The sequence below is a fragment of the Bufo gargarizans genome, chromosome 1, assembly GCF_014858855.1.
Source record: "Bufo gargarizans isolate SCDJY-AF-19 chromosome 1, ASM1485885v1, whole genome shotgun sequence".
NCBI classification, from domain to species: domain Eukaryota; kingdom Metazoa; phylum Chordata; class Amphibia; order Anura; family Bufonidae; genus Bufo; species Bufo gargarizans.
This window is the reverse complement of record NC_058080.1, coordinates 370892293-370964381: the sequence shown is the minus strand read 5'-3', so window position 1 is coordinate 370964381 and position 72089 is coordinate 370892293.

Genomic DNA, 72089 nt, shown 5'->3' with positions numbered 1-72089 from the left:
AACTGTAACCAATTTGAGTACTCTGACTCTTAGGCCTCTTTCACACAGGCATCCCAGATTTGCTCCGGATCGCGTGTGCACTGCAGGAAACCCGCGCGAGTGTGCACACAATTTCAGTCAGTTTTGACTGCGATTGCATTGTGTTGTTCAGTTTTTTATTTGTGCAATACGTTTTGCACGCGCGTGATAAAAAACGGAATGTGGTACCCAGACCCGAACCCAGACTTCTTCACTGAAGTTCGGGTTTGGGTTAGGTGTTCTGTAGATTTTATTATTTTCCCTTATAACATGGTTATAACGGAAAATAATAGCATTCTTAATACAGAATGCTTACTAAAATGTTGATTGAGGGGTTAAAAAAAATATTTAATTCAACTCACCTTATCTACTTGATCGTGCAGCCGGTATCGTCTTCTTTCTTCTTCATTCAGGTCCTGCAAAAGGACCTTTGATGACGTAATTGCGCTCCCCACGTGGTGACGTCAGCGCAGGTCCTGCTGAATGAAAATGGAAGATCCTTCTATTTTCATTCAGCAGGACCTGCACTGACTCACCAAGCTCACCACGTGGTGAGCGCGATTACGTCATCAAAGGTCCTTTTGCAGGTCCTGAAAGAAGAAGAAAGAAGACGATGCCGGCTGCGTGATCAAATGGATAAGGTGAGTCAATTTTTTTTTAACCCCTCAATCAACATTTTTCGCCCTATAAGATGCACTGGCCCATAAGACGCACCTAGGTTTTAGAGGAGGATGATAAGAAAAAAATATTTTCCATTACACCTCGGGTCAGACCAGCAATCAGACCCCCAATGTTAATCAGACCTCAGCTCACAGCCCCAATAAGACCCCCAATGTTAATCAGACCTCAGATCAGACCCCCAATGTTAATCAGACCTCAGATCAGACCCCCAATGCCTCAGATAAGCCCCCCATGTCAGCCATCAGCCCCCATCCATCATGCCCCCATGTCAGCCATCATGCCCCCATGTCAGCCATAAGCCCCCCCATGTCAGCCATCAGCCCCCATCTATCAGCCCCCATTGTCAGCCATCATGCCCCCCCATGTCAGCCATTTTGCCCCCCCCATGTCAGCCATCAGTCCTTTATGCCCCCCCATGTCAGCCATCAGAAGGGCTTATGTTAGCCCCAAACGTTGCTTCTTGTGTACTACTGTGCCCGGCTGAAATGAAATTAAATTCACTGAGCATCATAACTGTTGTTGGAGTGCTGTCCAAATCTATACGACGTATACAGTTCTTGTGGTGGAGCTAAGTACAAAACCTAACGTGCACCCCATTTTGCCAGGTCAAGAAAGAGTGCTGTGGTCAAACAAATTTGAAATCATGCCCCCCATGTCAGCCATTATGCCCCCCTATGTCAGCCATCATGCCCCCCCATGTCAGCCATCAGCGCAAATAAAATAAAAAACAACTTACCTCTCCTGCTTCTGGATGCCGCCGCTCCTCACCACCAGTGCTCTGTCTCTCTCTTCTTTCTGGTTCGCGGCTGTCAGCTGTGAAGGCTGAGCACAGTGAGGTTGCATGGTGCACAGCCCTGCACTGCAGACAGCCAAGTGGATGACCAGGAAGCGGTGAGTACAGATCCTTCACCACTTCCCGGTCCTTCGGTACTAATGAAGCACTTCCAAAATGGAGGCGTTTCATTAGTATTCGCCCCATAAAATGCAGGGGCATTTTCCCCCCACTTTTGTAGAGTGTATTAGTGGCAAAAGAAAAATATATTTTCTGTTCAGCGGTGCACTTAGATGTTCTAAAATCTTTTATGCCATGTATAAGTGGCAAAAGAAAAATATATTTGCTGTTCAGCGATGCAGTTATATGTTCTAAAACCTTTTGTGGCATGTATTAGTGGCAAAACATATATATTTGCCATTTAGCGATGCAGTTATATGTTCAAAGTATTTTGTGGCATGTATTAGTGGCAAAAATATATATATTTGCCGTTCAGCGGTGCAGTTATATGTTCTAAAGCCCTTTTTGTCGTGTATTAGTGGCAAAAGTAAAATATTTTTGCCATTCATTGGTGCAGTTATATGTTCTAAAGCCTTTTGTGGCATGTATTAGTGGCAAAAGAAAAATATATATTTGCAGTTCAGCGGTACAGTTAGATGTTCTAAAGCCCTTTTTGTCATGTATTCGTGGCAAAAGTAAAATATATTTGCCATTCAGCGGTGCAGTTATATGATATAAAGCCCTTTTTGTTGTGTATTAGTGGCAAAAGTAAAATATATTTGCCGTTCAGCAATGCAGATATATGTTCGGAAGCTTTTTGTGGCGTGTATTAGTGGCAAAAGAAAAATATATTTGCCGTTCAGCAATGCAGTTATATGTTCTAAAGCCTTTTGTGGCGTGTATTAGTTTCAAAACATATTTCCCTTACGTCCTAACCAGCAGCACATGTGGGGTTTATCCGCCCCAGTGAAACTGGTAGTACAGACGGAATATTTAATGAAGTAAAGTAATCAAATAAATCAATGCCCCTACTACCTCACTATAAGAGGCCAAACCCCCCATACATCAGTGTGTTTTTTTTCTGTCCTTTGGAACTGCAGGACAGACGGGGGCAGCCATTTTTCAGCTGTACTCTTAGATTACATGCTAACCTTGTGTTTTTCTTTCAGGGTTGCAGCATATCTGATTGAAGCTGGTACTGCAGTGCGGCGTGGTGGAGGTAGGCAAGCTCCTGTTCTAGGCACGGATCTCCTGTATTCAGCTTGCTGTTTGGTTTCCTCACATCACTTGCGGTGCTTGTGTGCCAGTGCCCTCTGGTGGTCTGTCGGTGAACAACAATGATTAAAGGGACACTGACAGGCCTTCTGAGCATAATTAGCTCTTTATATGCCCCCCTAGGTCTTATAATAAGTTCCCAATTCATATAAGTATTATCCCTGTGCGCATTATAAAACGTTAAAAATAATCTTTATAATCACCTGTCCTTTCTGCCCAAGTGGCGTTCTTGGTGCCGCATTTGTGCCCAGCCGCGTCCCAACTGCCGGATCCTTAGACACGCCCATCTCATTAGTATTCACTTCGCTGGGCGGTATTTTCCAGTCCCCGACATTCGGAGATCCTGCGCATGCGCCCGGCACCCTCGCTTGCCGGGATCACATTGCGCCAAGTGAATACTAATGAGATGGGCATGTCTAAGGATCCGGCAGTTGGGACGCGGCTGGGCACAAATGCGGCACCAAGAACGCCACTTGGGCAGAAAGGACAGGTGATTATAAAGATTATTTTTAACGTTTTATAATGCGCACAGGGATAATACTTATATGAATTGGGAACTTATTATAAGACCTAGGGGGGCATATAAAGAGCTAATTATGCTCAGAAGGCCTGTCAGTGTCCCTTTAAAGTTTGTTCAAACCTGGCGTCTGACGTCACTCTGGGTGCCAAATTTGAATATATAAATCCTCCAGTCCTTCCAGGCTGTTCTGTTTGCAGCCTTGGGTTGGTTACCGAGACAAACTACTTTAGTTACCAGTTTTCCTGAAGTTGTGTCTTTGCCTGTGTTATGTTCCTCTTCTTCCTCTGCAGAAGAAAGTTCCCTCCATACTCTGGATGTGGCCAGATGTTTGAGAATCTACATTGAGAGATCCCGGGAGTTCAGAAGGTCAGAAAATCTTCTTATCCTGTTCTTTGGCAGGAATAAAGGGAAGAAGGCCTCTAAGCCTACTCTAAGTAGATGGATCAGAGGGGCCATCAGAAAATCTTTCGCTTCCCAGAATAGACCTCCTCCTGCCTTTGTCACTGCTCATTCCAACCGAGCAGTCTCTACTAGTTTGGCGGAAAGGTCTCTTATTCCTCTGGAACAGATCTGTTCCGCTGCCTCCTGGAGCTCACATTCTACCTTTGTGAGCCATTATAGACTCAACCTCAGGGGTTCAGAAGACACTGCCTTTGGGCAGTCTGTTTTGAATTCCATTCAGCATTGAAGTCCCTACCCTTTAGGCTAACTTCTTGCTAAGTCCCCACATGTGCTGCTGGTTAGGACGTAAGGGAAGCGTTAATTTGTTTTCCCTTAGTCCTAACAGCAGCACACAAATCCCTCCCTCTGATTTTGGAGAGTTTCTTGTTATGACACACTGATGTATGGGGGGTTTGGCCTCTTATAGTAAGGTAGTGGGGGCGTTGATTTATTTGATTACTTTACTTCATTAAATATTCTGTCTGTCCTACCAGTTTCACTGGGGCGGATAAACCCCACATGTGCTGCTGTTGGGACTAAGGGAAAACAAATTATCTTTAAGAAATTAACGCATATTTGCCGTTCAGGGGTGCAGTTATATGTTCTAAAGCCTTATTTGTTGTGTATTAGTGGCAAAAGTAAAATATATTTGCCGTTCAGCGGTACAGTTATATGTTCTAAAGCCTTTTGTGGCATGTTTTACTGGCAAAAGAAAAATATATTTGCCGTTCAGCGGCAACGTTTTGGTGTCTGTCTGATGAAACTGAGCCAAACGTTCTGACACACAATGTAAGTCAATGGGGATGGATCCGTTTTCTATGACACAATCTGGCACAATAGAAAACGGATCCGTCCTCCATTGACTTTCAATAGTGTTCAATAGGAATCCGCCTTGGCTATGATAAAGATAATACAAACTGATCCGTTCTGAAAGGATGCAGATGGTTGTATTATCTAAACGGATCCGTCTATGCAGATCCATGACGGATCCGCACCAAACGTGAGTGTGAAAGTAGCCTAATACACGCCACAAAAGGCTTTAGAACATATAACTGCACTGCTGAATGGCAAAAATATTTTACTTTTGCCACTAATACACGAAAAAAAAGGCTTTAGAACATATAACTGCATCGCTGAACGGCAAATATATTTTTCTTTTGCCACTAATACACGCCACAAAAGGCTTTAGAACATATAACTGCACCACTGAACGGCACATGTATTTTTTTCTTTTTCCACTAATACACGCCATAAAAGGCTTTAGAACATATAACTGCATCGCTAAACGGAAAATATATTTTTCTTTTGACAACCGAGCAGTCTCTACTAGTTTGGCGGAAAGGTCTCTTATTCCTCTGGAACAGATCTGTTCCGCTGCCTCCTGGAGCTCACATTCTACCTTTGTGAGCCATTATAGACTCAACCTCAGGGGTTCAGAAGACACTGCCTTTGGGCGGTCTGTTTTGAATTCCATTCAGCATTGAAGTCCCTACCCTTTAGGCTAACTTCTTGCTAAGTCCCCACATGTGCTGCTGGTTAGGACGTAAGGGAAGCGTTAATTTGTTTTCCCTTAGTCCTAACAGCAGCACACAAATCCCTCCCTCTGATTTTGGAGAGTTTCTTGTTATGACACACTGATATATGGGAGGTTTGGCCTCTTATAGTAAGGTAGTGGGGGCGTTGATTTATTTGATTACTTTACTTCATTAAATATTCTGTCTGTCCTACCAGTTTCACTGGGGCGGATAAACCCCACATGTGCTGCTGTTGGGACTAAGGGAAAACAAATTATCTTTAAGAAATTAACGCATATTTGCCGTTCAGGGGTGCAGTTATATGTTCTAAAGCCTTATTTGTCGTGTATTAGTGGCAAAAGTAAAATATATTTGCCGTTCAGCGGTACAGTTATATGTTCTAAAGCCTTTTGTGGCATGTTTTACTGGCAAAAGAAAAATATATTTGCCGTTCAGCGGTGCAGTTAAAAGTTCTAAAGCCTTTTGTGGCGTGTATTAATGGCAAAAGAAAAAATATATTTGCCGTTCAGCAATGCAGTTATATGTTCTAAAGCCTTTTGTGGCGTGTATTAGTGGCAAAAGAAAAATTATTTGCTGTTCAGCGGTGCAGTTATATGTTCTAAAGCCTTTTGTGGAGTGTATTAGTGGCAAAAGAAAAATATATTTGCTGTTCAGTGGTACACTTATATGTTCTAAAACCTTTTGTGCCATGTATAAGTGGCAAAAGAAAAATATATTTGGCATTCAGTGGTGCAGTTATCTGTTACAAAGCCTTTTGTGGAGTGTATTAGTGGCAAAAGAAAAATATATTTTCCGTTTAGCGATGCAGTTATATGTTCTAAAGCCTTTTATGGCGTGTATTAGTGGAAAAAGAAAAAAATACATGTGCCGTTCAGTGGTGCAGTTATATGTTCTAAAGCCTTTTGTGGCGTGTATTAGTGGCAAAAGAAAAATATATTTGCCGTTCAGCGATGCAGTTATATGTTCTAAAGCCTTTTTTTTCGTGTATTAGTGGCAAAAGTAAAATATTTTTGCCATTCAGCAGTGCAGTTATATGTTCTAAAGCCTTTTGTGGCGTGTATTAGGCTACTTTCACACTCACGTTTGGTGCGGATCCGTCATGGATCTGCATAGACGGATCCGTTTAGATAATACAACCGTCTGCATCCTTTCAGAACGGATCAGTTTGTATTATCTTTATCATAGCCAAGGCGGATTCCTATTGAACACTATTGAGAGTCAATGGAGGACGGATCCGTTTTCTATTGTGCCAGATTGTGTCATAGAAAACGGATCCATCCCCATTGACTTACATTGTGTGTCAGAACGTTTGGCTCAGTTTCATCAGACAGACACCAAAACGTTGCAAGCAACATTTTGGTGTCCGCCTCCAAAGCGGAATGGAGACGGAACGGAGGCAAACTGATGCATTCTGAGAGGATACTTTTCCATTCAGAATGCATTAGGGCAAAACTGATCCGTTTTGGACCGCTTGTGAGAGCCCTGAACGGATCTCGCAAATGGAAAGCCAAAACGCAAGTGTGAAAGTATCCTTAGTGGAAAAGGAAAAAATATATTTGCCATTCAGTGGTGCAGTTATATGTTCTAAAGCCTTTTGTGGTGTGTATTAGTGGCAAAAGTAAAATATATTTGCTGTTCAGCGATGCAGTTATATGTTCTAAATCCTTTTGTGGTGTGTATTTGCGTGTATTAGTGGAAAAAGAAATAATATGTTTGCCGTTCAGCGGTGCAGCAATATGTTCTAAAGCCCTTTTTATTGTGTATTAGTGGGTCTGTGGGAAGAGCTTTGACACTGGGACCTACTCCTGTCACTGGTCTGCAGATTGTTGTACACAATCATTAGCAGTGATGGCCAGTTCGCCGTGTTTGCCCGCAAACACATGCGGGCTGCCATCTTCAATCACAAGTCCTTACCTGTGCCTGCGCCACGAGCCGGTCTGAAACAAATGCGGTCACACGGAGCAGGCAGTTTTGAGAACAGCCCGATGAAGGCCCCCGGTGGCTGTTCTCGGAACTGCCTGCTCCCTGTGACCGCATTTGTTTCAGACCAGCTCACAGAGCAGGCACAGCTAAGGACTTACCTGTGCCTCACCGGACTTGTGATTTAAGATGGCAGCCCGCATGCGTTCGTGGGTGAACACGGCGAACTGGCCATCACTGATCATTAGCTCTACTGGTTGGTTGATGTACTGCAGGAAGTCTTGGTCAGGCAATTACCTTTTGAAGTCCACCCCTGGACAACAGTAATATGAGCAGCAAAGTTGTTTTCAGTATGGAAATTTAGTGGTTAAAGTTGGTTCTTGTTGGGTAGCAAGCAGGTCCCCATAATCTATGTCTTACCAAACCAGGTCATTAACTTGGGCAGCACGTGGGCACTGCTGAGGTTGTCAGTCCTGGCTCTACTAAACAACTACAGCCTGCACTGAGGGAAGATGGAATTGAAGGCAAACTTGAACAGTTCTAATTTCTACTAGATGTCCCAGTCCACAGATTTCAACTCAATGCAGGATAACCCATTCCATGGCAGAATGATGGGTTGGATTTGGTTTTTAAAACTTAATTTACTTCTCTCCACCCCTGCATCAGATGGATTAAGCAAAAATTACAAAAGTCCCTATAACTTTTGTCAGTCCAACACTGCATTTGAATAACAACTTTCCAATTGCACCATAGAGGACCTCTCCCAAACCAAAAAAACTTAGCTAAATCCTATACCTAGTCTAATTGTGTTTATATTAAGTTATAAACACTTCATTTTACATGTGTCATTAACCCCTTAATTATTTATTAAAGTGGTAATACTTCAAAACAAGCATACATTTAACAGTTTATCCTCGTCTTCGTTCCTCAGCACATTAGGTAAACAATAGCAATCAATAACTTTTGAAGGATTTAGCACAAGATAACATTGTACTATATATAATAGTTCTTATAGTTTTGTTTCATTTGTATATTCATATCACATTGGGGTGTGAAAACAAATCATACATGTGATAATAATATATAATAATAATAATACCTGTTTAACCCCTTCAGGACCCTGCCATTTTTCACCTTAAGGTTTATATGATTGGGCGTAGAATAGCTGGAAAAAAGCGCACCATAGGGTAGTATGTCCTAGGTTGTTAAGCTATTTCACAGAACACAAAATGGAGGCTCACATGAAATGGTGGTGCTAAATATAGGCACAACACTAAAGTAGGCTTATAGAAAAAAGGTTGTCTAGTCCCCGGGTATGCGTCTGTCACGTCCAATTGTTCAGAGAGAAGGCCCCAATTCCTCAAAGGAAATGCAGTAGTGGCGTGATGGGGTCGCAGTCAAGGCGCAAAAACACCGGTCAGGACAGGTCAAGAAATGAAGAGTGTTCTTTATTAGAAATTGCTCATCAGTTGAAGCAGGTAAAAACAACGTGTTTTGGGGATACTTAGGTCCCCTTCATCAGTTGAAAGGCTAGATAAAAGTATACAATGCACTTATTTATACCTTAAAAAACCGCCAGAAAAACCCACCTGGGGGCAGCTCCTGGTGGGAGGAGACATCCTCCAGGTGTGCCCTCATTAGCATATATACAGACAAGGTCAAAATTGTATTAAATGATGTAGGTACATTGACATGTTGTAAACCAGGAATGATTTTTTATGAAATCGCCATAGAAAGGATAAAAATGTGTTTATTGTAGGTCACGTGATCGCAAAGCCAGCAGTCATGTGACCTCTCAGCTAAGTATGCGTGGGCACGTTGCCAGGGAATCGGCTTCCTGAATGGGGATTAGGTCACGTGATCACTAGTATCTCGATCACGTGACCAAAGGCAAAGATCACCTGACTGGTTTTTAGGGTGCCGTATACAGTTAGGTGTACATGTGCGCTGCTATCAGGAGCACGATCAGTGGCCCATTGTCATGGTGATGAGACGCCATTGACTCTGGGGATTGTAGACCGCGCTGGGGCCGCTATACAAGGCTTAATATAAGGGAACATGACCATATAAAAGCGAGGCTTATATAAGAGGACATGACTATATAGATTAAATTAATATAGGTTAAATTGAAGGTTAAAAATAATATTTATTATTCCGTCGCCGGAACTGCCTGCCGGATCCGGCAAAACATATGCCAACTGATGACATTTGTAAGACTGATCAGGATCCTAAAGCATTTAAAAAAAAAAAAATGTTTGAGTTTCTCCATATTCTGAGAGCCCTATTTTTTTTTTTTTTTTTTTTTTTAGGCGATTGTCTTAGGTAGGGTCTAATTTTTTGTAGGATGAGATGACGGTTTGATTAGTACTATTTTGGGGTGCGTATGACTTTTTGATCGCTTGGTATTACACTTTTTGTGATGTAAGGTGACAAAAATGGCTATTTTTATTTTATTTTTTTACAGTCTTAGGTCATCTGAGGATTTAGGTTGTGTGATATTTTATTATACCAGGTTGCTACGGACATGGCGATACCTAATATGTAAACTTTTTAATTTTTCTCACTTTTAACACAATAAAAGCATTTTTTAAACAAAAAGAAATCATGTTTTAGGCTACTTTCACACTAGTGGCAAGGAACTCCGGAAGGCTGTTCCGGCGGGTGAACAGCCTGTCGGATCCGTGCTGCCACTAGTGCACGTGTGCCCCCAGACTACCGCTCCGGCCCCATTGACTATAATGAGGGCGGGACGGAGTTCCAGCGGCATCAAGGCAAACATGCCAAGAGGCGGCCGAAATAAAACTACAACATGTAGTAGTTTTATTCCGGCGGCCTCTCTGCATGTTTGCCGTGCTGCTGCCGGAACTCCGACCTGTCCCCATTATAGTCAATGGGGCCGGAGTGGTAGTCCGAGGGTACGCGTGCACTAGCGGCAGCATGGATCCGACAGGCTGTTCACTCACCGGAACAGCCTGCCGCAGTTCCTTGCCGCTAGTGTGAAAGTAACCTTAGTGTCTCCATATTCTAAGAGCCATAGATTTTTATTTTTTTTGCCTGATTGTTTTATGTAGGGGCTCATTTTGTGCGGGATTAGGTGACGTATGATTGGTAATATTTTGGGGTGACAAAAAAATGGTTGTTTTAGCACAGTTTTTATTGAATTTTTTCTACGGGGTTCAGGTGAGGGGGTGGATCATGTGATTTTTTTTATAGAGCCGTTCGTTATGGACATGGCAATACCCAATATGTCTGTTTTTCAATTTTTTTCAATTTTTTTACAATTTTATGTGTTTTATTTTGGGAAAGGGGCTATATTTTACTTGAAACTTTTTTTTTATTATGAAAAACACCGTTTTTTTACTTTTTATTTTTGTCCCACTCTGAGACTTCAACTTCTGGGGTCTGATCCCCTCCCCTAATGCAGTGTTTCCCAACCAGTGTGCCTCCAGATGTTGCAAAACTACAACTCCCAGCATGCCCGCACAGCCAAAGGCTGTCCAGGAATGCTGGGAGTTGTAGTTTTGCAACAGCTGGAGGCACACTGGTTGGGAAACACTGCCCTAATGCATTGTCTGTCAGCTTTTATGCTGGATCTCACAGGCTTCCGTCTATCGGGCTTACCTTCTCTGCCATAGGGCCCCTGCCACTGTAGCGTGGGCACCGATGTAGATGCAGAGGGCATGTGTACCCTCCGCAAACCCCTCTGCATGCCACGGTCAGCTTTGACCGAGGCATAGAAGGGGTTAATACGCCGGCATCAGTGTCTTCACCTATGCCGCTGTATGCAGCAGGGGCCCGGCTGTGAGTGACTGCCAGGTCCGTGCCGCTGATCGGACAGGCGGAGCTCCTGCACTCGCCTGATCAGCCCGCCGTACATATATGGCGCTGGTCTTTGTCATGTCCACCAGCGCCGTAGATGTACAGCGCGTGTCCTTAAGGGGTTAATCATCTGCCTTTGATTGTCAACCATAAAACATAGTAACATAGTATATAAGGCCGAAAAAAGACATTTGTCTATCCAGTTCGGCCTGTTATCCTGCAAGTTGATCCAGAGGAAGGAAAAAAAAACCTGTGAGGTAGAAGCCAATTTTCCCCACGTAAGGGGGGAAAAATTCCTTCCCGACTCCAATCAGGCAATCAGAATAACTCCCTGGATCAACGACCCCTCTCTAGCAGCTATAGCCTGTAATATTATTACACTCCAGAAATACTTCCAGGCCCCTCTTAAATTCTTTTATTGTATTCACCGTCACCATCTCCTCAGGCAGAGAGTTCAATAGTCTCACTGCTCTTAGGCCTCATGCACACGGCTATTGTGTGTTTTGGGGTCCGCAAATCGCGGATCCGCAAAACACGGATGGCGTCCGAGCGCGTTCCGGCATGGACAGCCTTTAATATAACTGTCTATTCTTGTCCGCAAAGCGACAAAATAGGAGTGCTGTCCACATCTTTTGCGACCCCATTGAAGTCAATGGGTCCGCACACGAGCCGCCAAAACTGCGGCTCGGATGCGGACCAAATCAACGGCCATGTGCATGAGGCCTTCCGTAAAGAATCCTTTTCTATGTTTGTGTACAAACCTTCTTTCCTCCAGACGCAGAGGATGTCCCCTCGTCACAGTCCTGGGGATAAATAGATGATGGGAGAGATCTCTGTACTGTCCCCTGATATATTTATACTGTGAGGCAGTGACAGGCCTCATGGTTGTTAGGGGAGATATATGGCAGGATTTGCTGTGTCTTCCCCACAATCACCAGGTCTGAAGCAAGACCAGGTGCAGTAATCACCCGGGGATAAAGGAATCCTCAGAGTGAGAGGGGGTGGGGACTTGCACACAGAAGGCTGGAGTGGTTCTGTGTGGTCTGAGCCGGGAGGGCTGAGAGACCACTATCCCCCAAGAGACACTGGTGTGGGAGCAGCCTGGAGGCTGCTGGAGGTTGGGCTAGGAAAGCAGCATCTCATCACGGGTGTGAACTGTGTTATGCAAGGTGAGACAGGGACACGCTATTAATGTATTAGTTAGAGCCTGGATGTTTATTATTTTGTTGTTTTGTTTGTGCTAGTGTGCCACAATAAATGCACTGTTTTGACCTGAAACCTGGTGTCCTGAATCCGTATCTATGAGGATGATCCCCTGAAAGAAAGCTACCCCTCACAATACATAGTAATTAGATCTCCCCTCAGTCGTCTTTTTTCTAAAGTGAATAACCCTAATGTTGATAATCTTTCAGGATACTGTAGTTGCCCCATTCCAGTTATTACTTTAGTTGCCCTCCTCTGAACCCTCTCCAGCTCTGCTATGTCTGCCTTGTTCACAGGAGCCCAGAACTGTACACAGTACTCCATGTGTGGTCTGACTAGTGATTTGTAAAGTGGTAGGACTATGTTCTCATCGCGGGCATCTATGCCCCTTTTGATGCAACCCATTATCTTATTACCCTTGGCAGCAGCTGCCTGACACTGGTTTTTACTGCTTATTTTGCTGTTTATTAAAATTTCTAGGTCCTTTTCCATGTCAGTGTTACCGAGTGTTTTACCATTTAGTGTGTACAGGTGAATTGCATTATTCCTTCCCATGTGCATAACCTTACATTTGTCAGTGTTAAACCTCATCTGCCACTTCTCTGCCCAAGCCTCTAATCTATCCAGATCCATCTGAAGCAGTATACTGTCCTCTTCTGTGTTAATTACTTTACACAGTTTAGTGTCATCTGCAAAAATTGATATTTTACTGTGCAAGCCTTCTACAAGATCATTAAGAAATATATTGAAGAGAATAGGGCCCAATACTGACCCCTGAGGTATTTCACTAGTGACAGTGACCAAATCTGAGTATGTACCGTTAATAACCACCCTCTGTTTTCTATCATTGAGCCAGTTACTTACCCGCATACAGACATTTTCTCCCAGTCCGAGCATTCTCATTTTATATACTAACCTTTTATGTGGTACAGTGTCAAATGCTTTGCAGAAGTCCAGAGATATGACATACATTGATTCACCACTGTCAAGTCTAGAACTTACCTCCTCATAGAAACTGATTAAATTAGTTTGACATGACCGATCCCTCATGAAGCCATGCTGATATGATGTTATTTGCTTATTTTTATTGAGATCCTTCAAGATAGCATCTCTTAGCAAACCTTCAAACAGTTTACCCACAACAGATGTGAAACTTACCGGCCTATAGTTTCCGGGCTCTGTTTTTGCACCCTTTTTGAATATTGGCACCACATTTACTATGCGCCAATCCTGTGGAACACTCCCTGTCAGTACAGAGTCTGTAAATATCAGAAATAAGGGTCTGGCTATGACTTTACTTAATTCTCTTAGGATACGGGATGTATGCCATCTGGTTCCGGCGATTTGTCTATTTTAATCTTTTTAAGTCGCTGTTGTACTTCATCCTGCGTCAGACAGGGCACTTTTAATGAGGAATTTACTTTTACATTCGGCATGTCATCTGACAGTTTATTTTCCTCAGTGAATACAGTGGAGAAAAAAATATTTATAAGCTTTGCTTTCTTCTCGTCACTCTCTGCAACTCCCCCTCATTACTCTGTAGAGAGCCAACACCTTAAAATTAATACTTTTTACCATTTATATAATTGAAGAACATTTTAGGGTTAGTTTTGCTCTCTTTGGCAATCAATCTCTCGGTCTCTAGTTTGGCGGCTTTTATTTGTTTTTTACATATTCAATTTTTTTCCTTATAGTTTTTCAGTGGTTCCTGGTTCCCTTCCTGTTTTAGTGATTTAAATGCTTTCTTTTTGTCATTTATTGCTTTCTTTACAGTTCTATTTATCCACATTGGTTTCTTCTTGTTCCTTAACCCTTTATTCCTATAAGGTATGTACCTCTCACAATTCGATTTAAGGATGCTTATAAAAATATCCCATTTTGTGGCTGTATTTTTATTTTTGAGGACTTTGTCCAAGTTAGTTACACCTATGGCCTCTCTTAGTTGGCTAAATTTTGCTTATTTGAAGTTTGGTATTTTTTTTTCTCCCTGTAGAAACGTTCGTTTGAAGGATAGAAACGCTTGTTTGAACTGTACACCATTTATATCATTGTTTATTCATGAATCTTCTAATATATACAATGTTTTAATATACCTAATGTATGTTGGTTTACCCTACACTTTAAACCCTTTGGTATTTTTGTTTGCTGTTGTACCTAGCTTTTCTTGAAATAAATAGTATTTTTTCATGAAGGTATACACCAGAACTGAAACCAGATCTGTTTTAACAAAGATATAGTTCTAACATCTTCATATTCTTAGTGCTAACCACACATATATTGGCAAGCACTAGGTACAATGCTTATTCATCATATATTTTTTCCAATACTATCTCTAATGTTATGTTATGGCCATAGGTCTTTCCTACTTGGACACACACAGAATTAGGGTAAGGAAGACTTATTCTTACTACTAATTATTGCAAACCACTCTCTAATGCCATAAATCATAAATCTTGGACACGCACAGCATTCGTGTGGCAAAGACTTAAACAGTTCATTTATGCCATTTTGATTTTTCTAGACATATGGGTGCTTTTGTCTTTTAAGTGCCAAAGATTACAATTTTTTTTTATTGTTTTTATTGAGTTTTCAATTTTAGAAAAACAAACACAAACATAAGAAAGGACAAAAAAAAACTGTTTGTCATCATCTATGTCTGTTTTTGACAATTCTAAAGCGTAGTAGTCATCTACGGCTTTCCGCAAAGATTACTATTTTGACTTTGCACTGTTATAAACTAATCATAACCTATTCAGTATCACAGGAGCTCTGATATCCACAATCTGCTAGCTCTAACTACTGAAATTCTTACAGATGGTCACTGGAATCCTGCTCAGTTCTACAACTCCAAAAGAACATTGCTAGTTCCTACAGCCATCTTCCACAGCTTTACTCACAGCTTGTAGCAGATTTGCACAATCAATGCAACCATTAATGATCCGCAAATGTCAGGGATCCTATTCGGAATGTATAGGATGCATAGTACATGCACCATTTTGACCAAATATAGCAGTCTAATTTTTAAGTTCAGAATGTTACATATTTAGTGCTTTATTTGGCATTAATGACAGCCAAGCTAAACCCAGGAGGGTCCAGAGAGGGGTTCACCCAGCTTTTACTCCCCCTGCCTCTGCCTTCGCAACTGTCCCCCACACCTCCATCAGCCTCCTATCAAACCCCCAGCCTATATCAGCCTCAGATCAGACTCCCATCAGACCTCTCAGCCTCAAATCAGACCCACCCTAGCCTCAGATCAGACCCCCATCAGACTCTCCCTAGCCTCAGATCAGACCCCATCAGACCCTCCCTAGCCTCAGATCAGACCCCCATCAGACCCTCCCTAGCCTCAGATCAGACCCCCATCAGACCCTCCCTAGTCTCAGATCATACCCCCATTAGACCCTCCCTAGTCTCAGATCAGACCCCATCAGACCCTCCCTAGCCTCAGATCAGACCCCATCAGACCCTCCCTAGCCTCAGATCAGACTCCCATCAGACCCCCCAGCCCCAGATCAGACCCCTATCAGACCCCTAAGCCTCAGATCAGACCATCAAGCCTCAGATCAGACCCCTCCCAGCATCAGATCAGACCCCCATCAGACCCCCCAACCTCAGATCAGACCCCCCAGCCTCAGATCAGACCCCTCCCAGCATTAGATCAGACCCCATCAGACCCCCCAGTCTCAGATCAGACCCCTCTCAGCATCAGATCAGACCACCATTAGACCCCTCAGCCTCAGATCAGACCCCCATCAGACTCCCCAGCCTCAGATCAGACCCCCAGCCTCAGGTCAGACCTTCCCCACCCTCAATTAGCCTCAGACGAGCCCCTATCAGACCCCCCCAGCATCTAATCAGACCTCAGAACAGATGATTATAAAAATAAACTTGTCTCTCCAGCTTTAGGCGGCGCTGCCACTTGGCAGATTCACTTACCCTCCCTGGTCTTCTTCCCGCTGCGCTGTATTGTGACCTGACAGCACACAGCTTCAGTTTATAGTGCGCATGTACGTTCACTATGTCCTGACAATGTACGTGTGAAGACACAGAGCGGGGCCAGAAGAAGACCAGGAAAGGTGAGTATTGCCAGTGCATTCCTGTTCTCACCTCCCTTGCCTCCACATGCGGTCATTAGCATTTTCACTATACGTTATGGCAGGAGGCCGGGGCCACATGAATTGATCTCGGGGGCCGTATGCTGCCCGCGGGCCGGTGGTTCCACAACCCTGCAATATGGGGTGGACTGTTGCCATGTAATAGCACATGCCCAACACCCCATGGTCATACAAAAAACAAATAGTGTTTCAATCACAATATCCTACCTGGGTGATGTTCCTCAATGGAGTGCCAATTAACTGTCTATGTGCAGTAAAGTTTATACCCTTTCAGCCTCTATTCCCAAAGATGTCCAGTGTACAGCGTGCATGTCTCTGAGATAAGCACTCAGGAATGTGGCCTTCTCAGCACAATGAGGGTTGTGTATGTCTAACTATCCCTAACGCAGTAAATTACAAAGAATATATAAGGTAATATTAAAGGGGACATAATTAAAGTGGACTGAACCAATGAGTTCTTAATTAAGTATGTAAAATACCCTTACAACACACTTGCATATAGTCAATCCTAAAAATTGGATTGAAAGTGGATTTTGGACATCAAAATACCCCAGTCCACATCAAGGGTCTTCATTCTCTTGCGAGTCCCTATACTAACTTAACAATAACAAGGAAACAAATTAACTAGAAAAACTGCAAAAATAATGTGCCTAGAGTCCAGATCCAATCAATGACTTACATGAATCATGTCCATTTGCCATGGAACTGCTCCCTCAGGGCTGCTGAAGTAGACTGCATAGAGTTTCCTAACAGCCAGTCCTGATGTTCCAGGTCATCCATTCTGGTCCATAGGGACCCTTGAGGAAGTCTGGTATTGGTCTAGCTCAGTGATAGCTAACCTTGGCACTCCAGCTGTGGTAAAACTACAACTCCCAAGATGCCCCGCTTGCTTGGCTGCTCTCAGAACTCTATAGAAATAAATGGAGCATGCTGGGAGTCGTAGTTTCATCACAGCTGGAGTGCCAAGGTTAGCCATCACTGGTCTAGGTCATAATCCAAGGAAGTTTTGTGAATCTTGGTGAAGTTTTGTAGGATAATCCAGGCTTGAATTACTAGGGTGGCATTGTCTGGATCCATCTGTAGGGATGACATGAACACCTTCCACTTGTTGTAAAATCTTCTTAAAAGTGCAGTCCACATACCAACTGGCTCTGGTCAAGTAGTTGGAAATGCGCCTCCTATTGACCAAGTCGTGACTTGGGAAGAGCAGGGCATGGAGTTGACAAAGCAATGACATTTATATGTCTAATGACCATAAAAAAGGACCCACATGGTGTAAAATAAGAAAATAACTGATATCTTACCAATCTCCCACCACTCCAATTCTGACGCTTTACAATGCCTTGTCAGTCTCTATTTCCTGGTCCCTGGAACTTGGTTAAACAGGAAAGTAACGCTCAGCCAATCACAAATTTATTTAACCCTCTATGTAACAGGCTCAGAAATTACCTACTTTATGGCCAGTAAGTGTTGTATATGACTCCCCACTTAAAGGGGTTATCCAATCCTAAAAAAAAGCCCTCCAATATGCCGGGCTCCCCACTCTGAATATACTTACCTGGGTCCCCACTCCCTGCACCACTCCTGGTCCCCGCACCGCCACTGCTGCTTCTCCCCATGCACAGATGAAAACATCTGGTGTCAGGGGGGAGCAGCCAATGGCAGGTGGGGACGCGGACAAGCCTCCCTAGCGTCACCCACGATGCTAGGGAGGCTCGTCCCTGTCCCTGCCTGCCAATGGCTGCTCCCCCCAACACCAGATGTTTTCATCTGTGCACAAGTAGAAGCAGCAGCAGCGGTGTGGGGACCAGGAGCAGTGCCGGGAGTGGGGACTCAGGTAAGTATATTCAGTGTGGGGGGCCTAGCATATGGGGGAAGTTAGGATTGGATAACCCCTTTAACCCCTTAGTGACCACCCATACGTGTTTTTACGGCGGTCACTAAGGGGCCTTAGGCTGGGCCGCTGCGTTTTTACGGCGGCCCGGTCTAAGAGCTGCACGGATCCCCCGTGCAGCGGGGAGCACGGACCCGGCTCTCACATGAGAGCCGGGACCCTGCTCTAACAGCCCGGACCGGCAGAAGTGCCGATCCGGGCTGTTTAACCCTTTACATGCCGGGCGCAATGGCGCCCGCTGCATGTAAAGTGGTGACAGAGGGAGCGGACTCCCTCTGTCTCCCATCAGCACCCCGAAAATAAGATCGCGGGGTGCTGATGTGTTGGGAAGCTTACCTCACTTCCGATCAGGGCCCCGAGCCTGTCTTCAGTTCTCTCCAGCAGGCTGTGCCTCTCTGGCGCAGCCTGCTGGTCAATGTTTGAAATGCATTGCTATTGAAATGTAATGCTTTATAGAGATAATGCATTACATTTTAAAAGCAATCAAAATACTGTATATTATAGTCCCCTTGAGGGACTTTTAAGTAGTAAAAAAAAATAGAAAAAAAATAGACATTTATTAAATAAAAAAAATCCATAAAATAAAAAAATATGCTTTTTTTTCCATTTAAAATACGCTTTTCAATGAAAAAAATTGCAAAAAGTAAATATCCCCCATATGTTTGGTATTGCCGCGTCCGTAACCACCCGGACTACATAAATATTACATAAATTATCCCCTATGGTGAACGCCGTAAAAAATAAAAATAAAAAAAAGACAGAATTTCTAATTTATTCTTAGTTTCTACTGAAAAAACGTAATAACAAGCGATCAAAAAGCGCCATTTACTCCAAAATGATACCAATGAAAAATACAAGTTGTCCCTCAAAATCAAGCCCTCACACAACTCCATAGAAAAAGAAAAAAAAACAACTGGATGGTCACAAGAAGCATATGAAGCACATTTTAACACTGGCAGTCAACAAGATACTGAAATAATCCCACTGATAGATAGCTAGAACCGAAGGATGAGCATCACGGATGAAAAAGTTAGAGCCCAACAATGGAATACAGGTGGAGAGGAGATTGATGACGTTGAACATAAATAAAGATAAACTGAACTGACCCTGCTCTGAAATACAGCTCAGCCAAGAAAAAAAAAAAAACTAATCGCAAATGCAGTACCTCAGTACAGGGGGTATCTGCAAAATGGTTTGTGATGTGATGTGATGTAATGTAATGTTATGTTATTTATTCTAATGTACACCAAGCATGGCCTGGTTTAGTTGGCAGGGACAGGGGTTAATCACCCTATTCCTCCCCTCTCAGGAGGGGCAGGAGTGGGATAGTCCTACTTCCTGTCTAGAGAGACTAGACAAGTGTCTCATGGGGCAGGAAGAAAGTTCCTTCCCCTTAGGCCTAAGGATCCAGAGGCTAACCGATCACTGTAAAAGTTACTACTTATGCTACAGCAAGAAAGAGAGAAAGAAGAACTTAGAATCGGCATGGCCAAGCACAGGAGTCAGCAAGGTAACCTAAGACTACAGTTAAACATACTTTGCTGCTTGTGAGGGATTACAGTTAAGACACCCGTCACACTTAACTACGTCCTGGTCAGATGTACCTCTAAAGACCTATATCCCACATTGGACACTACAGCCATAATTGCCAGATTACAGTTACCAGCCAGAGATTCTAGAGACAAGACAAAGACTTTAGTAAGATAGCATACCAAGAGTGCCATTATTTGCTACTTTGCTAGTCTCCATACCTCACTATCTGGGGAAACAATTTGCACTGTATACAAATTATTGTTGGATATACTACAACTCCTAGTTTGCATTTTATTCTTCTATCTCTGGCCTGGTTTCCTCACTCCTACCATACCATACACTGGCTAATGCACTAGTATACCTCTTGCCAAGCACCCATACAACCAACAACATTGAGGGCACCCCAAACTACCATCATACATGAGCTCCAACTACAGGGAGTGCCCACAGCAAAGAAAGAGTGCATCGTCCTCTTACTGCACTGGCCCTAGGGAACAACACCCTGAGTGAAACCACTGTGACACATCTTCTAATCAGAGCCACTACCACTCCCATCCTTTGCTATGGCTCCTCAACAGGCAATATAATATAATTAAATAATAATAAACAACAAACTTCCGTGCTGACAAGAATGAAAGAACGGAGGACCACAGATCCGAAAATACACTAAACAATAGACCTAGAATAAAATGCTATAAACCCGAAGACAAATGCATAAAGCATACACTATTAATAGCAATCAGAGAAGCAAAAGGCCTTAGCAATCAATGTATGTTCCCAGAGCTAGCTAGTTCAAGCTAGGTTATATTCTGACCCAGATTCAAATGCAAGGCAGTAACATAGCAATTCTTTCAACCAATGTTAGTAAACATGCAAGGATATTGCAGCAAGGAAATCACTGTTGCAGCAAGGAAATCGTCCTCTGCTGGTTATGCTGAAGATTGCTGTTTGCTGCTTTAGAGGCCACAGCTCAACGCAACGTTCACTCTTCACCCAGTCATGAATAAAGGTCACATATCCTCTCTACTCAACACACATACATGCTCACCCTCCCCAGATGTGGCACACTCTCAGCCACAGGTCTGCACAGTCCGACTACCTTTACTCAGAATCTGGTACGCCACTCTGTACACAGGTGTGTCACGGCCATGGTCATGGTCGTGACGCTTGAACCGCAGGCTGTTGCCTGCGGTTTGTATTTAGGTGTTCAACCACAGGTGAGGGCCGCTAGTGTGCTGCCTCACTTGTGGTTGCCGCGGGCAACAAGTTATTTTGTATTGTTGCAGTAGAGCAGCCTGAGCTGTTGCTAGGCAGCTTGCTGCAATCTGCATGCGGTTGCACTTGGCAACTTGTGTGATAGGTGTGCACTTTCCATGTTTGGTGTGCACGGGGTTTATTTGTGTGTATTCCCCTTTAAGTTGCTGTCTTCCCTTCCCTGGTGTTGAAAGGGTTAATTCCCTTCTGTGTGTGTGAACACTGGGTGTGTCTCTATGTGGGTGTGACTAGTATAGTGCAGGTCAGAGGGGTGCTTCAGCCATGCTTTGCTGGAGACACTCTCCTGGTATTTCCATCTGCCAGTGGGGGCCACCCTTGGGGTCATAAACAAACTGTGACTCTTAGGTTTATGTTGATGTCCACTTGATGTTTTCCTTTGTAATGTTATGCACCTATGGATCTGGGTTCCTGTGTGTTTGTGTGTGTGCTGTGTCCATTGGTGTTTGGATGTGGACACTTGCTGTCTTGCACGGGATCCAGTCTGTGTGTCTGTGTCAGGTAGGTGTGGAAGTGCTTTTCAGCCTCCTGCCATATCCATAGGCTGTTTATGTTATTTTCCCTTTGCAGCTTGGCTAGTGAGACTCCTGTTCCTCCGTGCCTAGGAGGAACAGGTCGTCTTACCCTGCTCCTTGTTCCAGGGCAATCCTGAGGGCTAGCAGGGACCCCAAGGCATCCGGTGTATGAGTCCTCCCACCTTCAGGGTTGACTCATATGGTTAGGAGTCAGGGTCAGTTTAGGGACGTGATAGGAGGTGACCTGCTCCCTAATACTGTCATCCTGGCCAAGCAGCGCTTTACATCTTCTGGCATCGCACGGCTGAGGATTTTCCCCATCCTCAGCCGTGACAAGGTGTTTCTCTAGGCAGCAAGCTAGCCTGTCTGATCTACATGGCTTATCAAAGGTTCTCTGAATGCTCACAGGTGTCAGGGCTAGAAAGCAGGAATAGTCATTGCCCCTGTTCAACACTCTTGTCTGCTGCAAGTGTTGCTGCTCCAACCTCTGCCTAGATGTGGTGGTGCATCAAATGAGAAGCGTTGCTCACTTCAGTGCAGGTCTTCCTTTCTACACTAATGGTGGCGGTTTTCTCTGTGTACTTCATGTGATTATGATCGCTGCTGTGTTTTTCTGACCACTACATCCTCTCATCACTTCAATTTATTAAAGTCTACACCATAGACTTTTTCCAGGGTGCGGGTGCCCACAGAGAGGGCTCTGAGTGCCGCCTCAGGCACCCGTGCTATAGGTTCTCCACCACTGCTATAGATCCAATACATGGAATAACTATCAGGGTGTTTAACCCACAGTGGGACATACATTTCTTAGTGTTATGCTGGTGTCTCCCAGCAGTACAAGGCACATAGATGTGGTGTACTGTATCATACATTACATGTCACAGTGTATCAATATATACTTCAGGTAGCATATCACGTACATCTCACATTACTTAACAGTTCAACATATGTCTTATTGCCACACTATTACAGTCAACAGCAATCCATAACAATGGAATAGCTGCAAAAGGGTACACTTTCTCATATAAGAGGGGGTTACATTTCCATCCCTCTTTGCTTATGTTCTATTGAGAAAATTGTTGTGAGTCTGCATGCTGATTATCCCCATTCCATTGGGTTGATCAGTGTGTGCCATGTGCTGCAGTCCCAGCGCTATTTTTTGTGTGGAAACCATTGCAATATAGGACAGGGCACTTCTTTTTTCAGCACACCTATTTAATTGATATCCACTCCAATTTTAGCTCTTTCCTGACAAAGCCATTTTCCATTTTTGTGTTTTTGTTTCTGACTCCCTACCATCCTGGAGCCATAATTTTTTCAGTTCACATAGCTGTATGAAGGCTTTTCTATTTAGGGGACAAGTTGTACTTTCTAATGGCAGCATTTAATATTTCAAAAGATTTAGTGGGAAGCTGAAAAAAATATCCAAACGGGGTGGAACTTTAAATTAAAATCACTATTTTGCCACAGTTTTATGGGTTTTGTGGGGGTTTTTTTTTCCATTCCCTATGCATTAAAATGATTTGTGCCCTTCATTCTCTGGGTCAATACGCTTACAGCAATATGACATTTATATAGTGTTTCTTGTGTATTAATACTGAAAAAATCAAAATGTTGGAAAAATATATATTTTTCTTTACATTTCCATATTCTATAGTTACATCCACAGAGCTGTATGAGGGCTCATTTTTTATAATAATAAAAAAAAATGTATACATATTTTAAGTCCCCTTAGAAAACTTGAACATGTGATCATCTGATCGCTTCTCTCATAGACTGCAATGAATTACCATTGCAACTTATAGGCAACTCAGTGTGTCCCTAAGGAGCCTTGCCTGTGGTAGGGCTCCATTGGAACATTGCTGTGGCAGGCATGGGAGCCTCTAGCAGGCTTGAGGCTACCAAAGTGAATGAACGTTTCCCCCAATCACAGCACAGCGGACCTGTTCAGATGTCATGGTCACTACTGACCATGGTATTTGAGGGGGTTATGTGATTTGTTTTATCGCTAATCACAGACATTAGCTTCGGGTGTCTGCTGTGTAAAACAGCAGGCAGCAGGAGGCGCTAGGCGGCACAAGTCAGATCTTTAAAGATGGCACTTGATCTGGAGTGGAGTGGGCACCATCTTTAAAAACCTGACTTGCACCGTACATACACAGTGCAAGTTAGGAAGGGGTTAAATAATAATAAATCACCCCCATTGGCAAAACTCAGTGCTCATTTTATATGGCAATTTAAAGAGAACTTGTCACCACAAAATGCAATTACTGCAGGTACAGTACCCCAGAGCAGGGGGTACTTGCAAATTTAGGGAACTTATGTCATTGTATGCTTTCTATTCCCAGTATAAGAAGGTATGTAAGAAGGAGTAACAGAGTAAACCAACTCTGGCACAGCCCCAAGAAGAAGCTGAGGTGTGGGTTGTTAGCTTCACCCCTAGATCAGTCTAGTCTAGAGAGTCTAGTGTTATCAGGGAAAGAGAGAGGAAGCAAAGTCCATGTTCTCCACTCCTCAGTATAAGGGCTCATTCAGACTGCCATATGAATGAGTCTGCATCCGTTCTGCGATATTGCGGAACGGATGCAGAGCCATTCATTTCAATGGGGCCGCAAAAGATGCGGACAGCACACAGTGGTTCCGTTCCGCCGCTCCACGGAAAAGATAGAACATGTATTTGCAGACAAGAATAGGCATTTGCTATTATGGTTGAAGCCGTGTGCAGTCCGCAAATTGCGGAACGCACATGGCCGGTATCCGTGTTTTGTGGATCCGCATAGCCCTACGGCCATCTGAATGGGCCCTAAGAGAGAGAAAAGAGAGAGAGAATTCCAAAATCTGTAATGGCTGAGAAAATGGAGTCAGTAAGGTTCACTACTATCAAATGCTATAGACATTTCTGCTGTGAGTGGAATACCGCTAAGACACTATCCACATTTAGACATGACCTGGTCGGTCATTTACCTAAATCTGTAGGCTGCAGTAGCGTATTACAGATATCTTATCAAAGGTATTATTGTCAGCCTCATATTCTGCAGAGAAAGAGTGAAGGAGCTCAATAAATCTAAACCTGGCCTATACCCATACAAAGCCATCTGCGGAAAGGTTTACACTGTAAATTGTTGGAGCCATGTTCTATGACTGTTAGAAGTACTACAATGCTCATTTTGCACTAAAGAGAGACGTTTATTTTGTTAAATCTGGCCATTTTACTTAATCCTATACTTTGAGCCAGTCATTGCACACCCTACACACCCTGCCTTGCATCCATACAAACATTGACATCAAGGGAACCCTCAAACTACCATCAGGCAGGAGCGCTAACATTGAGGAATTTCCCGCGGGAAGAAAGGGTGCACCCTCCCTTCACTGCACCTGCCATAGGTAGCAACTGTAGCTGGCCAGCTAGGACCCTAGGTTGCTATTATAGCTTATATGTGTATACAGCTAAACCTGCTAATAACCTTATTACAGTTCCAATGTTTATGTGTTAAAGACAGAAGCAGAGTTATTTACTGTGACATCATGATTTGGATGTCATGTAGCTGTTGTGTTTTGTGTTCACAGAAGCAGAAAAAGATAATATGCCTTTAATGTTCATTTTGTAATGTAGGGTAAGCTCAGTGACACAGCAGAAACAGAAAGCATAGTGTTAATCTGTTGTTGCTGGGCAGAAGTCTAGACCAATCAAAGCCAGCTTCTCACACAGCAAGAGTTTTCACCAATCACAGCCAGCCTCACACACAGCCTGTCTGGTAATTCCCCTAGCAGGAGCTGCTAGAATCATTATTCACCAGAGACAGGAGCTGAAGAGACATTCAGTCCACTGTGAGCTGTGTTTTTATGGGAACAAGAGGCCAAAATAGGTATTTAGAACAGTTATATAATGTTCATATTGTTATTAGAACTGTATACTGAACCAGTTATATATGTGTTTACTTACAGTTCCACCAAATTGCAAATACAAACCAGATTCCATACAAATTGCATACAAACTGCGAACTGCTCATACCAGATCATACGCAATTGCATACTGCAAACTGCAAACCAAGTTGAGCAAGCAGAACTATTAGTTAGACCTAAGCTATACCTCTCAGAGAGATCATAATGTGCTTAAATAACTTAAAGTGGGAGTACAGATACTCAAGAGAGAAAAATATCCACCATTTTATGTTGAATGACAAGATTGAACAGTTGAACCACCATCTTATGCATACCACCATTTTATGATACTTTTTTCAACACGTGTTATGTACATGGGCTATCTGCTGCGGAGGCGGCAGTGTTATATGAAGAAAAGTTGAAGTTAATAAAGAAGTTATTTCAAGCATTTGGTGTGCTCTTTAAACCTACTGTTTCCATAGAACGGCACTAGAGGAATTACAGAGTAATAGACAGTTTGATTAGACTAAAAGTCAGAGATACCAAAATTCTTCTAATGCCACAGCGCAAAAGACACTTCATAGTGCTGCGCCTGCCACAGTGGAACTATTACCCTCAGAGGGCGAAGTGATATCGCTCCTCAACTTGCACAGTAAAAAGCACATTAGAGCAGCAGAGTGCCAGCATATACCACCGCGCAGCAACTGTTCCTTGCGTGAGCAAGCAAAGACACCTCAGCAGAGCTACCATAAAAGCCATAGAACGTGCACATTAGTCAAACTGCAGCCGATTCTTAAAGTGGCAGAACGGCAAAGGCAAAATAGTCAGAGAAAGAGCACCAACCCTCCTGCGATCCCTAGAGAGAGAAAGAGATGCATGGTGGGAGGCCAAAGTCCAGAGCTAGAGTGCCTGCACCGCTATCCACGGAGACACCACGTACTGCAGTCAGCTAGTTTCCCGCCACTAGGCCCAAAGCCTGCAGCAGCGTATCCAAGCCAGCGCATCGCAAGTCAGCACAAAGCATCGCAATTCATCACAGAGCATCGCAAGTGTCACGGAAGGTGTACAGGAAACAAGACAACACAAAATGCATATATGACTCACTGGATCCAGAACTAAGGAACAAAAAGGGAGACCCCTGCATCAGACCTTGCACTCTCCCTGACTGCTCAGCCTATGCGAAAATCCCAATGGTGGATGATCACATATCCTCGTACCTCGACTGTATAACACCTGAACACTCTATAATAGTGAGGGGACACGACCACCGGCTCCCTACACTAGACACGGAGGGAGTCAGGGTCACCTGGGATCCAGCAAACAGTAAATCACAAATGAATGCACAACACTTATCTTGTAGAAGGCTGGGAAATAGGAACAGCATGCACACACACTCCAGGAAGTTGTATAAGCCGCACACTAATGCATTATGGGGAGGAATTTAAAGGGATGCAATCAGTCCAACTACATGACAGCTGAGAGAGGCTAACGAGATGAGGAACTGAAAACCAAAACAAAGAAAAACTCAAGGAGGATGTTCTGAAAGGCTTCTGTCAGAGCTTCTCAGCTGTCTGGTTGTGACAGTACCCCTCCCTCTACGAGTGGACTCCGGACACTCAGAGCCCACCTTCTCAGGATGGGACCTATGGAAAGCCCTGATGAGACGAGAGGCCTTAATGTCCGTCACTGGGACCCACATCCTCTCCTCAGGACCATAACCCTCCCAATGAACGAGGTACTGGAGAGAACCGCGGACAAGACGAGAATCCACAATCCTAGAGACCTGAAATTCAAGATTCCCATCAACCATAATCGGAGGAGGAGGCAAAGGCGAGGGTACAATGTGTTGAACATAAGGTTTCAATAAGGACTTATGAAAAACATTATGGATCTTCCAAGTCTGAGGAAGATCAAGACGGTAGGCAACAGGATTGATGACAGAGAGGATTTTGAAAGGCCCAATAAACCTAGGACCCAACTTCCAGGAGGGAACCTTCAATTTGATATTCTTGGTAGACAACCACACCAGATCACCAACATTCAGGTCCGGACCAGGCACACGTCTCTTATCTTCCACACGCTTATATCTCTCACTCATGCTCTTTAGATTATCCTGAATCTTTTGCCAAATAGATGACAAAGACGAGGAGAATCTGTCCTCATCAGGTAAACCAGAAGACCCCTCTCCCGAGAAAGTCCCAAACTGCAGATGAAACCCATATGCACCAAAAAATGGTGACTTATCAGAGGACTCCTGACAACGGTTATTTAAAGCAAACTCAGCAAGGGACAAAAAAGAACACCAATCCTCCTGATTCTCCGCCACAAAACAGCGCAGATATGTCTCCAGATTTTGATTGATGCGCTCTGTCTGGCCATTCGACTGCGGGTGGAAAGCAGAAGAGAATGACAACCGAACCCCCAAGCGAGAACAGAAAGCCTTCCAGAATCTGGAAACAAACTGCGTGCCCCTATCAGAGACTATGTCTGAAGGAATACCATGCAATTTGACAATGTGATCAATAAATGCCTGCGCCAGCGTCTTAGCATTGGGCAAACCAGGAAAAAGGATGAAATGCACCATTTTGCTAAAACGGTCCACCACCACCAGAATCACAGTCTTCCCCGAGGAACGAGGCAGGTCCGTTATGAAGTCCATGGACAGATGTGTCCAAGGACGGGAAGGAATGGGTAAGGGAAGGAGAGGACCTGATGGCCGTGAATGAGGGACTTTAGCACGAGCGCAAGTCTCGCATGCTGCCACAAAACCCTCAACCGACTTACGAAGCGCAGGCCACCAGAATCTCCGAGCGATGAGATCCACTGTGGCTCTTGCCCCCGGGTGCCCAGCAAGGACCGTATCGTGGTGTTCCTTAAAAATCTTGTGTCTTAAAGCGAGAGGCACAAACAACCTCCCAGGAGGCCAAAGATCAGGAGCCTCTGACTGGGCTGCCTGCACCTCTGCCTCCAATTCAGGAAAAAGAGCAGAGACCACCACACCTTCAGCCAAAATGGGACCCGGGTCTTCAAAATTCCCACCTCCCGGAAAACAACGTGACAGGGCATCTGCCTTCACATTCTTAACCCCAGGGCGGAACGTGACAACAAAATTAAACCTTGAAAAGAAAAAAGACCATCTGGCCTGTCTCGGGTTCAGACGCTTGGCTGACTCCAAGTAGGCCAGATTTTTATGGTCAGTAAACACGGTAATAGGGTGTCTGGCTCCCTCTAGCCAATGGCGCCATTCCTCAAAAGCCAACTTGATGGCCAACAATTCCCTATCTCCCACGTCGTAATTTCTCTCTGCGGAGGAGAGTTTCTTCGAGAAAAAGGCACATGGTCGCCATTTGGCAGGAGAGCAACCCTGAGACAAGACCGCACCCACACCCACCTCAGAAGCATCAACCTCAACTATGAAGGGTAGAGAAATATCAGGTTGTACCAAGATGGGAGCGGAAGCAAAACTCTCCTTGATATTAGAAAAGGCCTTACGTGCCTCTACCGACCAGGAAGAAAAATCTACCCCCTTTCTGGTCATATCAGTGAGTGGTTTAACAATAGAGGAATAATTCAAAATAAACTTCCTGTAATAATTGGCAAAGCCCAAAAAACGCATCAGCGCCATCTGATTCTCAGGAAGCTCCCACTCAAGCACAGCGCGGACCTTCTCGGGGTCCATGCGAAAACCAGAAGCGGAGAGAAGAAACCCCAGAAATTGTATTTCTGGAACCGCAAACACACATTTCTCCAGTTTCGCGTATAATTTATTCTCCCGCAGGATGAGCAAGAGCTGACGTAAGTGTTCCTTATGAGTTTTGAAATCAGGAGAAAAAATCAAAATGTCATCCAAATACACTAATACAAATTTTCCTATTAAATGATAAAAAATGCTGTTCACGAAATGCTGAAAAACGGCTGGGGCATTCATCAAACCAAAAGGCATAACCAAATTCTCAAAATGGCCCTCAGGGGTATTGAAGGCCGTCTTCCATTCGTCTCCTTCTCTGACCCTAACCAGGTTGTATGCCCCTCTTAGATCTAATTTGGAAAAGACTTTAGCCCCAACAATCTGGTTAAACAGGTCCGGGATCAGAGGAAGCGGATAAGGGTCACGAATAGTGATACTGTTCAGCTCCCTGAAATCCAGACAAGGTCTTAAAGAACCATCTTTTTTCTTAACAAAGAAAAAACCAGCAGCAACAGTTGAGTTCGAGGGTCGTATGTGTCCTTTTCTCAGACTCTCCGAGATATAAGCACGCATAGCGACCCTTTCAGGTTGGGAAAGATTGTATAAACGAGATTTAGGCAGCTTGGTGCCTGGGATGAGATTAATAGGGCAATCGTACTCCCTGTGCGGGGGCAAATCCTGAACTCCACTCTCAGAGAAGACATCCAAAAATTCAGAGAGAAAAGGTGGTACAGTCTTAGTAGAAACCTCAGAAACAGATGTCGTGAGGCAATTCTCTCTGCAAAAGTCACTCCAACCATTTATTTGCCTCGCTTGCCAATCAATGGTGGGGTTATGTTTAGTGAGCCAGGGTAGCCCCAACACAAGAGGAGTAGGTAATCCGCTAAGGACGAAACATGAGACATCCTCAACATGAGCATGTCACAACCAGACAGCTGAGAAGCTCTGACAGAAGCCTTTCAGAACCTCCTCCTTGAGTTTTCTTTGTTTGGTGTTCAGTTCCTCATCTCGTTAGCCTCTCTCAGCTGTCATGTAGTTGGACTGATTGCTTCCCTTTAAATTCCTCCCCATGATGCATTACTGGCCGGCTTATACTTCTTCCTGGAGTGTGTGTGCATGCTGATCCTGTTTCCCAGTCTGCTACTAAAGTTAAGTGCTGTACATTTATCTGTGTTTTTCTGTTTGCTGGATCCCAGATGACCCTGACTCCCTCCGTGTCTGGTGTAGGGAGCCGGTGGCCATGTCCCCTCACTATTGTAGGGTGTTCAGGTGTTATATAGTCGAGGTACGTGGATATGCAACCATCCACCTTTGGGATTTTAGCATAGGCTGAGCAGCCAGGGAAAGTGCCAGGTTTTGTGCAGGGGTCTCCCTTTTGGTTCCTTAGCTTTGGATCCAGTGAGTCATATATGCATGTTGCATTGTCTTGTTTCCTGTACACCGTCCGTGACAGAGCATCACTCACAATTAAACGAATATTGTGAACTATGCCCTTTAATGATTTCTGAGAAAGTGGAGCGGAATCAATAGCAAAAACAGGAATATCCTTTCCCAAAGTGCACACCTGGAAACCATGAGTTATCGCAAAATGATTATCAATGAGATTGACAGCTGCTCCACTATCTACAAAAATCTCACACAAAAATGTTCTTGCTCTCTAGCGCCACCCTGGCAGGCAGGACAAAACGGTAACTACAAGCAAATGGAAAACCTTCAATTTCCGCCTCAACCCTGCCCTCCAGTAACAGATGGAACATTTTTAAAAGATTTTTTCCTTTTTGTTTCTTTATTACTCCCAGAAAACTACCTGAATCTCCTAGAGGGACAAACATTTGCCAAATGATTTATACCTCCACAACAAAAACAAACCTTCCCATGCGGGCTGAATCTTCTATTGTCAGAGGCAATCAACCCCAGCTGCATGGGCTCCTGCTCAGAAGGGGCTGACAGCGACTGAGACCCCTGCGCACAGAATGAGACCGCTGCACTGTCCTGGGACTGAGTATGACAGGAAGGAGAGATCTCTCCTCTCTCTCTAAGACGCCTGTCAATACGAACGGCCTGAGACATAGCAGAGTCCAAGGAGATAGGCCTCTCACGAAAGGCAAATGCATCTTTCAATCCCTCTGAAAGACCATGGCAAAATTGACTTCGGAGTGCAGCATCATTCCAACCAGTATCAGCTGCCCATCTCTGAAATTCTGAGCAGTATATCTCTGCCGATTGTTTACCCTGGCATAACAGACGTAGTCTAGCCAAAGCAACACGATCCGGATCATCATATATCTGACCCAGGGCTAAAAAGAATTCATCCACTGAACGGAGGGGCCGTGCCCCCACCGGCAGCGAAAAGGCCCACGACTGAGCGTTACCCCTGAGCAGCGATATAATGATCCCCACCCTCCGTTCCTCATCACCAGAGGAATGGGGATGAAGGCGAAAATAAAGTTTGCAAGCCTCTCTGAAACGCACAAAATTCTCACTGCCCCCGGAGAACGTATCCGGGAGCGAGATCTTAGGCTCAGAACAAACTCCATGAACGCAAGCTGAACCGGTCACTAGAAACTGAGAAAGAGTCTTATGGAGATCAGCTACCTCCAATGAAAGACCCTGGAAGCGTTCAGTCAAGATTGAAACCGGATCCATGCTTGAGACGGTTTTGGCGGGTTATAATGTCACGGAAGGTGTACAGGAAACAAGACAACACAAAATGCATATATGACTCACTGGATCCAGAACTAAGGAACAAAAAGGGAGACCCCTGCATCAGACCTGGCACTCTCCCTGACTGCTCAGCCTATGCAAAAATCCCAATGGTGGATGATCGCATATCCTCGTACCTCGACTGTATAACACCTGAACACCCTATAATAGTGAGGGGACATGACCACCGGCTCCCTACACTAGACACGGAGGGAGTCAGGGTCAACTGGGATCCAGCAAACAGTAAATCACAAATGAATGCACAACACTTATCTTGTAGAAGGCTGGGAAATAGGAACAGCATGCACACACACTCCAGGAAGTTGTATAAGCTGCACACTAATGCATTATGGGGAGGAATTTAAAGGGATGCAATCAGTCCAACTACATGACAGCTGAGAGAGGCTAACGAGATGAGGACCTGAAAACCAAAACAAAGAAAAACTCAAGGAGGAGGTTCTGAAAGGCTTCTGTCAGAGCTTCTCAGCTGTTTGGTTGTGACAGCAAGTCAGCAACGCAAGCATCACAACATATCAAGAAAAGACACGTCTCCCTTAAGATTAACATTTGTTCCTGCTCTTCAGAATAAGGTCAGAGCTTTCCTTTTATTACTTATCATTGCATATAGGCTTTGACATAAAGAGACATTTTTTTTGTGTTCAGAAATAAGAGACTTTAAATAAAAAGGACAGTTTGTAGTACACGAAATCTAAAGCATTTAAAGTGAAAGTCATTTATTGCCTGCATTTATCGCTGTTGTATTTGAAGTGACAGTCATTTATTTCTGCATTTTCAGTATTGCATTTAAAGTAAAATGTCTGAGCAAGGGAACCTGTCTGAGGTAGAAGAGTCTGATATAGCATTAGTCTTGCCTCAAACAAATATAGCCCAAGCAGATGAACTAAGACGTTCATTACGTGCCAGAAAACTAACCCCAAAGATGCTGGAAAATTTTGAGCAAGTAGCAGCACTGAAAGGAAAAAAGTTCACCAGAATGTATGATAAATGGAAATTATACACTAAAGACATTCGTGAAAAGCTAAAGCAAGAAAGTATAAAAGGGAACTTGAGTGATATGGTAGAGACGGTAGAAGAATCTGAATCAGAGCTTATGGCAACATATGTCAACCTGCGGTCATTTACAACACCTTCCCAGGATATTGTAAGGAACATGGACACATGTACTGCGGTCACTAAAGATTTGGTAAAGCTCATGAGAGAACTATCAACTTCAGAAACTCGTGTCAATAGTTTGGAGACAGCACACCAAGGACAGCATATAGCTTTAAATTCTATATTTTATTTTACCAGTGGTACAATCTCATAGTAACATTTATTGCTTATTGCAACGTTTCGGGCTCAATTCCGTGCCCTTTATGCTTGATAAATGGGCAATACAAAAATGATAAATGTAAATACAAAAAATATATCAATACAGATATTCATTAATCATAATGTGTAATATTTTATCCACAGTACTTCTCATTTTATTACAATGTACAATATTTCATAGAAAGCAAGAAACATAATATGTCCGTGCAGGTAACACGGGCCAAAGGGTACATGCAATGGAAATACATGATTAAATGGATAGGAGGCGGAAAAATTAAAAGTGACATGATTGGAAGACATGATAGTGTATAGTAAATGCCATGATCACGGTAAACAGCTTCAGATACAATCCAAGGGTGGGCAAACACGTAGTCAGGGGGCATAGTGTTAGCTGGCTTGTATGCTGACAGAGGTAAAGAACTCAAATTAAGGTATCAGGTTAGCTGGATGACCCTCATGGAAAGATAACCATTCACAGGCTGGAGTAATCCTGTGGTAAACATATTATCTGCTATGCTGTTCTGGGGTATATTGTGAGCGGTACCCATACACATGTAAACATCAATCACACACATAAACCAGATGCAATAAGTATGTTAGTGAGGGTATATACACTACTAAGTCCAAAGAGGTTTCTTATACAAATCTGCAGGTTGTGCGATCGAGCGCACTGGGCTATAAGAGTGTCACAAGTACAGTTGCAATGCCATACCTGAGAGGCCGGTCATATCACTTCCATGGCGTGCAGTAAATCCGAGGCATGCCGTGGGATTTTATCAAGGGGTAGGCCGGTCACATGTGGGGCCTTCTATGCATTTAATCATGTATTTACATCGTATGTACCCTTTGGCCCGTGTTACCTGCACAGACATATTATGTTTCTTGCTTTCTATGAAATATTGTACATTGTAAATAAATGAGAAGTACCGTGGATGTATTGATATATTTTTTGTGTTTACATTTATAGCTTGATAAGGGTCCTTAGGTGGTACATGCAGGATAAAAAATAAATTGTTGCAGGCATCAATTTTGATAGTTGCCTATCTAATATTCTTGGGCAAAAATTATGATAATTATATCAAAGACCTCCTGGTATGGTAAGATGGTAAGGTGCCTTACCATACCAGGAGGTCTTTGATATAACATCTGATTATTCATCCTCGGTCCCCTGATGAAACAGTTTTTACGGAGACTGGGGAAACGAGCCGGGACAAGCCGCTAAGGGACAAGTACCTTCTTAGCAGCTTGTAGGCAGGGGTATATTGAGGGACACACTAGGGATTTCCACCCCCCTCCCTCTGTCCTGACTTCACCTCTTGTTTATCCTCTGGCCAGGTCAACAGTCTTCAAACTGTAAGTTGCCATAATTTTCTTTATCGGATTGTACTATCCTGGATAGAGTCCTAAGTAAGGCTTTGTCAAAATATCTGACATAGTTTATTATTTACATATATATGAGGTAATATTTTAACAATTGACAGCAAAAGTTATGTTTTATATGAAAAGTCATTTTTCTCTGTGATATTCTGTATTGATACTTTTCAAACCCTATAATTACTACAGTGATATTCTTCCTGCAAGCATGCAGCAATGCCATCCCACATGTTCAAGGACTGGAAGTACTGAACGACTATCTAGAAAACCACAGGATGCTAACTAAGCTACCTGAAGAAGTAGCTTTTAGATGGAATCGCTATGTGGCTAAACAGTTAGTTCTAGGTAAGAACTTCCAAAGTTTTAAAGAGTTCTCTGAGTTCGCCAATGAGGAAGCATGGATAGCATGTAATCCAGTAACAGGATCTTACGTCTTAAAATCCTTAGAAGAAAGGCCTGTGAGCAATATAAGATGCGCAAGAGCAACTAGCTTTGCAACCCACACAGCAGCTAAAGGTCCAGATACCTACGAGAGCAAGTCCAAAGTCACTACTGGGATCAGTAGAGAGACAGAACCGACAAATCTTCAGACTACCTCCAAGTGTATATTCTGTGGAGAGAACCGCTCCATACACAAGTGCCAACAATTGAAGAAGTCCCCAGATGAAAAGAAAAAATGTGTACTGGATAAGGATAACCAACTATGTTTTGGATGTCTAAGAAAATCCCATATTACTAAGGAGTGTAAGAAAAAGGCCACATGCAGCGTCCAAAGAAAGATAAATCCTCAATACCTAAAGATACTAAGGAAGGAAAGAAAGTATCGGTATTCTCTTGCAGAGTAAGGGAAGGAGAAAACAATGGCACATCAATGGTTGTACCAGTGTGCATATTAAATCCTAAAAAGAGGTACAAGAAGGTATATGCCTATGCGCTACTGGATGCCTACAGTGATGTCACCTTAATTGATCAAGAAATCTGCAAGAAATTACAAGTGGCTACAGAACCAATGACGCTCAAACTCACCACAATGATGGGGAGAGACACATTAGTGAACCGTCAAAGGGCTGAGAGTTAAAGGACTGCACATTAGATCTACCTCCAGCTTATACAAAAGACGATATACCTCTAGATCGAGATCGCATACCTACCTGTGAAACAGCCAATGATTGGGAGCCCCTATCTGTCATATCTTATGAAATGTCTCCTCTGAAGGAGTTTGGTGTTGGACTATTGATAGGCTACAATTGTCACGAAGCCTTGGTACCATGAAAGGTAATCACAGGAGGAAAGGGTGAACCCTATGCTGTTCAAACTGATCTAGAATGGGGTGTTGTTGGAGGAAAACAGCATATCGCAAACTCAAGACAGGTGACAGGATTGTGTCATCAAATGTCTTTCCAAGAGTTACCAACTGTAAGTCCAGCAAAAGTAACCAAGTTACTTGAATCCGACTTTGCAGACATAAGTTCTAAACAAAAGAGTGTATCCCAAGAAGACATAAAGTTCTTACACACTCTAGAAGAAAGTATTCAACAGAATCAACAAGGTCATCTTGAAATGCCCTTACCGTTTAGAGAGCGACCTCGTCTGCCAAATAACAGAAATTCTGCCCTAGCAAGATTTAAATGTTTGAAGAAAAATATGGGAAGAGATCCCAAGTTCAAGCAGGATTATTTGAAATTCATGGGAAGGCATCCTTGAAGAAGGACATGCAGAGAAAGTTAATGACAAACCCAAAGAAGGAGAAGTGTGGTACATCCCACATCAGGGTGTTTACCACTCAAAGAAACCAGATAAGATTAGAGTAGTATTTGATTGCTCAGCGATCATCTAATAAAAGGACCAGATCTTACAAACTCTGCCTGGAGTACTTTGTAGATTCAGAAAGTATCCCGTAGCGGTCATGTGTGACGTTGAAAAGATGTTCCACCAGTTTCATGTGAAAAATGAAGATAGAGACTTGGTGGGAGGATGGTGGAAGGATGGAGATACAGATACAGAGCAAGCAGAATAGTGTCTCGGCCTATGGTGTGTATAGTGACATTTTCCTTCACTTGGTTGCCTGTGGCTTCGTTTGGTGTTGTATGCATGTGGTGGTAGTGTCTCGGCCTTCTGGCTGATCCCCAGGACATGGTTGCCCGCGGCGAGAGGTGAAGTGTGTGTTTGTGTGTGTACTTCCCCTTTAAATGGCCGTCTTCCCTTGCCTTGTGTTGGAAGGGTTAAATCCCTTCTGTGTGTGTGAACACTGGGTGTGTCTGTGTGGGTGTGGCTACTTGGGCCTATAAAGCCTCAGTTAAGATCACTAGTCTGAGGGGTACTTTAGCCATGGCTAGCTGGAGTCAGCCTCCTGTGTTATACTATCTGCCAGTGGGGGCCACCCTTGTGGTCATAGGTTTATGTACGGTGTTGTGTAGATGTTGCCTTGGTCTCTTTTATTATTGCAGCGTATGGTTTCCTGGGTTCCCGTGTGATGTGTGGTGTGTGCTGTGTCCCTTGTGTTGTTGTGGACAGCAGCACTTATACATGGGTTCCAGGCTCTGTGTCTGTGGCAGGTAGGTGTGGTACTAGTTGCACTTACCTGCCATTGCCATATGTCTGCTTCTGTTTCCCCTTTCTTTATAGCTTGGCCAGTGAGACTCCTGTTCGTCCGTATCTAGGAGGAACAGGTAGTCTTACCCAGCTCCTAGTCCAGGGCCACCCTGAGGGCTTGCAGGAATATCAGGTTCAGGAGTATGAGCCCTCCTACCATCAGGGTCGGCTCATACGGCTAGGAGACAGGGTCAGAATTAGGGATTGATAGGAAGTGACCTGCTCCCAGATTCCTGTCCTAGCCTTGCATTGACCATCCATCTTCTGGCATCGCACGACTGAGGGTTTTCCCCATCCTCAGCCGTGACAGTATGACCACAATGGCTCCTCACGTGGCATCACTTTCGAAAGAGGGTGCAGCATGTACTGCCATCTGCTGATGGGGTGCAAGCGCGTTCTCCGGAGGGAGAGTGTTATGGGGGTTTCACCTTTTACGGCCCGGTGAGTGGCTTTCCCCGCCATTCCTTTCTCACCGTTGTCTGTGTTGGTGTCCCCTTGTTTGTCATTCCCCCCCCCCTCTCCCATTGTTTTTGTGCCTCACCAACTTTCCCCTTTTGTTGTTGGGGCGGGCTTTGAGGGGTGGGAGTCTCCCGCCTTCGGAAGAGGGCGCAGCATGTGGTGCCTGCCGCTTTCTGGCACACATGCTTATCCTCCGGAGGGAGGGTGAAAGGGGAACCCTGATACTGTGCAGTTCTCTGTGGTTGTTGCTGCAGTGTCTGTGAAATGACACTAGTGGTTGGGTTTCTCCTCGTCCACGTCTCAGTAGTTCGCTCACTTATGTCGGTGTGGCTGGCTGCAGTCCTCGTTGGACTGGCTTTAGTGTGTGCTGGGAGAGGATGCATGCTAGCAGCGACTTTGTGGGAACCGTTTGCTGGGAGTGGACGCAGTGTTCAGTGCGGTCTCTCCGGGCTGTTTCTTTGCTGGTCTCTGGTCCCTGTGTGTTGTTCCAGAGGCTGGCAGTCAGCACCCTGGTCCCTGTGTGTTGTTCCAGGGGCTGGCAGCAGTCCTGGGGAGACTCGCTGACACTGATTCTGCTATTTATTTATTTTTTTTCTTCTCCCTTCCTTGTTTGGGGTCCCACACTTGTTTTCCCTTTTGTGTTGGTGAGGGGGCTTTGAGGGGTGAGAGTGTCACGGCCTATGGTGTGTATAGTGACATTTTCCTTCACTTGTTTGCCTGTGGCTTTGTTTGGTGTTGTATGCATGTGGTGGAAGTGTCTCGGCCTTCTGGCTGATCCCCAGGACATGGTTGCCACGCATGCCGTTGCCCGCAGCAACAGGTGAAGTGTGTGTTGTGTGTGTACTTCCCCTTTAAATGGCCGTCTTCCCTTGCCATGTGTTGGAAGGGTTAAATCCCTTCTGTGTGTGTGAACACTGGGTGTGTCTGTGTGGGTGTGGCTACTTGGGCCTATAAAGCCTCAGTTAAGATCACTAGTCTGAGGGGTACTTCAGCCATGGCTAGCTGGAGTCAGCCTCCTGTGTTATACCATCTGCCAGTGGGGGCCACCCATGTGGTCATAGGTTTATGTACGGTGTTGTGTAGATGTTGCCTTGGTCTCTTTTATTATTGCAGCGTATGGTTTTCTGGGTTCCCGTGTGATGTGTGGTGTGTGTTGTGTCCCTTGTGTTGTTGTGGACAGCAGCACTTATACATGGGTTCCAGGCTCTGTTTCTGTGGCAGGTAGGTGTGGTACTAGTTGCACTTACCTGCCATTGCCATATGTCTGTTTCTGTTTCCTCTTTCTTTATAGCTTGGCCAGTGAGACTCCTGTTCGTCCGTATCTAGGAGGAACAGGTAGTCTTACCCAGCTCCTAGTCCAGGGCCACTCTGAGGGCTAGCAGGAATATCAAGTTCCGGAGTATGAGCCCTCCTACCATCAGGGTCGGCTCATACGGCTAGGAGACAGGGTCAGAATTAGGGATTGATACGAGGTGACCTGCTCCCTGATTCTTTTCCTAGCCTTGCATTGACCATCCATCTTCTGGCATCGCACGGCTGAGGGTTTTCCCCATCCTCAGCCGTGACAAATACACAATGAAAGTACACTTGTTTGGAGCATCATCATCTCCAGGTTGCGCCAATTATGGTATGAAGTACCTAGCTAATCAGAATGAAAAGGATTGCCCATCAGCAGCAAATTTTCTGAAGAAAAACTTTTATGTAGATGGTGGTCTCATAAGTCTAGAGTCTACAGAATCTGCAATCAAACTAGTGAAAGAAAGCCAAGAGTTATGCGCAAGAGGAAACCTGCACCGTCACAAATTCATCTCAAACAACAGAGAGGTACTAGAATCCATCAGTGACTCTGAACGTGCAGCAACAATGAAGAATGTAGATCTCAATAATGATCATCTTCCAGTTCAGAACGTACTTGGATTGGGATGGAATGTAGAGAACGACAAGTTCTTCTTTGATGTATCTATTGAAGAGAAAGTTGCTACTAGACAAACCATTCTTTCCACAGTGGCTTCTATATTTGATCCATTGGGATTCTTGGCCCCAGTAATCCTCAGAGCAAAAGAAATACTGCAAGAATTATGCAGACTGAAGTTGGGATGGAATGAGCCCATACCTGAAAATTTGAGGCCAAGGTGGGAGAGTTGGATAAGAGACTTGAAAAACTTGAGAGGAGTTTGGATACCCAGATGTTTTGTACCTCATGATTTCAGAAAGTACAAGAAAATAAAACTTCATTTTTGCCAGTAGTTATGGTTATGGTCAGTGCTCCTACATCAGAGCAATAGGAGAAGAAAAGATACACTGTGCCCTGGTTATAGGGAAGGCAAGAGTTGCACCTACCAGTATTCAGACAATACCAAGACTTGAACTGACAGCAGCCATAGTTTCAGCATCAGTAAGCAAGTTTCTGAGAGAAGAATTGGAATTGAATATAGATGAAGAATATTTTTAGACAGACTCACAGGTTGTCCTAGGATACATAAACAACGAAGCCCAAAGATTCCATATCTTTGTTACCAACAGAGTTGAGAAAATTCGGGAAATAACAAATCCGGAACATTGGCATCACATTGACACAAAGCATAACCCAGCAGATCATGCTTCAAGAGGCTTGAAAAATTCAAACTGGTTCACCGATCCAGAGTTCCTTTGGGAAAAGGAAATCACGCCCAGTAAAGGTTACACAGAATTGTCTATGGGTGATCCAGGAGTAAAAGTTGTACAAACATTGAGCACTGCTGCCAAATGTCAAGATAACATACTTGGAAGACTAGCCAGATGTTAAAAATGGAATACAGTCATAAACATAGTAGCTCAAATTCAACGTTTGGCAAAGGAAATCAGAAAGAAGGAATTGTTGAATGTAGAAGAAAGAATGAAAGCTGAAGAAACAGTCATAAGACTCATTCAACAGAGATTCTACAGTGAAGAGTTGAAGAGACTTAGACAAGAACCTAAAAGGCTTCCAAACAACCACCCATTGTACAAGCTTAACTTGTTCTGTAGGATGGTATACTGAAGGTGGGAGGGAGACTGGAAAATGCATCATTAACCAGCAGAGTGAAGCATCCAGCAATTCTTCCCAAAAACTCTCCCTTCACAAAATTAATTATTGATCACTACCACATATCCTTGCATCAAGGAAGACGCTTTACTTAAAGCTGTTTGAGAGAAGGTGGTTACTGGATTGTGAAAGGAAGCAAAGTTATAGCAAAGTATATAAGTAAATGTGTAGTCTGCAGAAAGGCACGTAGACCTACCGAAGAGCAAAGAATGGCAGATTTACCCCAGATCGTGTAAACCCATCACCACCATTTCTTAATAGCGGAATGGATTGTTTTGGCCCAGTCATCACCAAACAGAACCGCAAGGAGTACAAGAGATATGAACTAATATTTACATGTCTAAGGTCCAGGGCAATTCACCTGGAAATGTTAGAAGATATGTCTACTGACGCATTCATCAACGCCTTGAGATGTTTCATAGCCATTAGAGGTACTGTCAGAGAGCTTAGATCTGACCAAAGATCTAATTTTGTCGGAGCAAAGAATGAATTGAAGAAAGCGCTAAAAGAGATTGATAAAGAAAAAGTAACTGAGTATTTGTTAGAGAAACAGATAATGATGCTTCACTTAGGACTCTATTCTATGAAGTAATGCCTATTGTTAACAGTCGTCCACTTACAGTTGAGAACATCAACAATCCAACAAGTTTGGACCCTTTAACTCCCAACCATCTACTTCACCTTAAGTCTGATTACTTAAAGGGGTTGTCCAGGTTCAGAGCTGAACCCGGACATACCCTTATTTTCACCCCGTCAGCCCTCCTGAGCCTGGCATCGGAGCATCTCATGCTCCGATGCGCTCCCGTGCCCTGCGCTAGATCGTGCAGGGCACAGGCTCTTGTGTTTACAATAACACACTGCCGGGCGGTAACTTCCGCCCAGCAGTGTGTTCGGTGACGTCACCGGCTCTGAGGGGCGGGCTTTAGCTCTGCCCTAGCCGTTTTACTGGCTAGGGCAGAGCCAAATCCCGCCCATCAGTGCCAGTGACGTCACCGGGGTTCCTGTCAGCCCCATAGAGAGCCCCGGTACGTCACCGGAACTCAGAAAAATGCCTTTGCCCTGCGCGATTTAGCGCAGGGCAAAGGAGAGCATCGGAGCATGAACTGCTCCGATGCTCATGTCAGGGGGGCTGCCGGGGTGAAAATGGAGGGATGTCCAGGTTCAGCTCTGAACCTGGACAACCCCTTTAAGAGGATTTATATGCCAGAAGGAGATGGCGAAGAGTTCAATATCTATCAGAACAGTTTTGGAATAGATGGAGGAAAGAGTAGTTAGCCAATCTTATGCTAAGAAGTAAATGGCAAACACCCAGAAGAAATGTCCAACTTGGTGACATAGTGTTAGTGAAAGAAGAAGATTTACCTAGAAGTCAATGGAAATTGGCCAAAGTTCTAGTACTTCAAAAGGATGAAGACAAACTAGTAAGAAGAGTGTTGTTACAAATAGGAGACTCAAAACTTGACAAAAAAGGAAAACGTCTCACTACTCCACTCAAGTTGGAACATCCTATACAGAAGTTAGTTGTTCTACTTGAGAGTGATAAAAGACACTTGGAAGTTGATGGAAAATTCCTCAAGTTCATGTTCAAGTCCTACCACTAAAAACATAGAATTATAGGTAATTTACGCGGAATTGTAACTGGCCAGCTAGCACCTGTCCTAGGTTGCTCGTATAGCTTATATGTGTTTACAGCTAAACCTGCTAATAACCTTATTACAGTTCCTATGTTTATGTGTTAAAGACAGAAGCAGAGTTATTTACTGTGACATCATGTTTTGGATGTCATGTAGCTGATGTGTTGTTTTATGTTCACAGAAGCAGAAAAAGATAATATGCCTTTAAGATTCATTTTGTAATGTAGGGTAAGCTCAGTGACACAGCAGAAACAAAAAAAAGCATAGTGTTAATCTGTTTTGCTGGGCAGAAGTCTAGACCAATAAAAGCCAACTTCTCATACAGCAACAGTTTTCACCAATCACAGCCAGCCTCACACACAGCCTGTCTGGGAATTCCCCTAGCAGGAGCTGCTAGAATCATTATTCACCAGAGACAGGAGCTGAAGAGACATTCACTCCACTCAGCTGTGTTTTTATGGGAACAAGAGGCCAAAATAGGTATTTAGAACAGTTATGTAATGGGCTCGGGCAGAAAGTGGAGGGGGGAGGGCTGCTTTAGATGCTATCTCCTGAATGGTAGCAGCTAGAAACATGTATGAAACTGGTCTTGTTTGAAAGCTGACATTCCAGGCTTGTATATAAGACCAAAAGCTAAAGTCCAAGCAACAAAGGAGAAATCACTGTTAAAAATCGAGTCAGAACTAATCGCAGGTAAAACCTGCTTTTACTTTCACTTTCAGCAGTATTGACTAAAAAGATTGCTGTGATTCTGGTATTGTCTGAAAGCTTGGAATGTCAGATTTCAAACAATACGAACTAGAGATATGGGCAGTTAAAGCAGACTCCCCTCCCCTTCAGTCTGGAGGAGACTGTGGGAGCAGCTGCAGAGCTGACAGCTGTAGGAGGAAAGAAAAACAGTAAAAAAATATATAGAAATGTGACATTATCATGACTGTAGTGACCCAGATAATTAAATTATATTATTTTTACCACACAGTGAACGCCGTAAAAATAATACAAAATAATGTAAAAATGGCTTTTTTTATCTTTCCACTAAAAATAAAATAATAAAAGTTATTTAATACACAATATATACCCCCAAATGGTTCCTAAAAAAACTGTCACGGATGGTGTAACAGAAAACAAGAATTTACAAATAAGGATCCGACTGGCTTGATCCGAAACTAAGGAACAAAAGGGTGACCCCTATTTAAGCCCTGAAACTCTCCCTGTCTTCTCAGCCCATGCAAAGATCTCTATGATAGAAAATTGCATGCCCTCGTGCCTCGACTGTATGACACCTGAACACCCTATAATAGTGAGGGGACACGACCACCGGCTCCCTACACTTAATACGGAGGGAGTCATGGTCACCTAGGATCAAGCAAACAGGAAAACACAAATCAATGAACAGACTTATCTGTAGAAGGATCAGTTGTAGCATCCAGCATGTACACACTCCAGGAAGTTGTATAAACCACAAAGTGATGCAGTATGGGAAGGGATTTAAAGGGATGCAATCAGTGCAACTACATGACAGCTGAGAGAGGCTAACGAGATGACAAAACGAAAGCAAAACAAAAGAACCTCAAGCAGGAGGTTCTGAAGAACGTCTGTCAGAGCTTCTCAGATGTCTGGTGGTGACTAAAACCTACAACTAATCCCGCAAAATAAAAAAAATATTTAGAAAACATTTTTTTAAAGTTATGACTGCTAGAACACAAAGGGGGAAAATATTATTGGTTCTTAAGGCTAAAATTAATGATGTCACTAAGGGGTTAAAAATGCAATAGTGCCCCCTGAGTTGTGCACCTAAAATCTACAATAAAATAAGTGACATTTTTAAGAGAGTTTTTCCAATTTTACGTGACTGTTAGGAGGTCAAGAGAAATTGTTAATTGCTATGCCCTGAGAGACGATGTGTGAGGGAGAGTCCCCTTACACTGGCGTGCAGCTGAAGACATGGTGAATTTCTGATTATTCAAAACCCTGAGAGACTGCGTTTGGGGGAGAGGGTGACTCCCCTCACATAGGCGTGCGGCCAAAAACAAGGCTAGCCCAGAGTTATTTGTCAAATAATACTTTCCTCTGTTCTGAGTGTTGTTTGTTATTTACTGCCAGTTTTACAGTAAAATCCTATGTTAAGGAAAAAACACTTCCAGTTTCCTGCACCATGGTCAGGTTTGGAGCCTGACCATGAAAGAGAAGGGGATGGTGGTGGTAGAGGATGTTATGAACCCTAATGTACTTGTAATCTTGGGAAGGAATGTGCTGTGGGAGCTCGACGGGTTGATGGCACCCAAGTAGTGGAAGGGGGTTCCAAACCATAAAGCCCCACAGATAGCCCTGCAGAAGACATGTTGACATCACCAAGCACTTCATGTTACAGACAGATGGGAGCTAGTGAGGATTTGGTGCAGTGCTCACCCAGGTGCAGGATGGATGAGAACGGGTGATTGCATAAGTGAGTAGGACACTATGCGAGAGCAAGAAGAATCAAGACAATTGGCTGTGGTGTAGGCAGTGACCGAGAAGATTGCTGACATCTTTACTGGGGCAGAGTTCACTTTGCTGACTGACAACAATCCTTTGGTTCACCTGGACACAGCCAAGTTGGGAGCCCTGGAACAGTGGTGGTTGGCTCACCTCAGGAAATTTACTTTAAACCTCAATACAGACCAGGCCAAGACAATACTGACGCCCTGTCCCAAAATCCTGTGGAAGGTCCGACTGGACCCACCAATGACGAGCGAGAGGAAGATGAGACCCCGGCATTCAGGCAGGCAGCCCCTGTACAAGAAATCGCTTCAGTCCAAGGGACAGAGCCTGGGATGGTTGGTCCAGTGGAAGGGTCCAGTGAAAAATGACAGGAACGTCAACTTCGGGACCAACAGATTGAGTAGAGGGAAGGCTGCAGGCCAACTACCAGCCCACACAGGAGGAGCGAGGGGCCCTGACCTATGAGAGTAAGCTGCTTTCTTGGCAACACCACTCTAGGACAGGAAATATGATCTGGTCTGACCATGCCATCTTGTTCTTGACTTTATCCCTGCTGGATGTTGCTCCTAAAGAATGGCAGTGGAGGTTAAATCTCAACTTACTGAAAGAATCAGTCTGGCTTGCTGCTGTCAGGCAGACATCTAAAATTTTTAAACTGACCACACTACAGACTCCATCGCTCTTTCAACATAATGGAAGGCCCTCTAATGTGTAATTAGGAGTAGATTTATACAACAACTGCACTGTACCACTGTTATGGCAGTGGTCTCCTGCTAGAGGGTTTTATGTGCATTTACTGTATGTATGCTACAAAAGGGTTAAAAATGTGCTTTAGGCCTCATACCCATGACAGTATTTTCTATCCATGTGCTATCATCATTTGGCGATTGCATATGGACCCATTAATTTCTTTGGGTCCGCAAAAAAATAACAGACAGCACATGGATGTCATTTTGTGCTGCCCGCATCCGTATGTCTGTTCTGAAAATTATAGAACATGTTCTATTCTTGTCCTTTGGTATTTTGCGGATCCGTGGTTTGCGGACCACAATACGAACATGGTCATATGCATGAAGCCTTATTGTGTATCCAAGTATTTTTCTATGTAATGAGCATTAACAGTTAACAGGCTGTAGCAACCAGTTGCTAGGTGGGGCTGTGCTTAGACAGATGGATGCGACCCTTACCCTGGGTTCACACCTGAGCGTTTTACAGCGCGTTCAAACGCGCTGTAAAACGCTCAAGACATGAAATCCAATGCTTCCCTATGGGAATGGTTCACACCTGGGCGTTTTACAGCGCGTACGAACGCGCTGTAAAACGCCCGACGCTCAAACAAGTACTTGAGCTTCTTTGGGGCGTTTTGACGCGCGTTTGTGGCCATAGGACACTGCAGTCAATGACACAAACGCGCGTCAAACGCGCGTTCACCATTACAAAAACGCGCGTCAGAAACGCGCGTCAAAAACGCGCGTTTGACGCGCGTTTGGGAAACGCTCAGGTGTGAACCCAGGGTTAGACAGATAGGTGTTGGCCCCTCGCTATTAGGAAAAATTTTCTTCCTCCACTCTATTCCGTCTTCCCACGTTAGGATAATTGGCCTGCTTTCCTCCGCCCTACCCATATCTAATGGCACTAGACAGGAGATTCCCTTGTTCCCCCTGCTCTGTCTCATTGCTGTGGAACATTTCGCTGTAGTGGTCCGCCAGCACTCTGATATCATAGGTGTGAAGGTGGGTGGTCGTCATCACAAACTGGCTTTGTTTGCTGATTATCTGCTATTCTATATTTCTATTCCCAGTTCTCTACTTTTCAGTTCTCATACAAGAATTCGAGAAGTTTGAAAATGTTAGTAACTTCAAAGTGAATTATTCTAAGACGAAAGCAATAAACTTTACTTTATAAAATAGAAATAAAATTTCTCTGTTACGTTGTTCTTGACCTAATACTTGGTGCTGCTGATCTCCGTGTGAAGTGGGTTCTATTCACATTAATCATCTGTTTCTCTGTAAAGGTGATCTCGCTGCTGTACTCAACAAATGCATCCGAAAATCATCAGACTATTGCAGCGTTTTTGATGCAGCCAAACATCAGAGTATCCAACCGGGATAGTCTTTCACAAACTGGCTTTGTATACTGATTACCTGCTATTCTATATTTCTATTCCCAGTTCTCTACTTGTCAGTTCTCATACAAAAATTTGAGAAGTTTGAAAATGTTAGTAACTTCAAAGTGAATTATTCTAAGACTAAAGCAATAAACTTTACTTTGCCCCCAAAGTTGGTTTTGCATTTGTCAAACACTTTCTCTTTCCGCTGGCAAAAATAAGTCTATGAAATATATTGGAGTGCAAATTCAAATTCTTGCTGACCTATCTGAGCCCTATATATTAAACTACAATCCTCTCCTTCAACACAGTCTTCAAGACCTTCCACTTTATAATCACAACTAACTTTTTTGGCCGTTCAGCAGTTTAGAACAGTTATCTGTTCTAAAGCTTTTTTGGGCGTGTATATATGGGAAAAAAGGGCTTATCAGCCGTTGTGTGGCGAAGTGAGAAAATGACAGCCCTTTTTGGTCTGTATTAGTGGCAAAAGAAATATTATTTGTTGTTCAGCGGTGAAGTTCCATTGTACTACAGCCATTCAGTGGTGATTTTTTTTTTGTGATACAGCCTTTTTGGGGAACATTGATGGGTGATTGTTGAGTATCTTTCATAGGGAGGTTTTGGGGGGTATTATTATTATAATTTTTATTAAATTATTTTATTATACAGTATGCCAGACAGACAGGTGACAGGCCCTTCAAAAGGAAAAAGCAGTGGCCAAAATGTTTCTGTCGCAGGCAGCAGAAGAAGGGGGGGTGGCAGCAGGAGTCGCAGCAAGAGGCCTGAGCTCCCGGTGTCATCTAGCAGTCGTGTCTTGACCAGCAACCCAGCGGTGCTTGAATGGTTGACTTGGTCATCAACTTCGTCCCAAGCAACATCAGACACCCTCAGCCCCATTTCAGGCAGTCAAGGCTCTACCAGCTCAGCCGAAGGGAGCTGTCTGTCCTTCCCATCATCTACCGATCCTGATGCTCCTGCTCCTCCTCGTCAGTCATTCCGTCAGCAATCGATCACCGAAGCGATTGCCAACAGACAACAGTTTGCGTGCACTCATCCAACGGCACAGAAGCTGAATGTGCTCCTGGCCAAGTTGCTGGAGCTGCAGTCCCTCCCTTTTCAAGTGGGGGACTCTGCACCTTTCAGAGAACTGATGGCTTGTGCCGAGCTGAGGTGGAGAGTCCCAAGCCGTCATTTATTTGCCAAAAAGGCAGTACCAGCCCTGCACACATATGTAAAACAGAAGGTGGGCCAGTCCTTGAGCCTGTTGGTGACTGCCAATGTGCATGGCAGCGCCGACGTGTGGAGCTATAACTACGGTCAAGGACAATATATGTCCTTTATGGCCCACTGGGTGAATGTGGTTCCTGCCCAGCCACACCAGCAACTTGGCCAGGTGACGCCGCTTCCGCCTCCACATTCTCATGCCGTTGGTCCTGCGACAATGTCCACCTCTGCCTCTTCATCCTGCACCGTGTCCTCAGCCTCCACTGCAGGGACAATTCACAGTGCCCCACCAGCATACCACATGTTCAGGGTATGGCAGTGTCACGCTGTTCTGCACCTAGTTTGCCTGGGCGAACGGAGTCACACAGGGGAGGAACTGCTCTGCGTCCTTTATCAAGAAATCGAATCCTGGCTTTCTCTGCAACAAATCAAAATCGGAACCATGGTCACCAACAACAGGAAGAGCATGGTGTCGGCGCTGTGTCAAGGAGGTGTGAGCCATGCGTCCTGCATGGTGCACGAGTTAAATCTGGTTGTCAAGCGGTTTCTGAAGTCTTCCACCTATCTGCAAGACCTGTAAGATCCTAAAAATTGGCCAGAAAACTTTGCATGCCCTTCAGCTACTCGTACACCGCCAAGCATACCCTTCTTGATCTGCAGCGGCAGAACGGCATCCCCCAACATAGTGTCACGGATGTTCCCGCAACAGGTGGCAGGAGATCAGTGAAATTGGCAACACGTGGTTTGATCTGACATGTTTTCCTTTTGGATCAACTGACGTCTGTGTTGTTTCTGGTGCTTGCCACACCTTCTTTCCCTAGGTGTGGCTAACCTTCTCTATTTGTAGTCACTTCTCCCACAATGCTGTGCGGTTTATAGCTGTCACGTACTGGCAGGATAGGTAGTGGATCCTCTGGACCAGAGAGGCGATGGCGCGGGTTGTACTAAAGGACCGGTTCTAAGCAGTTACTGGTCTTCACCAGAGCCCGCCGCAAAGCGGGATGGATTTGCTGCGGCGGTAACTACCAGGTCGCGTCCCCTAGTAACAACTCGACCTCTCTGGCAGCTGATAAGGCGTGGTACACAGGGAGAAGGCAAGAGCGTAGTCGGACGTAGCAGAGGTCAGGGCAGGCGGCAAGGTTCAAAGGCGAGTAGACGGTAGCAACGGGTTCGGCAACAGGCAAGGCAAACTAACACAGTAAGGAACGCTTTCTCTGAGGCACAAGGCACAAAGATCCGGCAGAAAGCTGTGGGAGGAGAAGGTATAAATGGGCAGTGCACAGGTGCAGCCTATAAGTCAGCACTGCCTCTCACAAACCTTAACCCTTAATAACCCCTTTGGACCAGGCACCAATCACTGGTGCACTGGCCTTTTGAATCTAAGAGTCCCGGCGCGCGCGCGCGCCCTAGAGAGCGAGGACGCACACACCGAGGCGCTGGAGTGCTGCCTGGGGGCATACGCTGTGAGTGCTCCGAGGCCAGCAGGGGACCCGGAGCGCTCAGCTTAACAGTACCCCCCCTTTGGTCTGCCTCCCTTTTTGGTACCGAAGAACTTGCGGATGAGACTGCGGTCCAGGATGTTCTCCTCCTGCTCCCATGACCTCTCCTTAGGACCGAAGCCCTCCCAGTCGACCCAAAAAAATATTTTCCCCCGGGAGATCTTGGTCGCCAAGATCTCCTTGACAGAGAATATATCGGAGGTACCGGCTACAGGGGTGGGAGAAACAAGCTTGGGAGAAAAACGGTTAAAGACAGCAGGTTTAAGAAGGGAGACATGGAAGGAGTTATGGATTGGGAGGGAGGGAGGAAGATGGAGCTGATAAGAAACTTGATTGATACGACTCTTGATTTTATAGGGTCCCAAGAAACGAGGGCCCAACTTGTAACTTGGGACCCTAAATCGGATGTACCTAGAGGAGAGCCACACCTTGTCACCCGGGCGAAATTCCGGAGGAGATCTGCGTCTCTTGTCAGCTTGAACCTTCATACGGGCGGAAGCCTTGAGGAGAGCAGCGTGGGTTTCACGCCAGATGGAGGAAAAATCCTGTACAAGACTGTCAACGGCAGGTACAGAAGAAGGAGTGGGAGACTGCGGCAGAGGTGGAAGAGGATGACGGCCAAAAACTACAAAGAAAGGAGACTTGTTAGAGGCAGAGGATTGTTTGTAGTTGTAGGAGAACTCCGCCCAGGGAAGTAGATCAGCCCAGTCGTCATGGCGTGAGGATACAAAATGACGCAGATAGTCACCCAAAATTTGGTTCACCCGTTCTACTTGGCCGTTAGACTGAGGATGGTACGAAGAAGAAAAGTCCAATTTGATCCCGAGCTGAGCACATAGAGCCCTCCAGAATTTGAAGACGAATTGTACCCCACGATCCGAGACAATATGTTTGGGAAGGCCATGGAGACGGAAGATGTGTTGGAAAAATTGTTTGGCCAACATGGGTGCAGAGGGTAGCCCGGGCAGGGGTACAAAGTGAGCCATCTTGGAGAAGCGATCCACCACGACCCAAATAACGGACTTGCCATGGGAGGAGGGAAGATCAGTAATAAAGTCCATGGCGATGTGAGACCAGCGAACTTCAGGAACAGGTAGAGGCAAGAGGAGACCCGCTGGTTTCTGGCGAGGCGATTTATCCTGGGCGCAAATCATACAGGCCTGGACGAAGTCCGAGACACCTTTCTCTAGAGAAGGCCACCAGTACCTTTGGGAGATTAGTTGGAGAGACTTTAGCACCCCTGGATGACCGGCAAAAGGGGAGGCGTGGCCCCACTTGAGAATTCGTAGCCGCTGACGTGGAGGTACGTAGGATTTGCCAGGAGGAAGAAGGCGCAGGTCCACGGGAGCGACTGTAATAAGGCGTTCTGGAGGGATAATATATCGAGGTGTTAACTCGTCGCCCACCACATCAGAGGAGCGAGACAGAGCATCTGCCCTAATGTTCTTCCAAGCCGGACGAAAATGGATCTCAAAATTAAAGCGGGCGAAGAACAGAGACCAACGAGCCTGACGGGGATTTAATCTCTGAGCAGACTGGAGATAAGCCAGGTTCTTGTGGTCCGTGAAGATGTACACAGGATGTGTGGCGCCCTCGAGTAAATGTCTCCATTCTTCCAGTGCCAATTTAATAGCCAGCAGTTCCCTGTCCCCAATGGAGTAATTTCTCTCTGCGGAAGAGAATGTTTTTGAAAAGAAGCCACAAGTTGAAGTCTTGCCCCGGGAAGACTTCTGGGTGAGGACAGCTCCGGCTCCCACCGAGGAGGCATCCACTTCAAGAGAGAAAGGCTTGGTGGAATCAGGTCTAGAGAGAACGGGTGCAGAGGCAAAGGCGGATTTCAGGGACTGGAAGGCTTCCTCGGCTTGGGAAGGCCAGGATTTGGGGTTAGCTCCTTTTCTTGTGAGGGCCACTATAGGAGCTACCAGAGTGGAATAGTGAGGGATGAATTGCCTGTAGTAATTTGCAAAGCCCAGAAATCTTTGTATGGCTCGGAGACCAGAGGGGCGCGGCCAATCCAGAACCGCCGAGAGCTTGGCTGGGTCCATTTGAAGTCCTTGGGCTGAGATAATGTATCCCAGGAAAGGCAGGGAGGTCCGTTCAAAAATACATTTTTCAAGTTTAGCGTACAGGCGATTTCTCCTAAGACGAGTAAGAACTTGTTGCACATGGACCCGGTGTTGATCCAAATTGGAGGAAAAGATGAGGATATCATCCAGGTATACGACCACGCAGGTGTAAAGTAAGTCCCTGAAAATATCATTGACGAATTCCTGGAAGACAGCAGGTGCGTTGCAGAGGCCGAAGGGCATCACCAAATACTCAAAATGGACGTCCCTTGTGTTAAAGGTGGTCTTCCATTCGTCTCCCTCATGGATACGGATCAGATTATAGGCCCCTCGAAGGTCCAATTTAGTGAAGATCTTAGCCCCTCGGAGACGATCAAATAGCTCAGAGATTAGAGGCAGAGGGTAACGGTTCTTGATGGTAATTTTATTAAGACCTCTGTAGTCAATGCAGGGGCGGAGGGAGCCGTCTTTTTTTGTCACGAAGAAAAAACCGGCCCCAGCAGGAGAAGAAGATTTTCTTATGAATCCTCTCTGTAGGTTCTCACGTATATAGTCGGACATGGCAAGAGTCTCAGGAGGTGGGAGAGGATAAATTCTGCCCCAAGGTGGAGTAGAACCGGGTATAGGATCGGTGAGGAGGAAGGACCTCAGCTTGTTTCTTGCAGAAGACATCCGCGAAGGAATGGTATGGCTTGGGCAGCCCAGAAGGCGGAGAAACTTGCGGGTTCTGTTTGACCAGAGCAGGCTTGAAACAGTGGTCCGAACAGGAGGAACCCCAACGCAGGATCTCACCTGTGGACCAATTCAGGACAGGACTATGACGTTGAAGCCACGGCAGACCCAGGAGGAGTTTGGAGGAACAGGGAAGGACAAAGAACTCTAAAGTCTCGGTATGAAATACTCCGATGTCCATCTGCAGAGGCTGGGTACGGAACTGCACGGTGGCAGAGAGTCTCTCACCGTTAACAGTAGAGATGAAAAACGGCTTGGGTAGACGGATTACTGGAATACGGTACTTGTCAACCAAGGAGGCGTGAATGAAGTTGCCAGCTGAACCGGAATCCAAGAAGGCGGCTGCAGAGAAAGAGGACTTGGAAGAGATGATCAACTGCACGGGTATGATGAGACGTGGAGAGGAAGAATCCACACCTAGCAACGCCTCTCCCACGTTTACTAGGTGCGAGCGTTTCCCGAACGCGGTGGACGGAGAGGACAATCTCTAAGGAAGTGCTCGGTACTGGCACAGTACAGACACAGGTTCTCATTTCTGCGGCGGCTTCGTTCTTGCGGAGTCAGGCGTGACCGATCCACCTGCATGGCTTCCACGGCGGAAAACCCAGTAGCGGGTTGAGGTGGACGCAGAGAAACGGGAGCCAGACGAGGAAAGCGTCTAGGACGAGCTTTTTCCTTTTCAAGGAGGAGTTCCTCTTGTCTTTCGGCGAAACGTTTGTCTATCCTAGTGGCCAGCAAGATGAGGTCACTAAGAGTGGAAGGAAGCTCACGTGCAGCCAGAACGTCCTTTACTTCACTGTTAAGTCCCTTCTTGAAGGTGGCGCAAAGGGCTTCATTGTTCCAGTTCAGCTCAGAGGCCAGGGTGCGGAACTGAATGGCATAGTCACCCACGGAAGAACCTCCTTGGGTCAAATTTAGTAAGGCAGTCTCTGCGGAGGTAACCCGGGCAGGCTCCTCAAAAACATTCCGGAACTCTAGGCAGAAGCTCTGGACGGAAGCGGTGGCAGGATCTGCGCGGTCCCATAGTGGTGTAGCCCAGGCCAGGGCCTTCCCGGACAGTAAACTGAGAATAAAGGCTACCTTGGCTCGCTCAGAAGGAAACTGGTCGGACAGAAACTCGAGGTGGAGAAATCACTGCGACAAGAACCCACGGCACTGCTTAGGATCTCCGTCATATTTGTCTGGTAGGGACAAACGGATTCTGGAACCGGTGGCAACTGCAGGCGGAGGTGATGCAGCAGGAGCAGACGGAGGAGCTGGCTGTTGCTGAGAAGGCAGGAGCTGCTGCAACATAGCGGTCAACTGGGCCAGCTGTTGACCCTGCTGGGCCACAATGGTGGTGAGGTCCGCTAGGCTTGGCAGGGGAACATCAGCGGGATCCATGGCCGGATCTTACTGTTATGTACCGGCAGGACAGGTAGTGGATCCTCTGGACCAGAGAGGCGATGGCGCGGGTTGTACTAAAGGACCGGTTCTAAGCAGTTACTGGTCTTCACCAGAGCCCGCCGCAAAGCGGGATGGATTTGCTGCGGCGGTAACTACCAGGTCGTGTCCCCTAGTAACAACTCGACCTCTCTGGCAGCTGATAAGGCGTGGTACACAGGGAGAAGGCAAGAGCGTAGTCGGACGTAGCAGAGGTCAGGGCAGGCGGCAAGGGTAGACGGTAGCAACCGGAAAGGCGAGTAGACGGTAGCAACGGGTTCGGCAACAGGCAAGGCAAACTAACACAGTAAGGAACGCTTTCTCTGAGGCACAAGGCACAAAGATCCGGCAGAAAGCTGTGGGAGGAGAAGGTATAAATGGGCAGTGCAGAGGTGCAGCCTAATTAAGTCAGCACTGCCTCTCACAAACCTTAACCCTTAATAACCCCTTTGGACCAGGCACCAATCACTGGTGCACTGGCCCTTTGAATCTAAGAGTCCCAGCGCGCACGCGCCCTAGAGAGCGAGGACGCACACGCCGAGACGCTGGAGTGCTGCCTGGGGGCATACGCTGTGAGCGCTCCGAGGCCAGCAGGGGACCCGGAGCGCTCAGCGTAACAATAGCTTCTGTTTGGAACTTTTGGATAGATTGTGGTTGGATCTCAGCTGAGTTCCTGGTGCTTCCATTGCTCCTTTGAAATTAAGTTTTTCCTTTCCCTTTTGTATTTTGTTTGGGTTCTGTGTGTTGTATTTCCCTATTGTTTCTATTAGGCCTAAAGGAGACTGTTCATCTTTCCTTTTGGAGGAACAGGTAGTCTTGTCCCTGCCATTAGTACCAGGGTCTTATAGGGCTTGATAGGACTCTAGGTATTCCTGCGTATGAACTCACCTACCTTTTGGGGTTTGTTTATACTGGTACTCAGTCAGGATTTTGGTTAGGGTGTTTACTAGGAGGTGTCCATTTTCCTTCCCTAGTTCTCAGGCCTGATTCCCTGTTCCCCCCCCCCCCCCTTCCCTCCTATGCTCGGTGTGGTGTTTCCCTCCCACACCGAAGCGTGACATTATAAACCCCAAAACCGTCATTTTCTGTTTGTTTGTGTGCAGCCATAGATCCTATTGCTGCACTGGCAGGTCAGCTGCAAGGGCTATCTTTGGAGGTAGCTGACCTCTGCACCACCGTCTCGCAGATGCAGAGATCACAGGCTGTTGGTCCTGGTGGTAGTGGTGGAGACCAGGTCTATCTGGAGCCTAAAATTGTCCTCCCGGACAGATTTTGGATTGGAGTGATTATTGCATTGACAATTGTCTGAATGCATATTTTTCTGTTTTAACTACTAAGACATTACCCTCTTTTATATCTGATTTCGCCAATGTTCTGAGAGTGGATGCCAGGATTTACCTCCACATCGGGAATATGATTGTCCTATCAACTTTATTCCCAGAGCTAAATTGCCAAAATCTAGATTATATAACCTTTCTGGACCTGAAAAACTGGCCATGAGAGAGTATATTGCCGAGAGTTTGGCTAAAGGACACAAAAGACCTTCCAAATTTCCAGTGGCAGCAGGTTTTTCTTTTTGTTAAAAAAAAGTACTGAGCTCTTCGGCCACGTCTGGATTTGAGTTTGACTTAAGGGGGGCATATAATCTGGTTAGGATCAAGGAAAGGGATGAATGGAAAACGACTTTTAATACCCCTGAGGGGCACTTTGAGAACCTGGTCATGCCTTTTGGGTTTACCAATGCCCCTGCAGTTTTCCAGCATTTTGTGAATGACATTTTCATTACCTTCTGGGGAGGTTTGTAGTCGTGTATTTGGATGACATTCTAATTTATTCTCCAGACGTGGAGATACATGAGGATCACATTAGACAGGTGTTACAGATCCTAAGAGATAATAAATTGTACGCAAAATTAGAGAAGTGTGTTTTTGCTGTACACGAGTTGCAGTTTTTGGGCTACCTGCTGTCATCTTCAGATTTTTGAATGGATCCAGAGAAAGTCCGCGCTGTATTGGACTGGGATCGACCCGAAAATCTGAAGGCTCTTATGCAGTTTTATGGGGTTCACAAACTATTACTGAAAATGTATTCAGAACTATTCGACAACAGTAAAACGCTTAACTGACACGACTAAGAAAGGGACAGATGTTTCATTGTGGTCTGATTCAGCGTTGCGAGCCATTTCTGCGATTAAGGAATGCTTTTCTTCCGCCCCTATATTGGTGCAGCCGGATGTATCATAACCTTTAATTGTGGAAGTGGACACGTCCGAGGTGGGAGTAGGAGCGGTTTTATTGCAGGGCCCGTCACCTGGTAAATGGCGTCCATGTGCCTTTTTCTCTAAAAAATACTCCCTTCCGCAGAGAGAAATTATGATGTGGGGAACAGAGAGTTACTGGCCCTTAAGTTGGCTTTTGAGGAATGATGTAATTGGTTGGAAGGGGCGATTCATCCGGTCACGGTGTTCACAGATCATAAAAACCTGGCTTACCTGGAGTCAGCTAAACGACTGAACCTGAGGCAGGCCAGATGGTCTTTGTTTTTCACCAGATTCCATTTCACTGTCACCTATCAGACTGGTGTTAAGAACGTCAAGGCAGATGCCTTGTCACATAGTTTTCCTGGAGGTGGTTATTTTGAAAATACAAGTCCTATACTGTCGGAGTAAGTGGTTATATCCGCTCTTTACCCTGACCTAGAGGTGAAGGTGTTAGAGGGCCAGGGAGATGCACCAGATTCTTGTCCCTCTAGGAAACAGTTTGTGCCATTTTCCTACTGTTTGTATTAGGCCTGAAGGAGACTCCTGTTCGTCCTTCCTTTTAGAGGAACAGGTAGTCTCGTCCCTGCCATTAGTACCAGGGTCCTATAGGGCTTAATAGGACTCTAGGTATTCCTGCGTATGAACTCACCTACCTTTGTGGTCTGTTCATACTGGTACTCAGTCAGGATTTTGGTTAGGGTTTTCCCTAGGAGGTTTTCATTTTCCTTCCCTAGTTCTCAGGCCTGATTCCCTGTTCCCACCTTTCCTCCTATGCTCGGTGTGGTGTTTCCCTCCCACACCGAAGCGTGACACATAGGCTGATATGCGACGTTTCCACCCATTGGAATTCCACCCTCCATATGTTGGACCAACTATACGAACAGACAGTGGCGTTGCGAGGGGGGTGCGGGCCGCACCGGGTGACACCAGTCTGATGGGGTGTCACCCGCCGGCCGCCGGAGTTCTCCTTGACTGATCCGATCAGTTTTTAAACAGCTCAGCACAGTCACAGACAATGCAGAGACGCTCACCTCATGCTGGCAGCAGGGAGCCTGAGGGAGGGACTCGGGAGGAGCGTAAGATGATCTTAGAGTGGAAGCTGGCTTCTGCCAGCCCCACCCCTCCCCGCCCACTAACCAATCAGAGCTGAGGGGGCAAGGCAAGCACACTAGCAGCTCTGAGTCGTCTGAGTCACACAAGTGCAGGGAGTCTGAGAATAGAAATGAATCGAATCCGACTTAGTTTGTGACTCATTCGATTCTTTGAGTTAAAAGAGCCGTGAGTCAGGCTGTAGAACAGTTTACACTGAGGCTGAGGCTGTCGGCTGCTTTTGTTGCAGCAGTGATAAGATTAAGGGATAGGAGCAGAGAGAGAAGTGACAGATGACACCGAGTTTAGATTCCAGGTTGAATTAACCCTTTAGGATCAAATTGGCTGTCAAAAGAGATGTCACCGTTCATGTGGGAGACGGAGTGTGTTATATCTTTATCTTAGGCCTCTTTCACACTTGCGTTGTCCGGATCCAGCGTGTACTCCACTTGCCGGAATTACACGCCGGATCCGGAAAAACGCAAGTGTACTGAAAGCATTTGAAGACGGATCCGTCTTCAAAATGCTTTCAGTGTTACTATGGCAGCCAGGACGCTATTAAAGTCCTGGTTGCCATAGTAGTAGTGGGGAGCGGGGGAGCAGTATACTTACAGTCCACGCGGCTCCCAGGGCGCTCCAGAGTGACGTCAGAGCGCCCCATGCGCATGGATGACGTGCCATGCGATCACGTGATCCATGCGCTTGGGGCGCCCTGACGTCACTCTGGAGCGCCCCGGGAGCCGCACGGACGGTAAGTATACTGCTCCCCCGCTCCCCACTACACTTTACCATGGCTGCCAGGACTTTAGCATCCCGGCAGCCATGGTAACCATTGACAAAAAGCTAAACGTCGCATCCGGCAATGCATTTCAATGGGCATTCATTCCGGATCCGGCCTTGCGGCAAGTGTTCAGGATTTTTGGCCGGAGCAAAAAGCGCAGCATGCTGCAGTATTTTCTCCGGCCAAAAAAACGTTCCGTTCCGGAACTGAAGACATCCAGATGCATCCTGAACGGATTTCACTCCATTCAGAATGCATTAGGATAAAACTGATCAGGATTCTTCCGGCATAGAGCCCCGACGACGGAACCCTATGCCGGAAGAAAAGAACGCAGGTGTGAAAGAGCCCCAGTGGCGACTCTAGGAACAATATATAGGGGGGGCACAAAGATACCACAGTCAAAAATGGGGGGGCACAAACAAAATAAGTATATATCAATAAGATTACAAAATACGAGAGAATTGCGATATGCAGGGATACAGTTATAATAAAGCAATTTACTTACAAAAGAAGCTATTCAGTCGTCTGCAGTGCCGTCCTCTGCTTGCTTCCACGGATTCTTTCCCCTTCTTTCTGTCTCTCGTCAGTGCACAGGCGCACTGTTATGGTGGATCTGTGGAAGACACACTGTTATGGGGGCATCTGTGGATGACACATTATGCCTCTCATTAGCCCTCATTATGCCTCTCATATCAGCCCCCATATCAGCCCTTATGCCTCATTAGCCCCCATATCAGCCCTTATGCCTCATTAGCCCCCATATCAGCCCTTATGCCTCATTAGCCCCCATATCAGCCCTTATGCCTCATTAGCCCCCATTATGCCTCCAATTAGCCCCCATATGCCTCCAATTAGCCCCCATATGCCTCCAATTAGCCCCCATATGCCTCCAATTAGCCCCCATATGCCTCCAATTAGCCCCCATATGCCCCCATATGCCTCCAATTAGCCCCCATATGCCTCCAATTAGCCCCCATATGCCTCCAATTAGCCCCCATATGCCTCCTATTAGCCCCATATGCCTCCTATTAGCCCCATATGCCTCCAATTAGACCCCATATGCCTCCAATTAGCCCCCATATGCCTCCAATTAGCCCCCATATGCCTCCTATTAGCCCCCATATGCCTCCTATTAGCCCCATATGCCTCCTATTAGCCCCATATGCCTCCTATTAGCCCCCATATGCCTCCTATTAGCCCCCATATACCTCCTATTAGCCCCATATGCCTCCTATTAGCCCCATATGCCTCCTATTAGCCCCCATATGCCTCCAATTAGCCCCATATGCCTCCAATTAACCCCCATATGCCTCCTATTAGCCCCCATATGCCTCCAATTAGCCCCCATATGCCTCCAATTAGCCCCCATATGCCTCCTATTAGCCCCCATATGCCTCCTATTAGCCCCCATATGCCTCCTATTAGCCCCCATATGCCTCCTATTAGCCCCCATATGCCTCCTATTAGCCCCCATATGCCTCATATTAGCCCCATATGCCTCCTATTAGCCCCATATGCCTCCTATTAGCCCCATATGCCTCCAATTAGCCCCATATGCCTCCAATTAGCCCCCATATGCCTCCAATTAGCCCCCATATGCCTCCTATTAGCCCCCATATGCCTCCTATTAGCCCCCATATGCCTCCAATTAGCCCCATATGCCTCCAATTAGCCCCCATATGCCTCCAATTAGCCCCCATATGCCTCCTATTAGCCCCCATATGCCTCCTATTAGCCCCATTATGCCTCATATTAGCCCCCATATGCCTCCTATTAGCCCCATATGCCTCCTATTAGCCCCATATGCCTCCTATTAGCCCCAAATATGCCTCCAATTATCCCCCAAATATGCCACCAATTATCCCCCAAATATGCCACCAATTAGCCCCCATATGCCTCCAAATGCCCCCATATGCCTCCAATTAGCCCCCAAATATGCCTCCAATTAGCCCCCATATGCCTCCAAATGCCCCATATGCCTCCAATTAGCCCCCATAATGCCCCCAGCAGCCACATTTTCTATAAAATAAAAAATAAAAACACTTACCTCTCCTGCTCCTGGACGGACGCCGCCTGCCATTTTCTCCTCAGTCGACTGTGCTCTAAACTGGCGCGCACAGCGTGAGGTCACAGAGCGACCTTACGCTGTGCGCAGCCCTGCACAGCCGACAGCCGAGGACCAGGAAGTGGTGAGTACAGAGCGTTCACCACTTCCTGGTCCTTCGGTACTAATGAGCGCTTCCATAATGGAAGCGCTCATTAGTATTCACTCTGGGGAATCAGCGGGGGGGCACCCGGGGGGGCAAGGGACAACATAGGGGGGGCAATTGCCCCCCCTCGCCCCCCTCTAGCGACGCCACTAAAGAGCCCTAACTCTATATTGAGCCCGTGAGCCATGTGGATGAGGGATGGCTACTGCTCGTCCCCCTACAGAATCATGGTTTCTGGGCAGCAGATGACTGTGAAGACCACGCGATCTGTTGCTCAGAAGCCATGAGATTGTAAGGCTACTTTTACACTAGCGGCATGACGGATCCGACAGGCTGTTCACCCTGCCAGATCCGTCCTGCAGTTATTTCGCCAGACCACCGTTCCGTCCCCATTGACTATAATGGGGACGGGGGTGGAGCTCCGGCGCAGCACGGCAGTGCATGGCGAAAGGCCGCCGGACTAAAAGTCCTGCATGTCCAACTTTTTTGTCCGGCGGCCTCTCACCGCAAACTGCCGTGCTGGAACTCCACCCCCGTCCCCATTATAGTCAATGGGATCCGGGGACGGAGCGGTGGCAGGACGGATCCGACAGGGTGACAATCTCTCTTCAGGTTTATTAGAAAATCGTGCACAAATTGCACACTAGTTATTTTCCTGAGTGATGTCTGTGTGGACTGTGGGGACTATTTTATTATCAGCCAGTGACTGTGTTACTGTAATACTGTTATCAATTCAGCACATAGTTTTCCCTGTGCGTGCATTCACATTTCACTTGGTTCATTGTACTCCTGTCAGTGTCAGACTGTTGTCACTGTGGGTAACAATGCACAACACAGTGACAGCTTCTGACTCCTGTCCTGAGTCCTCCTGTCCAGCGTCAGCCTCAGCTTCCCTTCACTATCACTATAATAAATCACTCTTCCTGATCCTGACTCATTACTAATTAGAGAGCTGAAGAGCCGACTGCACTGAGTCAGCAGCAAGTGAATCGAATGTATAGCATCTGCGCATGCGCACCGGCACCTAGAGTCTTCGGTTCACTTGCGAGTCAGCTCAGCAGTCAGTGACTCAGCAAGTGAACTGAAGATCCGATTCATGAATCGGTTCATTTGAATGAGCTGATTCAAATGAACCGATTCACCTAAAAGATCTGAACTTCCCATCACTACTCCTTACTCACTAGCAAGCACGTCGGTCCAGCCGTCACGTAGAGAAGGGGTGTGACTACCTGGTGAGTAGCGCCGCCGCGGCTGCACTGGATCGGGATGTGAGTCACGTGACAGCAGTGACTCACTCACACAGCCAGCCAGACCTGCCACTGCCGCGCCTGAGGGAGGAGGAGGTGTGGTAGGTAGCGCAGAGAGCGCATATTGACTTTATATTTATATTTAATTTAATACCCCATTATAGTATTTATTATATTTAGGGGGGGCAGGGGGTTGGGGCCTCCAGGTCCAGCCAGGGTAAAGCTTGAACAGAAGGTGGAAATGCACTTTAATGCTCCATGACTCATGGAGCATTAAAGTGCATTTCCTGGAAATGCCGCAAACTACATAATGGAGGGCAGTGTGGGGGTAAATTACTTAGTGGGGGGCAAATTACATGATTGAGGGCAGTGTGGGGGGGCATATTACTTAAAGGGGTTCTCCACTTTGTTTTAACTGATGATCTATCCTCTGGATAGATCATCAGCATCTGATCAGCGGGCGTCCGACACGCGGGACCCCCACCGATCAGCAGTTTGAGACGGCAGCAGCGCCGCTGGCCCAGTGACGTCACGACTAGTATCAACTGGCCTGGGCGCATCTAAGCTCCATTCAAGTAAACAGAGCTTAGCCCCTCCCACGCTAGTTGATACTAGTCGTGACGTCACTGGGCCAGCGGTAAACAGTGAGAAGGCCGCGGCACTGCTGGAGCGCCGTGGCCTTCTCAAACAGCTGATTGGCGGGGTTCTCAAATTTTTTTATCCGACCCCCCCCCCCCCCCCCCCCCGTTGTCGATCTGCCTGCTAGCACCCCCGATCCCCCCCCAAAAAAATTCCCCCCCCTGTTGCCAATCAGTCTGCCTAGCCCCCCCCCCCCCACGTCAGCGGTTTGTTTGCTGTCCAACCAGCAAGAGGGAGATGAGGAAGATGAGGCAGATGACCTAGGCATCTCCGCGGCAGTATGCAATGAAGATGGAGGCAAGGAGTCCCTCCGAGTCACTTGCGCATATAGCCCGATGCATGCTCACTTGCTTGCGTAGTGACAGCTGAATTGTAACCATTCAGCAGAGGGATGAATACTGGCTCTCCACCATGTTAGATCCTCACTACCTGTCCAAAATGGGGACCTTTTTTACACGTGCTGGGAGGACAAACTGAACTACTATTGAGACATCCTATGTAGTCAGTTGGCCGCTGCCTATCTGCGCCATCGTCCATCCTCTCACAGGTCTGACTGGGGGGTGCGGTCTTCTTGTGGAATTATTACCTTAAAATTACGGTATGTGACCTCTTCTGCTTACCTGGTATATACCACTTTGTTTGAGCCTTTTGAATATGTGTTTGCCACTTGTTTGTGGCTTGCACATTCACTATATTATGGTATCTGTTGCATTTGACCAAATAGATTTCTATTTAACCAATGATTCACGTACTTGCAGAGCTGCTATTTTTTACTGCTTATTTTTGCAGTTTTCACTTGCACTTTACTATTGATGGCACCTTCTGCTCTCATCTGATTAAGACATCTATATATACATACATATTTTATGCAGTAGAATCTTGTCTGTAGGCTCCAATGTTAGGTCATTTGTTTTATCATACCTTTGTGCTTCATAAACTCTCGCAGGATTGTACCGCACTTTTTTCAATTATGTATTTGTCTGTCATCTCCCTTTGTATGTTTTAATCATGTACTTCAATAAATAATATTTTTATAGCTTATCAACTCTCAGAGTTCGTTTATAGGTTTTTCTAGTCATTTCTGAGTTCGCTTTTTTTTCTGAGGGGCTTTTTTGCCACATTGTTGCTTTACGTATCCCTTTATGCAACCTATCTTGTATCTATTGAGACATCCTATGTAGTCATTTGGCCGCTGCCTATCTGCGCCATCGTCCATCCTCTCACAGGTCTGACCGGGGCAGCCCTCTGCGCTCACGTCCCTCTGCCATGGCTGCTGGGAGGGGCACTACCAGATCCATCAGCAGCAGCCTGAGTCTAGAGTCGCTGATGAGCAGCTTTCTTCACCCGCTTAGTGAAGAAACTACTCACCAGCAGCTAGACCTAGAACAGAATCTGAACCAGCAGGTGGTGGCATACTTGCAGGGCCGGCGCTACCATAGAGGCAAGGGGGCAATTGCCCCCGGGCCCCCGACTCCTTAGGGGCCCCCGGCCCCTAGCGCCGGCCCTGCCGCAACTACTATTATAGTAATTGCGGACAGTCCCCCTTATAACCGCAGGACTATGAATAATCGCATACAGGCTGCGGTAAAGGAAGAGGCGGCAGTGATAGCTTGCACTGACCCATGCTGTCCAGCAGGTGGCAACAGCAGGAGACTGAAGTGAGGCAGCCAGACTCTGCATAACAGCCCCGCCCAGTCTCTCTGATTCGGAAGCGCCCCCCTACCAACGCTCCGCCCCCGGCTGCCATGACAACAGGATTGTTTAATGGCAGAGAGAGAAGTCCTCACCTGAGAACACGAGTCCCGGGGAACAGCGGCCGAAACGGGGGTCAGAGGTGAGCGCCCTGCCGGCTGTATACAGTATAATGCTGCCGTGTGAAGTGCACACTACTACTGTATAATGCTGATTGCAGTCACTTCTGTTTTATGCATATATATATAGTATACACACATACATATGAATTGTTTAACATATCAGTGTATATTCTGTGCCCCCAGTATGGGACACACATGTAATGTCTTCTTCAACCCTCTTTCCCTCCTGAGGTTCTGCCCGGTCACCTATATATGAGCCCCAAGCCGGGGGGCCGCTTTCTCTCAGCTTTTGACTTCAGGGCAAGGAGGAGAGCGACCTGTAGATCACATATCTAAAATGGCTGATGTGGTGTCTAGTGGTTAGTGCCCCCCAAAAGTGATCCATGGAAGGGCAAACGTTGCGGCAGGGACACGCCCCAAGGCTCATCAGTGTACCTGGGGAGCAGGTATCCCATCTTCTCCAATTCCAGCCGGATAATGCACCCTGTTACATGGTGTGACCGTCACACTATTCAAATGGGGATACGGGACCCCACCTGCGGACAGGTGGTAGGTTGCTATTGTGGGACAACCACCCCCCCCCCCCCCAATGCACATTTCTCCAGTCCAACTGTCCAAACAGAACCAGGGCGGGCTAGTATACTGGCACTGGGATGGGTGAGATGGTGCCTGGGATGGATCCGATCCAGTTTAATCAACCAACCTACCAGTAACTGGTTGGTTGATTAAACTGAATCATGATCCATCCCAGTCTGGTAGGTTGGTTGATTAAACTTGATCGGATCCATCCCAGGCACCATCTCGCCCGTGCCAGTTTACTAGCCCGCTCTGGTTCTGTTTGGAGTCAGTTGGACTGGAGAAATGTGCATTTAGGGGGGGGTGGAGGGTGGGAAGTGTGCTGCCATGATGGAGGGGGGGGAATAATGACGTGACATGTGGGGGGGGGGCCTTATTGTTTTCCGCCCCAGGGCCCCATTTCACCTAGAACCGGCCCTGCATACTTGGAGTGCACTCTGCCACCTGTCATTGAAGATCCTCTGGACTACTGGGCAGCCAGACTGGATTTGCGGCCAGAGTTTACCCTGGAAAAGCTGTACTACCTGGCCAGTAGTGTGGCATCAGAGCGGGTGTTTAGTGCGGCGGAGGCTATAGTTATCCCAAGGAGAACTCGCCTGTCCACCCAAAATGTGGAGAGACTGACCTTTGTAAAGATGAATCAGGCGTGGATCAGCCAAGATTTCCAACCACCAATGCCTGATGCATCAGATTAGATCATCCATGCTGCCTCACCCAAACCTTGACAAAAGAGACTGGTTTCTTCTGGCTACCTGCCTCAGCTACTATTCTGATGCTGCCACCCGCCTGATGCCACACATCTGATGCCAAGTGCTCCTTCTTACACCCACCATCGTCAGCTCATACTGTTATTGCCACCCGCCTCCCCACTCTGTCATTGTCACTCTGTGGTCTCCTCATGCTGCTGCTGCTGCTGCCACCACCTCCACACTATGTCATTGTGCCACTCTGTGGCCTCCTCATGATGATGCCACCTCCACACTCTGTCACTGTGCCACTCTTTGGCCTCCTCATGCTGCTGTTAACTCAACACTATGTCACTGGGCCAGTCTTTGGCCTCCTTATGCTGCTGTCACCTCACAACTATGTCATTAGGCCACTCTGTTTCCACCCTCCCCACTTCATGACTGTGCCACTATTTTGCCTTTTTGGCCTGGTTGACATCACCATTTATTTGACCCTTCAGAAGAAAGGAAAAATGAGACGAACAACGGATCCTGTTTGTGTAGCAGCTGTAAGACCTGTATGGTCCCATCAGAATTGGCTTGATTTGGTAGCCAAAAGCAGTAGTGGGTACAAAACACAGAAAACATGCAAATATTCCATTCACGTGTCATCTGTTTTGGATCCACTCCTGTTTTTTTTGGCATTAGCAATACTAATGGATTACTGACCAAATGCTGACCGAGTGAAGGCGGATACTCAACAGAAGGATCCATTTTTGGGGGGTTATTGTTCTGATGGATTAGAGGAAGGGCAAAATAATCAGTGACATCAACACAAACTTACTGCTGACATCCTCTCCACTCTGTCAGGGGGCTCTACTTGTATAAGAGTTTAATAGAATATGTTCTGTAGACATCTATGTGGAATCAGCTGACAACAGTATGAAATTAGTGCTCTTCTTCTTGACGCTAACATCGACCTGTAAGGCTGAGTTCACACTTGAGTTATTTGGTCAGTTTTGTCCCCGTAACTGCCCAAATAAGTGAAGTGTGCAGTGATTCTAAGAGCAACGCCTGTCATCTGTGTGTCATACTGACTCACCGTATTGTTTCACTACCACATCAGACTCCCTATGCATGTTACTAAAAGGCACAGTGTTCTACACCACTAGATAGGCTCTCTGCAGCCAGGAAATAGCTGTTTTTAACACAATTCGCCGCAAATGAATTCGGATCAAAGCAAATCTTTTTCGGAAAATTCGGTGAACCGGCCGAATCGAATTTTTGAAACTTATTAATGCAGTGAAAATTGATATTTTGCCCTGGATTCCTTTATCTTTTGCATACAGAACCCATTCTTCAAGAGCTTACAAGGAGCTAGTAGCAAATTTGTTTGGAGTAGTTTAACACCATGCGTAGGTCAGAGCTTTTTAACTTGCTTCAAAGTAAATGGAGGTGCAAGCCTTCCCAACTTTCCCACCTACTGTCAATCTGCTCTTTGTTGAGACTTTTACACTGGTTCACAAGTGACGTTTATAACGAGTGGGTGAGCACTGAAAAGACAATGTCCACTAGTTCTTTGAAATCTCTGTCATGGATATTACCAGTTCATAGGTCTCCTTCCTCCTCCATCCCTACTATGACCCATCATCTTATTATTTTTTGGAATTGGTTCATGATCAGGAAAGCCCTGTCCCACAGACCTGGACAGATGGCCCCCTTGTTTGAGAACCCTGCCTTTCCTCCAGCAGTGAATAGGGCCATTTTCCTTTCCTGGATCTCTTCTGAGTCTGTGAAATTGGTACAGGCGACGGCTGATGGGTCAGGTTTGCCTGCATTTGAGACTCTCCAGGTGGCATGCCTGGAAAGGACTCTTTCTTGGCTAGAATATGCACAATAAGCTATTTCTGTAGAACTGAGTTTCCAACATAATAATTCTAAACTGCCTTACTTCAATCCACATCTTCTTCCCATTTTATTTTGCTAGTCTATGGTCTCCTTCTAACTAAATACGGACTCCCTTCACTTACATTTCTGTGTGCTTGGGAACAAGAAATAGGGTTGACTTTCTCTGAGACAGAATGGTGAAATATATGTATTATTATCCATAAAATGCCAGTGGCCTTTCAAGCATAGGAAAAAATTCCAAATCATCTCCAGATACCATTGACCTGATATCCTTCATAAATGCTACCCAGTTGTCCCAGACCTGTGCTACAGTTGTAATACTGAGGTAGGCTCAATGCCACAATTGTTGCTTTTGTCTCTACTGCCGGGTTCCGTCTCTGCTATTAAAAAAGGTATTTTATGCCAGTTTCTCTCAGCTCCCTGAATGGTGATACTGAGACATTGGAAATCAACTGTGACCCTGGCCCTTAACCCTTTGAGGACCGGCCAAGGGACGTATTTGTCCCATGTTTTTAATTGCCTGTATCATCTAATTAAGAACTTAAAATACTTTTTTTTTTGTTTGAGTCAAAATACAAAATATTAGTTCTTATCAACAAATGGATCTAGCTTTATTTATTGTTCAAATACATTCTTAAAGGGAAAAAAATATAATTATTTTTTATATTGATGACGGTAATCTTATGGTCCTCAAAGGGTTAGGGAGTGGATTGCTGAATTGGATCATATAAATCACATGGAGTCACTCATGGCCGAGGATTGTTACAGATCCTATCAAGTGGAACACCTGTGGCTGCCTTGGATGTCTTATAAGGTCTGCTTTTTCGGACCTGGTTGAACTCAAATTGTAGCAGTGTGTCAGCCGAGTGAGTGCTGTTTTTTGAAAAGGTGTTTCTCTCTCTCTCCATCTCCTTTCTTTCCCTTTGTCTTTTGTGATTTGGCCAGAACGGTCCCTGAAGGGACTGGGATATATTTCAGCATCATATTAATCCATGGTTCTATGGGTCTTCTTTGTTATCGGCTGTACATATATAATTAGGTAACCATTATGCAGCATTTTGTTTTCTATTTTGTGCTTCAATTTATGTATCATACATTATGTATCTTGTTATATTTTTCCTTATTTGATTGCACTTTCTGTTCTGCACACCTTTACAAACTTTAATAAAAATGAGATTAATAAACCCTATTTATCAATCTGCTCAGCTCCTCCTACCATATAACATTCTGCCTGCAGATTGCACTTCATTTAAGTCAAGTAAAATTACACCCCAGCCAGAGCAAATTTTGTCCTATATTTACTTGCCCCAGAGACTACTATAGCCACATGGAAATGCTTTACATTATCCTACATCTATAGGGCAAACCTAATAAAAATAGTAGACTTCCCTTCTCTGTGTCCTACAGTCTCCCTTGCTCCTTTTAAGGCCCAAAAAAGAAAACGCATCAACTTTTTAAGGGTACTTTCACGCTAGCGGTTTTCTTTTCCGGCATAGAGTTCCGTCCTAGGGGCTCTATACTGGAAAAGAACGGATCAGATTTATCCCCATGCATTCTGAATAGAGAGAGCAATCCGTTCAGGATGCATCAGGATGTCTTCAATTCAGTCTTTTTGACTTATCAGGACGTAGATATAACCGCAGCATGCTACGGTTTTATCTCCGGCCAAAAAAACTGAACACTTGCCTGAATTTTTTTCCATAGGAATGTATTAGTGCTGGATCCGGCATTCAAATTGCCGCATTGACGGATCCAGTATTCCGGTCTGTGCATGCGCAGACCTTTAAAAATTTGAAAAAATAAATACACAGGAAAAACAGATCCGGTATTGTAATGCATTTTTCAGACTGATCAGGCATTTTTCAGACTGATCAGGATCCTGATACATCTGAAAAATGCCTGAACAAGCCATTTATTTGGAATAACACAGGCTGTTAATCGTGCACCACATACCTCAGCAGCCTAAACTAGGCAGGAGCTTACCTTTCCTAAATGTCAAATTATATCTCTGAACAGCCCAACACCATGTTGTCAGGAAATAAGGTCTTTTGTGATTCAGAGTGGTAACCAATAGCAACTAAGGATGCGGCGTGCATTTTATGCACTAATGTAAACAGCTTTTATTTTACTACTGTAGTGCCCTGGAGCAAGGGTACTTTGGAGTATGGATGTTTCTGGACATTTGCCCCTATTGCTACTAGGCAAAGCCATCAACTTACTACTTTAGTGCACTTCGAAGGGTTAACTTGCACTATGATTTATGCTATTGTTCACACAAAGGATTTTTGCACGTCCTAAAATTTTGGCAACAACCCACCAGCAGCTGCGTTCTTTCAGCCTCCCAATCATTTAAATGGGAGGCAATGCTGAAGATCGTAAAGCTGCCGCTGTGCCTGCGATCCTCAGCCCTGCCTCTCATTAAGATGTATGGGAGGAAGAAAATTCAGGTGGGTTTTCACCAGAATTTTGGCACAGCTGTACTTGCAAATATTATGCTGTCAAATCCATCATGTGAACGTCCCCTTATACTGTATTGCACTATATCTGCACTGCACTTTGGAAATGGTTGATGCACAGCCAGCTAATACTGAGAATCCTTGGGACTTATGTATTGAGAAGTTAGAAATCTTCCACAGTTACTATAAGGGTCTATGGAAAATTTTGGAAGGAAAAAACAGACACATTGATCTTTTGACCATCTTGTTTATGTCTGGAAAAACTGCTTAGTCATTCCCATTTGTATTAAAACCCTATACAACTCAATGACAGACTGAAATTGCAACATTGTTTTTGTTTAGGCTGTACTTCTCTACTCCACTTCTCCCACTAGAAGGTTCTAGTTCAGTTAGAAACTATATATAAAGAGAGCAGTTAGAGACCCTAGTTGTCTGTAGATAGGGACCAGTGTTTAGTAGAAGATACTGCCATTCTGCAGATAGGGACAAGTGTTTAGTAGAAGAGATTCTGCCAGATTGCATGACTGACTAGAAGAAGATGCTGAAACAAGAGGGCCAGCTGGACAACTGAGCCACAGACCCTGGGTCACCAGCCCTTTCACTAGAGGGCCAGCTGGAAGACTGAGGTACAGACCGTGGGTACCAGCCAGAGAGAGTGATAGGGACAGCTAGCTCAGGCCTTTTCTCAGCACAGAATATACTTCCAGGGGTAGACTGGAAAAGCCAGCTCAGTGCCTTGTCTGTATTGTTTTGCACTTGAGTTCCTCCAGTAAAGAAGTACTCTGGTTTATTGCAAACCCTGACTCTCTGGACTTATTTCCCACTGGGGTGCACCATGTCTTACCATTCCCTCTGGAGAGGAGCAACATGTGGTGACACCTCAACGGTGTCCAACCCAGCATAATGTTGAGACCACCCCAAACCTGTAGTTTAGCTTCCATAAACAAAGTAGAAAAAAGAGGGAAAGAATGGTGAGGGCAGACTGTCTTCCAAAGATTTAACAAGACTAACTAGGGAATCAGCGTGATGCAGAGGGACAAGATCATACCAGGTCTGTAATCTGCAACCAGAAAGTCTAGATGATATGGCAAACCCATTAGATGTAGAAGAGAGTACCAGAGGAGTGTCAACACCTTCAGAAAGCATATAGAGCAGGGAGATGTCCAACCTGCGGCCCTCCAGCTGTTGCAAAACTACAACTCCCACCATGCCCAGACAGCCTAAAGCTATCAGCCTACAGCAGCGCATGGTGGGAGATGTAGTTTTACAACAGCTGGAGGGCCGCAAGTTTAGCATCCCTGATCTAGAGCATCCAGATAGATGGAAGATCTCTACCTGTGGGTCAGCAGGTAAAACAAATTCTTCAGAATTCTAACACATCGGGAGGGACCATGAGAACAGGAAAGGATCAGCTCAATTTCTGAGGGAGAGAGGGCAACCCCCATATTCTTTTCCCAAGCCAGAAGGTATGAAGTCTTCCCTTGAACTATATCTACGGATATCTGTCTATACAGTCTGTAAATCAGGGGCTTAGGAGGATTGGGCTGAAGGAGAAGTGGCTCCAACCAAGAAGGGGCAAACCTGAAGAAATAGCTTGCAAGGAAATCCTGGAAAATTGTCCAGAAATGTTCATAGACCAGTGTAGACCACCTAGGTAATCAAAACCACCCCCAGCAGTGTCGGACTGGGGAGCCTAGGGCCCACCAGTAAAATGTATTTTGGGGGCCCACCGTATGGATACAGTCAGATATTACCTGCTCATACAGCAGCAAGATGCTACCAGATGCTTGAATATGGGGGGCCCTGCAGCAATTTTGAGAAGGTAGGTCCTGGGGAGAAGATACTGACTAGCTTTCCTCTATATCTAGAAGTCATCTCAGCTCTGATCGTGTCTATAAGAGTTTTTTATTTTTTTATATGAACATAGGCTGGTTGAGGTGCTATACATTGAATATATGTATGTAGTGCAGTAAGTCTACTGTGTTATGTGCCACTTGTGCAGGGGGTGGGAGACTAGGGGCCCACCTTGCTCAGGGGCCCACCGGGGGATTTCCTGTACCCCTGTGGGTCAGACCGAGCTTGCCCCCCAGCATGCACAATGCCCAGCAATAGTTTATCTAGGGAGTCCCCAATTACCTAAATGATCCATATAGTCTCTCTGGAGGATGTATGGCACTAAATGAGCAGGTATGTGCGGAGAAGGGAGTAACTGGAAAGAGCGAAGGGACGCTGTCAGACTCCATAAAAAGAAAAAGTGAGTTGGTGCACCCCAAATCGCTGCATACGGCGCCCCAGACATTGCTTCCAAGGAAATACATCTCCAGGTCTTAACACAGGAAGGATTTAGTAATTCAATTTGATTGCACATGTGAGTAAAATGCAATCAAGTCCTGGGAACCTAGATGCGCGCCTCCAGAGCTGTATCCAAAAGCCCATTCATATAATCAGTATAGAAGAAGAGGCAGCTTCCAGCGAGTTGAATAATAGTGCTTTTAATCCAAGAAAAGGTGATACACTACTAGGTTGCTTGTATCACCTTTTCTTGTATTAAAATCACTATTATTCAACTCGCTGGAAGCTGCCTCTTCTTCTATACTGCACATGGGAGTAGCCTGATAATATCTAGCTATATCCGGGAGACCAAATCCTCCCAAGTCTTTAGGTAGAACCAA